Below are 70,344 nucleotides of genomic sequence, written 5' to 3'. Positions count from 1 at the left end.
CTCATTCCCAGTCCCTGACACCCACCCCTCTACTTTCTCCCAGCTGCTGATACCTCTAAGGACTGTAGACAGAGTTTTTCATTTGGGACCACTGGTCATCTCTGTCCTGCCAGCCTGCTTCCCAAATAACCACACAAAGACTTAATATTAATTATAAATGCTCAGCCAACAGCTTATGCTTGTTACCAACTGAATCTTTCAACAGAAATTATATTTCTTATCTAGATTTTACCACGTGGCAATACATTTTTCCAGCATGGTATATTCATCTTGTTTCTCTCCCAGTCTCCTGGTGACTTCTGTGACTCCACACTCCTCCCCTCCCCTTTTGTCTGTAAATCCTGCCAAACCTCTCCCTGCCCAGCTATTGGCCACTCAGTCCTTTATTAGCTACTGTGTAGATATTCATAGTGTACAAAAAGATTGTTCCACAGCAAAGGACCTCCCAGAAGGAGAGTGTTGACAGAGGTTTCTGTCCTGCCCAGTCCCGCAGTTGTTCAGTCCCAAAGAAACACACAGAAGTCTACATTAATTATAAACTGGTTGGCCTATTAGCTCAGGCTTCTTATAAGTCTTATAATTTATATTAGCCCATAATTCTTGTGAAGGTTGCACAAAAGAAATCCCACACTAGCTCGGAATTGAGGAATAATAGTGTTATTTATTTAGGGGTAGACTCACAAATCAATATTCTCTGCTGGAATGGAGAACAGCAACCAAATCCCACAGCCAGATGCACTTTACACCGGCATAAATGGTATAAGGGGCCACATCCAAGTGGGCGGGTAACTTAAAGGCTCCTGGCTGTAGGATTTCTTACAATACCTCCCCCTTTTGTTTAAATAAGAGAGTTTTAAGCCTAATACAAAATTATATACAATAAGAACAAATATATTCAATAATTATCCTACCCTAATGAGTTTAAGTCTTGTATAATAAATCACTTGGCCAAGTCATGAGAGGAAAGTAACTACAACTATCTAGTCTTCAACCCCATCAATGATCCAAGAAGGGAAATAATATTACTTGAGTAATCAGGAAGTGCAATCAAGCAACTTCCAAAATATGCAACAAATGATAGAGACAACTGGTTACCTGGGCAATTACCCAAAGTCTCATTTGCAACGTTGAAGCCACCAACTTTGGCTAAGGCCTATAGTAACTGACAGAATACTTTCAGAGGCAGGAAATTTTTCAAAACCATCTTACCCTGTCTTGGCAAGATTTGACAGTCTTTTTCCTTGTGTCCTGCATATCCATTTCCAGATACCATGGACCTTATCAGTGGTTGAGGCATGGGCAGTTCCTTGCCCAAAGGCCAATTTTGCCAAGAAGAAAACAAACTCTGAGTGGATTGTCTTTGGTGCTCAACATTCTCTTGGGAATAGATTGATGCTGACAGGAGCAATCGTGTCTCACTTCAACAGAATCCTAAGTTATTTAAAAGCCATACTCTACAGCTCTTTGAAGTGGTTGAAGATTACCTATCTATGCAGAATACAATCTCTATGTGTCTAAAGAACCTGATTAGCCTAACTATAAGTATGAAAAGCATAGATGACTACTGATCTATAATTCTTAATACCTAAATAACTTAAAGACTAAGACTTCGTATTAGAATATTATACAATAAACAACTGTGCAAAAAATGAGGACAGTGACCTCAACGTGTAAACAATTTATAAGTATCTTGATCAGAGGTAGAAATGTGCATTGCAATATGATAAATATATCCTAAAATTGTATCAATATACAAAAATGTTTTAAGCAGAGGTAGAAGCATGCATGTATACAACCTCCAACTTTATATCAATTATAATCAACTCCTAAATGATGTCCCTAACCCTAAGGACAAACTTTGTTGGGAGAGAGGACGCCATCTTAGAAAACTACTTTCAGCTGTCATGGGGGTAATGCTCCTTCTATGAGATCCTGTGAAAGTAAAATGATGGTTAAGTTCCAAGATTACTGTCTGGTATAATTGCAAATAGTCTCTGAGTATTCAGCAGGGTTTTTCTGAGGTTCCTATTTGGAGTTCTGGCCAGAACATTGTAAAAATAGCGCACCATTTCAGCTAACCAAGTTGGAACCATCTTGAGAAGCTGGTACCCAGGTGCTTATAGTAGGACTATCAGCATCATGACATCATATCAACCAAGTGGAGTTGTTGTTGTGGGGCCCCATCTTCTTCCTGGAAACTTCAAAGATTACTGCAGGAAAATTCGTTGTTCATTGTGGAAAACTTAAACATTATTTATATAGACATATACAAACATACATATTCAATGAAATGAAGCTGCAAAACAATCCCACAGCAGTTAAGAATTATGGATAATAAAAAGGGTTATTTATTTAAGGGGAAAAACTTAAAGATCACCGTCCCAAATAGTCCTCTTGGTGCAAACAGGAAACAGAGAGTCTAGCAGCCAGAACAGGAGCTGGAAGCAAGAGAGAGAGCTCCTGGTTTCCGCTGCTTTTTAAGGTATACGAGACCACGCCCCAGTGGGCTGGTATCTTAAAGGCTATTGGTTGAAGGAACAGAATGTGCTCCTGCAGCACCTCCCCTTTTTGTTTAAATAAGAGAGTTCCACATCCAATACAAAACTATATGCATTAGAAACAGATATCAAGTATAATTAGAATTACATCAGGCATAAACAATATTAAGCAAGGAACATATGCTAAATATTTTAATAAACATTCTATCCTAAGGGGTCTAAGTCTTGTATAGGAAATGGCTTGGCTAATTCATAAGAGTACAGTAACTACAACTATCTAATCTTGAACCCCATCAAAGGCCTGAGAAGGGAGATAGTATTACTTGAGCAGGCAGGAAGTACAATCAAGTTGCTTCCAAAGTGAGCAATATATGAAGGAGACAATTAGCTGCCTGAGCAATCACCCAAAGTCTCATTTTGCAACGTTGAAGCAACCAATTTTGGCTAAGGCCTAGTGTAACTGACAGACTATTTTCAGAGGCAGGAAATTTTTCAAAACCATTTTACCCTGTCTTGGCAAGATTTGACAGTCCTGCTTATCCATTTCCGGATACTATGTAACTTGTCAGTGGTTGAGGCATTGTCAGTTCCTTACCCAAAGGCCAGTTTTGCCAAGAAGAAAACAAGCTCCAAGTGGAGTGTCTTCCGTGCTCAACATTCTCTCAGGAATAGATTGGTGCTGTCAGAAGCAATCATGTCTCATGTCAACAGAACCCTAAATTATTTAAATGCCATGTTCCACAGATCCTTGAAGTGGTTGAAGAATACCTATCTAGACAGAATACAATCTCTATGTATCTAAAATACCTAATTGATCTAACTGTATGTACAACAAACGTGAACAACTATTGACCTATAATATGAAAATATACCCTAAAAGTTGTGTCAATATACAAAATGTCCTAAACCAAGGTAGAAACATGCATATATACAATCTGACAAAATAACTTTGTATATATGTACAAATAATATAAACAAAAGTAACAAATATAATTTGAACTTGTATGTAATGTACAAAAACTATACCAATGGAAATTATCCATAAATAATAGTTCACAAGTATTCACTCTATTACGCAATATTACTATTCCCACCCCTTTTTTTGAGCAAATATAGTTTTCACCACAACCCTCTATTTAGTACAATTAATAATCAACAACCCCTAAAGAGTGTTCCCAATCCTATGGATAAACTGTTTTGGGATGGGGGTGTCATCTTCTAGAATTGCTTTCTGCTGTCATGGGGCAATGTTCTCCTAATGGGATCCTGCAAAAATTAAGTGGTGGTTAAGTTCCAAAATTACTGTTTAGTATAGTTGCAAACAATTTCCAATCAGTCAATAGTTTTTTTAGATTTATTTATTTATTATGTTTACAGTGTTCTGTCTATCTGTATGTTTGCAGGCCTGAAGAGGGTACCAGATCTCATTATAGATGGTTGTGAGCCACCATGTGGTTGCTGGGAATTGAACTCGGACCTCAGGAAGAGCAGTCAGTGCTTTTAACCTCTGTGCCATCTCTCCAGCCCAATAGGTTTTGTATTCAAAGTTCTCATTTGGAGTTCTGGCCAGAATATGAGAAGGTGCACCATTTCAGTAGCTGGTACCCCAAAAAAAGTGGTCTTATATTAGCACTCTCTGCATCACGATGTCATCTCAAGTAGGTGGAGTGGTTGCTGTGGGGCCCCATCTTCTTCCTATAAACTTCAAAAATTACTGCAGGAGAAGGATATGTAGGAAAATCTATTGTTCATCATGGAAACTTAAACATCATTCATATAAACATACATACAATGAAGACTATATGATATAGACAAAATAGGCATGGAGAAGATAAAGTTTTTCCTAAAGTCTGCCTTCTGTCCCTTACCAGATGGCTCCCAATAAGTACAGAACCATAGACCAACTCCAAAACCAGCTGAATATATATATATATGTGTGTGTGTGTGTGTGTGTGTATGTATGTGTATGTATAAATGTACCATTATACATAACCCATATTCTGTTTTCTAGATGATCCTTAGTGGATAGTTATTTTCTGTTATGTCAGCATTCAAACATCCAAGGTCTCTTGATTTTTGATGTTGTGTAGTTTTCATGCAAAGATAAGAGCAGAACCCTGCCCCAACCTTATATGGCTTCTCTTACACAACCTGTATGGTTGTCACCATTATAGATGAGCTGTCATTTCTCTTTTTCAAGAGGTTTCTCCTTTTCAAAATGAATCTTTATTAATTTTGATGGTATCTGTAATGTTTCTTCTCCTGTGGAAACAAGAGCAAAACCCCTTCCCCAATGTAGCACATCTCCTGGTTTCCATTGTGAGGTCAGCACATCCTTGACATAAACCAGTTGATTTAATTCAGAATACAGTGTGTATATGTATTGTATATATTATATATATATTATTTTATGTGTGTTTATGTGTATATATATATATATAATTAAAAAAGAAAGTCATTAAGAGTCTGCAACGGGACTTGTACCTTTTCTGTTCTAATTTTTTGTAAACCTATTTTATATCCTAGGTTATTGACAGAATCTCCACTCTGTATTTTTTCAGGAACAATTTGTAATCCCAATTTTAGCAAAACTTTCTTTACTTCTTCAAACATTCTTTCTAAAGTATCTGTGTTTGAATCAGATAGCAAAATGTGATCCAGGTATTGGTAAATTACAGACTCAGGAAATTGCTTACATTTTATTTCCAATGGCTGACTTACAAAGTATTGACACAAGGTGGGGCTATTGAGCATTCCCTATGGGAGGACAGTCCATTGATATCTCCTAGTAGGCTGAGAATTATTATAAGTAGGCACTGTGAAGGTAAATTTTTCTCTGTCCTTTTCTTGTAAAGGTATAGTGAAGAAAGAGTCTTTTAAATCAATAACTATGAGAAGCCATCCTTTTGGTAATAGAAAAGGCAGAGGAATTCCAGATTGTAGATGGTCCATAGGTTGAATTACCTTGTTGACAGCTCTAGATCTGTCACCATTCTCCATTTATCAGATTTCTTTTTAACAACAAATACAGGAGAATTCCAAGAGTTGGTTGATTTTTCAATATGGTGAGCATTTAGTTCCTCTTGTACCAGCTGTTCTAAGGCCTGCAGCTTTTCTTCAGTTAGTAGCCATTGCTTAGCCCAATATGTTTCTCAGTTAACCATTTTAAAGGTAGGGCTTTTGGTACCTCTAAAGGTTTGCTAGTTGCTTCATGTTCTTGTACAGCCTGAATGGCTGGTGACCTTTGTGTATAGCACCTTATAATATCCTTCCCAGAATCTGAGCTCCTGGAACTGCAGAAATGTTAATCTTGGTATTCCATTGTTGCAGCAGGTCATAGACTCATAAATTTATTGCAATATTAGCCACATATGGCCTCAGCTTCCCTCTTTGACCTTCTAGCCCTAGACAGTCAACCCAACTTGTGCTTTGTTTAACTTGAGATATAGTTCCAATGCCTAGTAATTGAACATCTGCCTCTTGAAGAAGTCAATTTGGATGCCAAGATTTTGGAGTAACGATACTCACATCCACACCTGTGCCTATCAAACCAACAATTATGATGCCATTTATATGCACTCTTAGCTTTAGTCTTTGATCATTTATAGAAGTCTGCCAGAATATATGTTTCCTGTTTCCTATTGGAAATTTTGATTTATCCTCCATGCTTATGCCATCATCTAGAACAGTATGATCTTTTACAGAAGGCTCTGGACTTTTTAATTTTTCTGGTGAGACATGTCCTCCACAATGACTGGGAATGACTGGGCCACTTTTCACTTGGGGGCCTATGAGAAGTTTCCTGATGGGGCTGGAGAGATGGCTCAGAGGTTGGGAGCATTACCTGCTCTTCCAAAGGTCCTGAGTTCAATTCCCAGCAACCACATGGTGGCTCACAACCATCTGTAATGGGGTCTGGTGCCCTCTTCTGGCCTTCAGGCATACACACAGACAGAATATTGTATATGTAGTAAATAAATAAATAAATATTTTTTTAAAAAAAGAGAAGTTTCCTGATGGTACCAGGTTGCCTTGTCTGTCTTTTGTTGATATGCATTCATTGGTCCAATGTCAGCCTTTGCCACACCTTCTACATCTACCTGAAGGCTGAGTCCTCCTGTTCTTGCCATTCCCAGGGGAGATTTTTGTTGTTGTTGTTGTTGTTGTTGTTTGTTTGTTTGTTTTTCGAGACAGGGTTTCTCTGTGGCTTTGGAGCCTGTCCTGGAACTAGCTCTTGTAGACCAGGCTGGTCTCGAACTCACAGAGATCCCCCTGCCTCTGCCTCCCAAGTGCTGGGATTAAAGGTGTGCGTCACCACTGCCCAGCTCCCAGAGGAGATATTATTCCTAGGAATTCCTTGTCTACAATTCCTTCTCAGATGTCCTATTTTACCACAATTAAAACATTTGACATTTTGATGTCTCCTCATTCCTTTGGAAATTGCTTCTCCTACCCAAGACTCAGTATTATAGTCAAATGTCGCAATGTTCTTTGTATGCAGGATCCATTCATCCATTGGTGCTGATCTAACCTTTAGAGGCCCAAGTATCTTTTTGCACTCTAAACTGGCATTTTCAAAAGCCAGAGACTCAATAAGTATTCATCTAGCATCTGGGTCTGTTACTCCTATTTGTACAGCCTTAGTTAAACTTTGTAAAAAGTCACTAAAATGTTCTCTCTGGCCCTGTTTAGCCCTGATATATGATTCAATTCATTTTCCTAGTTCTTGAATTCTGTCTCAAGCATTTAAGGCTTCTTTGTGGCATAGGGACAAGATTTGTTCATTGTAAAGAACTTGACCCTGTGGGTCAGCATAAGTGCATTCACCAAGAACTTGATCTTGGGAAGCCAAGTCCTTTTGCTTTTCCCTGTTGTTCTAGAATTTTATCATCTTCCTTTAAATAACATTTAAACATCAACCAGGGCCCATCATCCAGGACTGCTGAAACTAACTGAAGCCAGTTGTGTGTGTGGCTTTGATGCTAGAAACCCAAGTCTTTATCATCTCCCTAACAAATGTGGAATGCAAGCCATAAGTTACAACAGCTTGTTTAATTTCTTTTAGATCATTCATTCCTATAGGTATTCATCCACCTTCTTTGGATCCTTTTGGGCCTTTAGAAATTGATGCTTTGTCAGAGTAGATTATAGAGTAGGAAGCTAAAACTCTGGGTAAATCATCTCTGAAAGCTACTGGCAATGTTGAATCCTGCCCTTGTGCCTTCTTTCCCTGTTCATCAGCTCCAATAATTCACTCAGTCATTTCAAATCTTTTGTAAAGCCTGAGTCTCCTGGCCTATATATATTTCTAGTGCTTTCGTTGAGGCACCTAGCCTCTGGTCCTCATTCTGCACATGTGATTCAAAGGTCTGAAGTTTCTCCTTTAAAGATAACACCTCATCCTTGGACATTATTTGGTTAGTGTGCAGATTGCCATCCTGGAGAGATACTCTATCTGCTAGCCTATTATAACTTTTTTAACAAATTTTGATTACCAAATTCAACAGTATAAATTCTTTCAAAAAATTTCTCAGCCTTAGATATGGATTCAATTTTGCCTGTCAAATTAATGTTACCCTTTTCAATACTATTAATATTTTCAGGTAACTTTTGATTTTCTATGGTATTAATCCTGTCAACTAGCTGTTCATTATTAGTCTGTAAAGACTGTATCATTCCTAAAAGTGCCACATTCTTTCTTAATGATATAATATAAAGAAAAAAAAGGGTTCCCAATATCCAATAAATTGATGTATCACCATAACCATGTAAGCCTCGCAGAACACAATCTATAGTATTAGCAAAAAAGTTACTAAAAGTTTCAATATTAATGTAGTCTGCCATATTAATTTACTAATTACCTGTTATTAATTGTTTAATAACAATCTGGTAAATTGTTTAGGTGTAATAATCTTTATTGTCCAGCAGGTGTCATGGTTGCAGAGTCACAACTAACAACAATGCAATTGGTGGTGATAGGAACAGTCCTGAGCCGCTTTAGTTTTCCACCTTGGTACTGGTTAAATACTGAGAAATATGCCTTACTTGACAAATTAAAAGCAATTAAATCAATTCCATACATGGAGCAAGAAACCCAGACCTCACAGTCAGAGAGCACAAAGCGGAAGCTGCACAAGAGATGCCAAGCGGCAAGGAACTGCACCAGGGAAATCGTGCACTTGGGGAATTTCCAAGTTTCCACACACAGCTCTGCTGTGACGGGCTTTCTACAGAAAAAGAAAAAGAAAGAAAAAAAACACTTAGGTAAAAGCAAGCCAAGCTGGAAGGGTTGGGAGACTTTCTGGGCCATGGACCAGTTAGGCCTGTAGGCCGTCCACCCGGTTAGTGTGGAGTCCAGTCCGAATCCACATGAGCGCCAGATGAAGAAGGATGCTTAAAAGAAATCCCACACTAGCTCAGAATTGAGAATAATAGAGGGTTATTTATTTAGGGGGTAGACTCACAAATCAATATCCTCTGCTGGAATGGAAAACAGCAACCAAATCCCACAGCCAGAAAAGAGGCCGAATGAGCTTTACATCGGCATGAATAATATAAGAGGCCACACCCAAGTGGGCGGGTAACTTAAAGGCTACTGGCTGTAGGATTTCCTACAGCATTCTTGTCTGTGTTAGCCACGTGGCTTGGTATCTTTCATCAGCGAGACATTCTCATCTTGCTTCCTCTGTGTCTAGGTGACGACTGCAGACTGAATCTTTCCTCTTCCCAGAATTCTCTTGTTCTCATTGCCCTGCCTCTACTTCCTGCCTGGTTGCCCTGCCTATATACTCGCCTGACTACTGGCCAATCAACATTCTATTAAACAAGTACAAGAAATAAATCTTTACAGTGTAAAACCATTGTCCCACATCAGGAGAGCCTACAGCACTGATTCTTTTACTGAGCATCTGAATCCTGGTGTTTAGATTGTAGCATGTGTCAGAAATTCCTTTTTAAAAAAAATTATTAGAAGCAGCAGGATGTGATCTGCCCCACTGAAAAAAGGTACTGCGACACATGGCTAACATAGATCAGAAAAATGGGTTAATCAAGATGTGAGAGTTAGCCAGTGAGAGGCTAGAGTTAATGGGCCAATCAGCTTATAATTTATAGAGACCTATGTGTGATTTTCTTTGGGGCTAAACAGTTGTGGGGTACAGAAAACCCCAACAACAAGCAGCCCCCCCCCATGTTACAATTAGATTTATTTCCTGTGTGAATGTTGGCTGTTTGCACATATGATTGGTTTCCACAGATGTCAGAAGGCAACAGATCCCCTGGAACTAGAGTTTCAGATGGTTGTGAACCATTATGAGGGTGCTGGGAATTGAACCCGGATCCTCCTGAAGAGCAATAAGTGCTCTTTTGGGGAGAGGGGGGTTCAAGGCAGAGTTTCTCTATCTAGTCCTGGCTGTCCTGGCACTCAACTCCATAGACCAGGCTGGCCTTGAACTCAGAGATCCACCTGCCTCTGCCTCCCGAGTGCTGGGATTACAGGTGTGCGCCACCACTGCCCGTTATGTCCTTTTCGCTCTATACCTGGATTGTGACATGTAAATTGTTGGTAAGTCTGTTTGGTTTTGAGGAATGGACAGTCTGCCTGGCTTTCACACCAGAGCCGGACTTGGAGACATCTGCTTATCTGGATTTTTATCTTTCACTGATATTGGATAGAAACATAACATTTGGCCAGATTGATGACACATGATCTGTAATCCCAGGAGGCTGCAAGTCCAAGGCCACCTGGGCTAAAAATGAGCCCTTGGGACTGAAGACATGACTCAGCATTTAAGAGCACTTGCTGCCCTTCCAAAGAACCTGGGCTTGGTTCCCAGTACCCACAAGGTGGCTCACAACCACCCCTTTACTCCAGCGCCAAGGGATCCAACACCACTTGCTGACCTCTGGAAGAGCTACACACACAGTCCATTTCCATTACAAGCAGGTGAAACACCCATACTCATAAAATAAAAGTTAATCTTTTTTTTTTTAATGAGACTTTTTTTTTAATGAGACTTTTTTTTTTTTTTCCTTAAACAAAATATGTGTCCTTTGCATTGCTCTCTTCCTGAGTTCATCACGCTATGGGAAAAACCTTTCGGGGAGGTGGAAGTCTGAAACAGGTCTTCACCAAATCCAGTCTGGGCTCAAATTTGGGATGTAGCTAAGGCTGCCCTTGACTCCTGATCCCCCTGCCTCTACCTCCCAAGTACTAAGAGGTGTGAACCACTGCATCCTGCACTCCAGGCCTGACTCTGGGATGACTGACCATCTGTAGATTTCCTAACTGATGAGCCTCCAGCCTCCTCCACAAAATGAAAATACTTCCTCCCAAAACTAGGAATTAACTTACCTCCAAGAGCCTCCAATTAACGAAATAACAGACTGATTCAGAATCAGACTTCTCCCTTCCCCAGCCTAGTGTCTGTGCTCTTCCTATTCCAACTGTACAGCCTGTCCAAAGTCCGCAGGCTTTTGAAGATGACAGTGCCGTGGGCAGGTCTCCTGAAGGGCCTCACCCGGGCTGTTGTACTTAAGTTGTAGTTGTTATGGTAACTGCATGGTTCAACTAAATGTTGTGTACATTGATAATAAATATCTCCTCATATATTGGGAAGGAATTTGGTTGAAACCAAGTGGAATCCCACCGTAGCCCAAAGATTGTCTGCCAAGACAGTCAATGACAAGGAGAAACTCCAGGAAAAAAATTCTCAGACTCTAAGGTCTTGGGATCTCAGCCTGCAAGCCTCCTTCAGCAGAATGGGGGGTGGCAGTTCAACATCATGATTGAAATATGAACTATGGTTCTAGATGGCATGCCCACATTAGCAGGGTCTTTGCATGGGTACCCACTGCATGTCAAATGCCTGCATGTGCTGTGTGATTGCCTTTCTATTATTCCCTGTCTGCAATGAGCTTTCATGAATATCTGGTTCATCTCAGCTATGTGATTTATGCAGGTGTGTATATGGATATGTGTTTGTGTGTACATGTGTGTGCATGTACATATATGCATGTATGTGTGTTTGCAAATGTACATGTGTGGTGCTGAGGATGGGATCCATGATTCTGTGCATACTAGACAAATGCTCTGTCCCGAGCCATACCCTAGCCCCTTAGGCAGATGGAATGATCCAATGGCCACCCTTCCGAAAGTCTCTCCTATACCCTAGTCCCTAGGACCTGAGCTGTGACTTCATTTGGGAAAAGGGCCCATGCCAGAAGACAGAAGTCAGGTGTGTTCAGACCATATTCACACTGGTGCTCTAGAAGAGGACCCTTCCTACTTACTCAGGGCCTAGTGGCTTCTAGTGTCCCCTGGCCACAGCTCCCCAGTATCTGCCTCTGTCTTCTCTCCTCAAGGACATTAGATTTAGGGTGAAATTCTCCCTGTCTGAGCTCATCTCAAAACCCTCTCCTTGACCTGGGAAATGGCTCAGTTTCTTGATTGGTAAAATACTTGCCACAAAAGTATGAGTTTGATCCCTAGAACCCATGTAGAAAAACTAGACACGGAGGTAGAGGCAGAAGGATTCCTAGAAATTGCTGGTCACCCAGCCCAGCCTAATCAGTGAGCTTCCAGTGAGACACCCTGTCTCAGAAAACAAGATAGACAGCTCCTGAGGAAAATGACACCCGAGATTGACCTCTGACTGCCACACACAGGCACACTCATGAACATGCATGTATCTGCACACACACTGATACATACACACACACATACACACACACACACACACACACACACACGCTTACCTTAATTATATCCACAATCAATGGCCCTGTTTCCAAATAAGATCTCATTCATAGGCTCTAAGTAGACCCCTCTGGTGTAGGAGGTCCTTCTGTTTATGTATTGCTTTAATTGGTTAATCAATAAAGAAACTGCTTGGCCTGATAGGGCAGAACTTAGATAGGCGGAGAAGACAGAACTGAATTCTGGGAGGAAGAAAGTAGAGTGGGAGAACGGCCATGGAGCTGCCAGAATCAGACATGCTGAATCTTTCCCGGTAAGCCACGACCTCGTGGTGATACACAGATTAAGAGAAATGGGTTAAATTTAGATGTAAAAATTAGCCAATAAGAGGTTAGAGATAATGGGCCAAGCAGTAATTTAATTAATACAGTTTCTGTGTGATTATTTTGGGTGTAAGCTAGCAGGGTGGCCGGGACCAAAAGCAGTCCCTCTCTCCTTACAACACCCCTCCAGGTTCACCATTTAACACACTAAGACCTGCTGATCTGAGTGTCCTGTCCCCTGGGGTCATGGTATCATCTGGGCTGGGGCTTCTGCTGAGGGCCATGTCTAGATCCATAACCCTAGGGCAGCCAAGGTTTGAGTTGGTGTCCATGGCTCCTGTTACCACCAGGGGCTGTGCAGATGACCTGGATCTGTTCAGTTGCCTGAAACCATGTCAGTGTTTGAAGGCCATGATGCCACCAAAGCCATGATGGTGTCTGGGCCATGCTGCTGTTGAGAGCAATGTCTGAGTCTGTGGTCCTACTGCAATTGGGATCTGTGATGATATCCGTGGCTATGGATATGGGAAAGCTGGTCCTTCCCCTCCCTGGATACTGCAGCAAAGGAGATGGCCCCTCCCTTCAGGGGAGAGCTACCCCTCACACACACACACACACACACACACACACACACACCATGCGCACGCGCACACACACCACACTCAGGAAAAGTGGTCCCACTCCTCACCACAAGGGTGCATCTCGCCTGGGCAGCACACTAGAGCTGACCCTGTGTTCAGGATGCATGTGAGCCAGCCCTGAGGGTGTGAGAGTAACAGAACTGACCCCACCCCCTCGTCTGCCATGTGGTGGAATAGGTGAGGGAAAGATGCCATCCTCATTCCACTCCTTGCTACCTACAGCAGGCAAGAGAGCTGGCCCTGGGGTCAGGAGAGTGGAAAAACTAGCCCTGCCCCTCATCACCTGCAGCACACAGGAGAGTGGGCCCTGCACCCAGGCTGGACAGCACACTAGACCTGACCCTGTTGTCAGCTGCACAGGTGAGCCAGGAGAGTTGACCCCTCCCCTCATCTGCCTCGCCCCCAGCAATCCTGAGAGAGGGCTGGCTATCTCACCTGGGCAAAACCATAGAGTGGGGCCCTGGTGGGGTGAGTTTGGAATCTGAGGACCTGAGAGCAGAATTGGCCCCAGAATTGGCAGGCAGCATTGGGGGAGCTAGCTGGAGGCAGTGCTGGAGAGCTCGAAGCTGGCAGACTGACCAATACAGCTACCAACCAGGCCCAGACCAGGGCTGTGAGTTGGCCCACCTGACCGTCCACCTCATCTAGGACCTGCTAGAGCAGGTGAAGGGGACCAACCTGTTTGGTTGGAAGTGTCGCCCCAGCCCCTGGCCTCCATATACCCAAAGAGTCTGGAATGTTTGGGTTAAGGCTTCACCTTAGCTCCTGGCATCCATATATCAAAAAAAGTCTGGAATATTTGGGTGGAAAATTCCACCCCAAACCCCCTCCCCTGGGAGTTGTCTCAGTCCAGACTCCACCTCCAAGAAAGCCTGCCAAATGGTGACCCCCTCCCCAGAGATGCTCAAGACCACTCCCACAGGGTATTTAAACTGCACCCCAGAAAACAAATGCGTGGTTTTCCGGGTCTTCCTTTTCCATCTACTCTCTGAGGGCCTGGAAGGCCACCCAGGAGCGCTAGTACCCATTAAACCTGACCTTTTTCTAGTCCGGTTTGACTTGGTCTGATTTGGATTATTACGGCAGCAGAGAGGTTTATTGGGACGTAAAAACTTTTCAGAGCCTACAGATTCAAAACAGCAGGATCTCCATGACACAGGACAACAACAAGACAGCCAAGAGGAGCCCCAGAGAGAGCCCATTGTCGGTGGAGGTGGTATAGAAGAAGCCAGAGGCCTCTGAGTTAGACCAATGACTCATAGCAATAAACACTTGCAAGAAAAGATGAATGGTCCAAAGGGTAGACTGTGTGACTCAGTGGGCCACACTACAGTTTCCACAGGATTCTCCTTTTGTTTTGTTTGGATCTTTGGGTTTTCTTTTAAATTTGATTTTGTTTTGGGGGAAGTTGCAGGGGCAGAGGGTGGATGCAAGGGGACAGGAAGATAAATGGGATCAGGTTGCATGTTGTGAAATCCACAGAGAATCAATACAAGTTAAAAAAGAAAAAAAAAAGATTGAGTTAAATGGCTCTGCATATTTACTATTATCCAAAGATTTTGTCTTTTCCTTAGATTTAAAGCAGATTATGAAGCCACTGTCAGGTGCACACCCGTAATCTCAGCACTCAGTAGGTGGGAGCAGGAAGACCCAAAGTCTGCAGGCCATGGTGGAGCACACCTTTAATTCCAGCACTTGGGGGGTTGGTAGGCAGGTAGATATCTGAGTTCCAGGCCAGCCTGAACTACTACAAGCTTGTCTCAAAAAAATGGGGGGGGGCGGGGGAGGAATCCTGTCTCAGTTCACTGAAAGGACCATGGGTGGTAAATGAAGAGGGTTGTGAGGAGGCCCCACCTATGGTGACTCAGACCCTGGCTAAGAACCCTTCCTCCTGTTAAATTAAAACAAGGCCATTGTTTGGGTCTAGGATCTTGCACCGAGCCCTGCAGGCCAGGCTAAAAGCCAAAATGGAATGTCTACTCCAACACTCCTGGCCAACAAGGAAACTCCGGAGGCGTTTGTCTCAGCTGGAAATCAAGATTACAGTGATATAACTTATGTTATATCCACATATTTCCCAAACAGCCCTTCCTGAATAAAAAGTTCCTTCTGCTTTTATGCAAGGAGGCAGCCTGGGGTAATCAGGTTTCCCTATCCCCTGACCATGAAGAGCTCAGTCTGGGTCTGGGGTGGAGCTCAGTGGTAGAGCGCTTGCCTGGCATGCATCAGACCCACGGTTCCCTCTAAACATTGCTTATAGAACTGAGGGTGGAGACAGGAGCAGTGACGCACCCTTTAATCCCAGCACTTGGGAATAAAGACAGAGGCGGGTTTGAGGCCAGCCTGGTCTCTGTAGTGAGTTCCAGGACAGCCATAGCTACATAGTGAAACTGTCTCAAAAAACAAACATAAAAAAACAATCAAATAAACAAATAAGGAGTAGACTGGAGGGGCACTCAGTGGTTAAGAACATTTGCTGTCCTTGCAGAGGACCTGAGTTTGGTTCTCAACATCATATTAGGAGCTCACAACCATCCATAACTCCTGTCTGGAATTTGTCGCATATATATATATGCATATATATATAACTTATGCATATATATACATCACATACATATATAATAAAATAAAACTTTTGGAGGCGTTTTTAGAGTTTGTTTTTTGTGTGGGCTTTTTGTTGTTGTTGTTTTTGGTTGGTTGGTTGGTTTTTTTGAGACAGGGTTTCTCTGTGTAACAGCTCTGGCTGTCCCGAATCTCGCTCTATAGACCAGGCTGGCCTCAAACTCACAGTGTCAGGAGCCGTGTCCCCCCAAAATTTACAGGAAGCACCGCCGTGAGGAGTTTTTGCAGAGAGCTCTACTTCCCAATTGTATTGAGAATAGTCTTATTGACCAAGCCTATCCCACACCCAAATTAACTGTTAATAGAGAGTTATCTGTTAATGGAACCTGCCTCACATTCCAAACTATCTAGGCAACTAGGTGTGTCACCTTGTGACTTCCCGACCAAGGAATCGTGACCCGACCCATCGTAACCTCTTGGTTTACGTAACGGGCGTGGACCACGTGACAAGACCCCGTGCTCCAGCCCCCCAAGCTCCCCATTCAGGGGCTATATAAGCTGTAACCATGACCCTAATAAATGGAGGCTTTGACAAATCTGCCTAGCCTCCTTCCTGCTTATCAGCCTATGTCTTTCAGGTGGTGCCTCTCCGTGACCCTGGAATAACTGGCCAGCCAGGCGGGTTACAAACCCTAGACAGAGTAACCCGTCGAGGCGGCCTACAGTGGCGCCCGAACAGGGACTCGGAGCACGGTTAACTTCCCGGACGACGACGCGCAGTCCCGGGACAACAAGAAGAAAAAGAAGATTCTGCAGCTGTAGAACTCGGACAGATCTGCAGGATAAGGTAGGCGCAGGTTCGCTGTCGTCCCATAAGACATAGGCCAGTCGCTCTCAAGGAAAGAGAAATTCATAAAGGAATTTCAGCAATCACTCAGGGTAAGAGGAGTAAGAGTAAAAAAATGAGATTTAGTTGCATTTTTTTGTTTTATAGATGAAATATGCCCTTGGTTAGTTTTAACAGGCCCAGAAACACACCCTATTCTCCGCGTCTTCCTTAGTTTCCAAAAAGGACTCCGCAGCCACCGCCCTGTGCTCTGACTGCTCCCGATAGCATGCCTTTGATTCAGAAATTGTTTAACACAAAGCCACTCTTAAGGCCCAAATAGAAGGTCTCAAACAAGTTCTTACATTGTAGCGTGAACTCTCAGACCTCTCCTCTCAGATTCGGGACTTACAATTCACTATGGAAAAAGGCAGGATTTTAGACAAACGGGCAAACGGAGCTAGACAAGCGAAAGCTGCTGAGCTCCACCCTGATTCCACAGAAGACCCCCTAGGGCTAGAGAGCCTGTGTCTTAGCCTCCTGCCATGTGGAGCGGAGGCTGCCAGACAGGTTGGCTGTAAGGAGGTCTGGACTCAAAAAGTTACAGCTTCAGGACAATAAAAGGAGATAAATGTGCTTCTTTTCCATTCTAAAATTTTGCTTCTTGGTCAAAAATCTTTAGTTTGTAGGCATATAAATTTATATCTAAGGTAGATTAATTTCAGTACTGTGGTTCTGTAGAAAAGTTTTGAAATCAAAGACTTTGAGATACATTCAGAGGATTTTTAAAATTGTTTAGGATATCTTGAATTTTTATTTCTTTCTTATAAAGTTGAGGATTGTTCTTTCGAGTTCTGTGAAAAATGTTGCTATAATTTTAATGTGCATTTATAGTAAATCTGTATGTGAGTTCTGTGAGGAATGTTGCTATAATTTTTAATGGACATTTACACTGAATCTGTAGACTGCTTTCAGTGAAATTGTCATTTTTGCAATGTTTTCTTCTGCTTTCCCAAGAAAATAGGAGATCTTTATTTTCTAATGTCTTAAATTTTTTCTTAAAAGAGTTAAAGTTCTTATCATACAAGTTTTTTCATTTGTACGCCCACTCTTGGGTGGGAGTTGTATTGTCTCAGCTTGTGTTCCTTTCCTGCTGCCAGGTGTTGCTTGAGGGTGGACTGCTGAGACTCAGGCCTCGGGCCTCTCACTAATTTTATTAAGGGCAGGAGTTATACTCTAACAAGTGATAATGGTTAAAAATAAAAATAAAAAAACATTTTCGCCTTCACAAGCAAAGGTAACAGGACCCAAAACTTCTGTCCTGCTTGCTTGGAGTTACTCCAAGATATTTTATGGTATTCATGGATATTTAAAAGGATGATGTCTCATTTATCCTAGGTGTAAAAGAGATACACTTGGGTTATTTTCAGATTTTGGCTATGATAAAGTAGTTCTGCTGTATACATAGCTAAGCACATGTTTTTATGGTCAAAAAACTTTTATATTTAGGCCCAACAGGGGTATTGATAAGTTTTAAGGTAGATATTTGCCTAATTTTAAAAAAAATGGCCATAATGAGGGACTCCCAATGCTGGGGAGACTCTCACTCAGGTCTCGGGAGGGCACAGCCCCCCCAATGACTTTCAGGAGACCGTCCTTGCTACAATTGCAAGAGGCTTTGGTTAATGAGATGGTACGGGGCCCAATGCACTGGGGCTGAGGCTCGTGACCCACGTGGGGGAAGATTTTGGCCTCTAGTGACCTATAGAGGAAATTTTTGGAAAAGAGACCACAGCCCTGTGGTCCAGGAGGGTCATAAAAATTCCAAAAATCCAGTGATGGTCGCAGGGGGACAGCTCCCTGCCTCTCGGGACCACTCCCAGGTTCCTAGAGCAGTGTGATGATAATCACAGGGGGAAAACTCCCTGTTTTGGGATTGTTTATCAGGATTGCAGTCTGGCTTTGTCTTCAGCTGGTTCCTAGGGCAGGGTCGCTGAACAGGCTAGCCCTAGATTTTTGATTCTTCTTTTCCTGCTGGGGAAGTCTGGATTTATCCAGGTTTTTCAATACTGTGTATGATCCAAAAGTGACCGCCAGTATGCACTTCCAGCAAAGAAGTTTTTTTCTTTACCCACATTTTCTTAAGCATAAATTGTTAATAATAATTTTTAATCTTGGTCATTTTTACAAGGATAAAATGAAATCTCAAGAGTTTTAATTTGCATTTCTCTGATGGCTAAAGGATATTATGTTTAAGCATTTTTTTAAACTGTCTCTCAGTCATTTTTAGGTTTGTCTGTTGAGAGTTTTCAGTTTAGGTTTGTAACAAATATTTTTATTGGATTAAATTTTTTAATAACTAATTTTCTGAGTTCTTCATATATTTTTAAAATGGGTTTATGATAAGTAAGGATCTTTTCCCACTCTATAGTCTTATTATACAAAAGTTTCTCAATTCAGGAGAAATAATTTATGGTTTCTCCAAATGTTTGTGCCACTGAGGCTGTGTGTAAGATGTGGCAAAGTGTACTTCAAGAATTTTTTCTCTGTGAGGCTCAACAAAATTTTTATATGCTGAGGCCTTTGGCTCATTTAAACTTAAGTTTTGTACATGGAGATGGATATGGATCTATTTTTATTCTTCTACATGGTGGTGTCTAATGAGGCCAACTTCATTAGTTAAAATACTTCCTTTTTTCATTTTCCTATCTGCGGGGCAGACTTGCAACTTAAGAGAATAGCTTATAAGCTTTTTATTAGATATTCAATGGTTAAAGCTCTAGTTATAATATTCTTATGAGAAACCTTGAGCCAATAAGTAAAATTCTTACAAAAAATAGTTTCCAATAGAGAGCTTAGAAAGCTGCCAAGCAGGTACTCAAGCAGGTAAAATATAAATCAACAGGTACAGTATATTAATTATAATACAGCTATGGCAAGTGTGTATATTAAATGTAAAACTTGTTCTACAACAGTTTTATAAAAAATGCTGTTTGTGGCTAAACCTTCTCAGTTTTGCCGTTAAGATATTAAATTCTTAATTTAAAACAGTAGCCTGTCTAATACAAAAGGGCAGGATAAAATCTGGGAGATGGTTTAACAGAATATTGACTATGATCAATGTTTCTTATACTAAACAATAGATTCATTGATAATTTTAAGATTGATTCCTGGACAATTGCCTTTGCTCAATTCAAAGGCCAAAACAATAATCTTTTCCCCAGATGATCATTGCTACAATTCACACACCTGTATTTTGATAATGTTATAGCTAAAAATCCCTTAAAGGATTTTATGCTAAATTTTACAAATGGCTCTTCCAATGGAAGAACTACATATATGGTTAATAACTAATAAAAAAAATTATGGAGCGTACCAAGGCTCCTTGAAAGCAACTTATAACGGTTGCACACAGCAACTTATAACAGTTGCACACAGATCCTGATGCAAACGGATCTAGCAAGATGACATCAAGCTGACCTTTACTAAGGCAAGGTAAAAAAGCCCTTGCAATGCATTATAAAAAAAACCCGACCTATATATATTTGGGGTCGAGGAGATGTTTATGCTTTTTTCACAGAAAGAAAATATAAAAGCTAAACCTGATGTCGTGGCTGCAGACACCCCACAGAGGACTTCCCGGAGGAGATTGGAGAGGAATGCTTGGTCCGGTCGGTCTTCTCTGCCCCCAAGGAGGAGTGCCAGATAACAGAACCTGCTACGCCACTCTGCAGGATGTCATGATGCCTCCAGAGTCCAGGGAGACCCGGCCTGAGAGAATTGCCAGGATGCGCTTCAGATAGCTGAATCCAGCTCACCTCACCCAGGAAGCCCACCTGCCCTGAAGCACAAATGCTAAGCTGCTTCTGCGGTCTGCACTCTGTTTGCTTTGCAGCCGAGGTGCAGTCTAAACATTTGACTGTTTTAAACTTTGGGACACAAAAACTCATTTTAATTAAAATATTAACCCCTCTTTACTTAAGAAGGGGGAAGATCAGGGTTTTGACTGTTGTTCAGAGACTGGAACTGGTGGTATTTGATAACAACAATGTCTGTCAATGTATGTATTCTTACTGGAATTGACTTAATGATATTTGTAACTGCTTATAGATGTTGGAAAAGGTTTGACACATGCTGTAAAATGTTTGGGTTTAATGCATATGTTAAAAAATTTTAGATTTTGATCCCTTTACATTGCCCTAATTGTTGGCAGGCAGCACTCATAATCTTATTGTGGAGTAGGCATTTAGGAAGGAGGATATACCTTAGGCCAGACTAAAGGTGAATACTGGGTTTGGAAAACACCCTTTCTTCTTGTCTGGAAGATGGAGCTATTGGTGCCAAAAGTTATATCGTTATATCTTTTATTTGAGGAGCTCCTCACAGTCTTTTCATTAATGATAGATACAGGGGCCCAATGACGGGAGTTAGTGTGGACCCTCGCCTGAACAGCACACCATACAGAGGTTGTAAAAACCGGCTCAACATGGCATGGTGCCAGGCACGAGGATTGCCCTCCACATGGCCTAAGACAGGGTGCCCTGTGGTCAAAGACCTGCTTACTTTAGGTCTTGCTGCTAGATACCTTTTATTTGAGGACCTCCAAGGAACTAATGCTACTCATAAGGCACCCCTCTGTTCCCAGGAGAGGTAAATTGCTCCACCATCCGGGAGGAGGGTCCCTCCTTGTCCCAGTCCCTTCTCATTTAGATCTGACACCAGGGTTAGACTCTGACCTGGTGCCCTCCACTTGATAGATGCCTGCTTTTATAAAAGGAAGGGGGATATGTCAGGAGCCGTGTCCCCCCAAAATTTACAGGAAGCACCGCCGTGAGGAGTTTTTGCAGAGAGCTCTACTTCCCAATTGTATTGAGAATAGTCTTATTGACCAAGCCTATCCCACACCCAAATTAACTGTTAATAGAGAGTTATCTGTTAATGGAACCTGCCTCACATTCCAAACTATCTAGGCAACTAGGTGTGTCACCTTGTGACTTCCCGACCAAGGAATCGTGACCCGACCCATCGTAACCTCTTGGTTTACGTAACGGGCGTGGACCACGTGACAAGACCCCGTGCTCCAGCCCCCCAAGCTCCCCATTCAGGGGCTATATAAGCTGTAACCATGACCCTAATAAACGGAGGCTTTGACAAATCTGCCTAGCCTCCTTCCTGCTTATCAGCCTATGTCTTTCAGGTGGTGCCTCTCCGTGACCCTGGAATAACTGGCCAGCCAGGCGGGTTACAAACCCTAGACAGAGTAACCCGTCGAGGCGGCCTACATCACAGAGATCCACCTGTCTCTGCCTCCTGAGTGCTGGGATTAAAGGCGTGCGCCACCACTGCTGCCACCTGGCCCAGTGAAGTTTTAGCCTTTGACTTTCTCGCAAATTCTAGTGCCTTTGGTGGAATGATGCTGATGAGGGGCAAGTGGAGGTAATGGGAGCCGGAGCTGAGGGTGGAAAAGTAGGTAGGACCCAGGAAGGTGTGACTTGGACCGGCAGCCTTCCTCAACTCCCCGCCACTTCCTCCCACTGTGAAATCAGGCTCGTTGTCCACCAAGCGTCGTGTGACAAATAAGGAGTGCTCTGTCTGTACCTGCAGTGGAATGTGGTTCAGCCACGGAAAGGTTGGCACTCTGGCACGCGTCGCACACCAGTGGGCCGCACAAAGGCCACTTTGAAGGAGAGGAGCTCGACATAGAAGGTCAGGTGCTGTGGGATTCCATTGCTGTGAAATGTCCAGGATGGGCAGAACCAGATACAAGACAGGCTGGCTGTCAGGTACCAGGCACCAGGACAATGTCAGGAAGAGGGGTGCCTAGTGGGTGCAGACTGGGGTGTGTCGCGTGAACTTTTCCTGCGGATATGAGCAATCAGCATCAGGACAGACCAAAGCAGCAGCTGCACCCAAGCCTGGCTTGGTGAACCACTGAGTTTATTAGGCATGCTCATAGACTCGCAGGTGACACACCCCCAAGCAATCACCTGACTGGCTAGAAAGGCTCCAGGATAATGACGCAGCTTCATAGCTGCATAGATGGAATGTTACCTCTTTGGTTAACTTTCCTCAGTCCATAGGTTGGGCAGAATTACACAGCTGTCAGGGAGACGCAGGAGGGAGGGACCCTCTCTGCTCCCTCCTTCCATGAGGGAAGGTCGACAAACCTGACGCCGGGGGCTCTTGCAAGTGATTACAGCCTCTGTGATGAGGATGACAATGGCCATCATTCGAGAGGACAGCGCTCAGCAGCAAAGTGATGTCAGTTCTTGATCTCCACAGAGTGACACTCAAAAGTTATGAAAATTGGACTGGTGAGGTGAACAAGGTATCCCTAGAACCCACAGAAGGCAAGAACTAACACTGGCAAGTTGTCCTCTGACTTCCACAGGGTGCTGTGTCACGTGTACACCCACACATATACACATTCACACGTATACACATTCACCACACACATGCACATTCACACATATACACATTCACCACACACATGCACATTCACACATATACACATTCACACATATACACATTCACCACACACATGCACATTCACACATATACACATTCACACACATACACATTCACACACATACACATTCACACACATACACATTCACACATACACATTCATACACATACACATTCACACACATACACATTCACACATATACACATTCACACACATACACATTCACACACATACATATTCACACACATACACATTCACACATATACATTCACACATACACATTCATACATATACACATTCACACACATACACATTCACACATATACACATTCACACACATACACATTCACACATACACATTCACACATACACATTCACACACATACACATTCACACATACACATTCATACATATACACATTCACACACATACACATTCACACATATGAAACATTTACACACATACACATTCGCACATACACATTCACACATATACACATTCACACACATACACATTCACACACATACACATTCACACATACACATTCACACATATACACATTCACACACATACACATTCACACATATACACATTCACACATATACACATTCACACACATACACATTCACACATATACACATTCACACACATACACATTCACACACATACACATTCACACATACACATTCACACATATACACATTCACACACATACACATTCACACATATGAAACATTTACACACATACACATTCGCACATACACATTCACACATATACACATTCACAAGCAAATAAATAAGTGTAATAGGATTCTAATGTCACTTATGTTTTTGCAAATTGGACCTCAATTTTTTTTAAGTAAAAAGACCAACCAAGCTGTGATGGCACACGTCTTTAAATCCAGCACTCGAGAGGCAGAGGCAGGAGGATCTCTGTAAACTCGAAGCCAGTCTGGTCTACAGAGTGAGTTCCAGGACACAGAGAAACCCTGTGTGGGGAAAAAAAAAATCAAGTCACCTGTAATTCCACAATCTGACAAGTGGTGTCGCAGTGGCCCCAGGCGCAGGACATTGCAGACAGTTTACTATGGAAGTGCGACGGCACAGAGTGGACCCTACTCTCCCTTCCCCCAGGGTTGCACTTCAGATGAGCTCTCCTTCTGTAGATGGCCTCAAAGTCGCCATCTTCCTGTTTAAGGCTGGTTTCCCCTTTCTTTGACTTAGGTTTTGTAGGTGTTGTTTGTATGTTTGTAACAGAACAGGGGGGCCACAACCTTATTCTTGGAGAGCCACAAATTCTAAAGCAAGGATTACAAGCTGTGTTTTGAGCTGGGCATGCTGACACACACCTGTAATCTCAGCACTCAGGAGCCTGGGGCAGGAGAACTGTTGACAGTTTGAGGCTACATAATAGGGCTTTGTCTCAAAAAACTATTTGACTCCAGGCACCCCTGCCAGTCCATCAAGATCACAGCTGACTTTGGAGCACAGTGCAGGAGCTGCTCTGCTTACACCCAGTGCGACCGCATTCTGGAGCTCAGACCACAGGCTCAGAGCACACCACCCCTCCCCAACCTGTATGGAAGGCATGGTCTCACCTGCCTCAGACACTCACTGGGGCCACCTCACCCACGAGTATCTCTGCCTCCCAGAAGTCCTAGCTGGGACCTCTCACTTGGAGGCCTTCTATCCAACACGTCACTCAAGATCTCCCAATTCTGGCCTTCCCAATGGACCTGGAGCCTCCAGTTCCCTTCCTCATCACCTGGGCTCCAGTGCTACACATCACACACACACACACACACACACACACACACGAAGAGGAACTGAGAAGCTGGCTCAGTTGAAAAGGTAAAAAGCAGTGGTGACTCGCGCCTTTAGTCCCAGAACTCAGGAGGCAGAGGCAGGTGGAGCTCTGTGAGCTCAAGGTCAGACTGGTCTACAGAGCAAGTTCCAGGACAGCTAGGGCTGTTATACAGACAAACCTTATCTCAGAAAAAAAAAAGAAAGAAAAAGAAAGGAGAGAGAGAGAGGAGAGAGGAGAGAGGGAGGAGAGAGAGAGAGAGAGAGAGAGAGAGAGAGAGAGAGAGAGAGAGAGAGAAAGAAAGTGTTAAAAACTGCTTGCCACCCAAGTTAGAAGACCTGAGCTTAGATCTCTAGCACCCAGGGAAATAACCAGGAATAGGGCACATTGCCTTTAAGGCCAGCACTGGGGAAGAAGAGACAGGAGGATCCCTGGGACTCTCTAGCCAGTCAAGTTTGCCAAATTGCTGAACTTGAGCTTTAGTAGGAGACAGTGTCAAAAAAAAAAAAAAAAAATGGTAGAGGGAGCTTCTAGAGCTCCACCCCTCCATGAGAATTTACATGCAGGCTTGAAGGCAGAAGTGAGTCTGCTTGGGAAGAGAAAAAGGATGCAACAGGAAAGAGAGTGGGGACCGGAGAGGGTAATAGGGAGTGTTTCTGTTGCTGTGATAGAACACCATAACCAAAAGCAAGCTGGGGAGGAAAGGTGCTATTTCATCTCACAGCTTACAGCTTACAAAGGGAAGTCGAGGCAGGAACTCAAGGCAAGACCCTGGAGGAAGAAGCTAAAGCAGAAGTCACGGAGGAACGCAGCTTACTGACTTGCTCTCCACAGCTTGCTCAGCCTGTTTTGTTTTTGTTTTTCAACAAACCAGGACCTCCTGTCCAGGGGTTGCCCCACCCATAGTGGGGCTGGGCCCTCCTACCTCAATCATTAATTAAGAAAATGCTGCACAAGCCAAGTGGTGGTGGCACACGCCTTTTATCCCAGCACTCAGGAGGCAGAGGCAGGCGGATCTCTGTGAGTTCGAGGCCAGCCTGGTTTACAAGAGCAAATTCCAGGACAGGCTCCAAACTACAGAGAAATCCTGTCTCGAAAAACCAAAAAGAAAAAAAAAAACAAAAACAAAAAAAAGAAAGAAAAGAAAAAAGAAAATGCTACACAAACTTGTCTACAGGCCACCCTGACGGAGGAATTTTCTCAGTTGAGAGTCCCTCTTCCCAGATGTCCCTGGCTTGTGCCAAGTTGAACTCAACCAGCACAGCAATTTCATAATGAAACCCATTATTATCTATAATTTATTTCTGTTAACATCTTCCTTGGCCTCTGTATGTGCACACACATGCATGCACTCATACATGTACACAGGCACACACACACATACATACAGGGAGAAGAGAAGCCACGACTCTGTTGAAGTTCGTGACTGTGGAGAGCTGGAACGTGCCAGACTGAGAAGCCAAATCACCTCAGGCTGTCTTTAGCCACTTCCAATAGCCACTTACAGCAGCCACTTTCTTCTATTCTGCAACAACAAATGTGACATTTCCTCGTCCATGTCAAAATGCTCAGGGCAATCTGAATCCATGTTAGGGGTCATAGTCATTCATATCTGGCCCAGAATAAGTGACCTCTGTCCCTTTGGAACAGAGTTGTGTATTGCGTGGACAGGGGCATGTGCTGGTCCTGAGAGGCAGCAGCCTCTCTGTGTGTTTAATTGGAGCATGCTGCCCTGGCAAGGAAGCAGTTGGGTGGCAATACGGGCTTGGTGAGTGACCTTGGCAGATCCTCTGACCTTCTAGTCCCGGAAGCATCAGCACTGTGCCTTGGTTTCCCTCATCTGTTCACTCATTCATTCATTCACTCTTTCATTCACTCACTCACTCATTCATTCATTCACTCATTCATTCACTCACTCATTCATTCACTCACTCATTCATTCATTCACTCACTCTTTCTATAACTCAGCAGCTGGGCCGGGAAGATGAGTAGGCAGAACCTCACAGGGTAGCAAGGAGATCAGGTCAGATGGCTTCCCTGTAGCACAGAGAGACAAGAACTCTGCAATGAATGGCAGACACATATTGTCAACATACTAGGTGTCTCTGCCCGACCAAGGTGAGAGTCTCCCTGCCAAGAAGGCAGCTGAGGACTAGCCCATGATCAGTCACCCCAGGCCAGAATACAGGGTGTGGAGGCAACTGGGGTGTATTGGTGATAAGGCACTGGCAGGTGATCAGAACCCTGAGCACCCGAGTCTAGAAGATAAGAGATCTGGATTTTGTCTCTGGGGGCAGAAGTCATGGAGCATAAGAATGCAGGGGTGGGGAGGAAAAGATGAGGGGGGAAGAGAGGGAGGGGGCAGAAGCAGAGGAGAGAAAGGGGAAGTAGGCAGGAGAGGAGGGATCAGATAACCTAGCTCTCCAGGCCCTTGGGTACCTCTGCAGGGCCTGGGTTCCTGGTCGTGGGCTGTATGCAGCAGTTGCCAGCTGGCCTGTCTCCATCCCTTGAGACAAACCATTCCAGTCCTCTGTCTCCCAGCATCCTTCAACCTTCTGCAGAGATGTACTGCTCTCTTAGCCCTGGCAGGAGCTGGAAATCAGGGTCCCACCTTTTCCCAGCAGGCAGTGGGAGTGTCTAGGAAGGCTAGGAATGGCTGAGGACCACAGGACCAGCCTGTGGAAGGGTTGTGAAGAACAGGGGGAAGAGTAGCTCTAGTCTGCCCCGCTCCTGAGTCCCAGCAGCAAACAGGAATTTTTTCTTGTTCTTGAAATTCTAATCAGTAAGTCATGGAGAAGCCACAGGAGACAATGGGTAGGTACGGGTGGTGGTTTGGGAGGGAAGGTAGGGGAGGAAGGCAACCAAGTTGAGGTCCTCAGCAGAAAGATGTCATTTCAGTCCTAGGCGTGATCAACAAGTGTCCTGAGACACAGGGGGTGTCAGTATCCCTCCTGTCTCTTTCCCCAACCCACTTCTTTGTCTCTCTGCACCAAAATGATGTCCTGGCCCAGATGGAGGAATAATAGAAGGGACCCTTGGTGCCTGGCCCAGGCCATCACACTGGGGGCAGTCCTTAGCACTGTGAGGGACCAGCCTCTGCTACATGACAGTATTTCCTAAAAGTCAATCATGGCTCTAGTAATCTATTTTTTTTAAATATTTATTTATTTATTTAGTATACAATATATGCCTTCAGGCCAGAAGAGGGCACCTGACCTCATTATAGATGGTTGTGAGCCACCATGTGGTTGCTGGGAATTGAACTCAGGACCTTTGGAATAGCAGGCAATGCTCTTAACCACTAAGCCATCTCTCCAGCCCCGCTCTAGTAATCTATAACACTGACAGGCTCAGGACCAGGGAGGAAGATGAAAAGTGCTAAGAGCCCATCCAGAAGTCAGGATCCCTGTGCTCACACAGGGCACAGTCATGCCAGCGCAGGTCCCAGGACCGATGTCCCCAAGTCAAAGACAAACATTCATTTCATGAGCATGTTCTTTTTGATCATGAATGCCCGACACTCCAGGAGTGGAAGCAAAGACATGGTTAGCCCTATTAAAAAGGTTCAATTTTGAGACATGGTCTCATGTATCCCAGGCTGGTCTCAAACTTTCTGTGTAGCCAGGAATGATTTTGAACTTCTAATCTCCCTGCCTCCACATCCCCAATGTGCACCATCACAACTTGTTTTTGCAGTTCTGGGAATCAAAACCAGGCCTTCATGCCCTAACCCGTGAAACTGCAGCCCTAACCCCCCAAACAGGTTGTTTTTGTTTATGAGACAAGGTCTCACTATGTAGCCTTGGCTAACCTGGAACTCACCTGCAGACCAGGCTGACCTTGAGCCCACAGAGATTTGTCTGCCTCTTCTGCCTCCCAAGTAATGTTATTAAAGGTGTGAGCCATCATGTCCAGTTGAACAACTATTAATTAATTAATTTGTTTGTTTGTTTGCTTGTTTCCAGGGTGTTCCAGACAGCTCTGGCTGTCCTGGAACTAGCTCTGTAGACCAGGCTTGCCCCTACCTCCCGAATACTGAGATTAAAGGCATGCACCACCACTGCCCGGCACTGAACAACTTTTTAATACAGGTCAGGGGAATACACAGGACCTTTGGCCAGGAAGCAGGCAAGAAAGCCTTGGACAGCTTGGCGTAGTGGTGCACACCTTTAATGTCAACAAAGGTAAAGAGAGGCAGAGGCAGGCAGATCTCTGTGTGTTTGAGGTCAGCCTGGTCTATATAGTGACAGTTCTGGGGAAGCCAGAGCTACATAGTGAGATCCTGCCTCAAAAAATAATAGACAGGGCTGGAGAGATGGCTCTTCCAAAGGTCCTGAGTTCAATTCCCAGCAACCACGTGGTGGCTCACAACTATCTGTAATGAGGTCTGGTGCCCTCTCTGGCCTACAGACATACACAGACAGAATATTGTATGCATAATAAATAAATAAATATTTTAAAAAAATAGACAGACAAACTAATAAGAAGGAAAGGAAAGGAACTAAGAAGAAATGCAATCCCTGGAGAATAAGCCTATAGGCCTCCCCTGTTAGTTCTATAAGGAATCTGACCATTGAGTGTAGCTAAGAGACTAACCTCTTGTGACTGGGAAAGCCGCTTACAGAAAAGTGATCAGTCTCAGGTCTACTGGCCTACAGTTGTGCAGACAAGGAGACCAGGACTCACAGGCAGCAGGTAGCATCCTAGGGAGCTGGAGACCAGCAAACCTGGACTAGGCAAATTCCAATAAGGTGGTGAACACCATCCCTAAGCAGCAGGCTGGTACTATGAGATGCCACAAACCCCCACCAGCAGGACTTAGGAAAAGGGACCACTCAACTTTCTCCTCCAGGTACTTAGGGCTAGGGCAGAAGTCGCGAGATCTACTGAGGTTCCTGACACCCCCCATGGGGTTGTAGAGATGCCTATCTGAGGGACACAGTAGCTGGAGAGTTGTTCTTACCAACCACTGAGAGGAATGGACCCAGGTCTTCAGACTGGGTGTGGATCCTAGACAGAGTGCCTTGTCCACCAGATACCCAGGCATAGGGGTACTGCACAGCATCTCAGAAGCACACACAGTCACCTGTGGAACCTGGCAGGGAATAACCTGGCTTGATGCCAGGGACCTTAGTGATTTTAAGCTCTATCCAAACCCAGAATGGATGATGAAAATGTTTCATCTCTTAAAATCAAAGAAAAAAGGCTGGGCAGTGGTGGCGCACACCTTTAATCCCAGCACTTGTGAGGCAGAGGCAGGAGGATCTCTGTGAGTTCCAGGCCAGCCTGGTCTACATAGTGAATTCTAAGCCAGCCAGGGCTACATAGAGAGACCCTGTCTCAAAGAAAAAGAAAAAAGGAAGTGGGGGGGGGGGGAATGGCCACCTAGAGTTGAAGATTTGCCCACTTTGGCACCTGTGTGGTTAGGGGGCGCTCTTGCTGTTTTGTGGAGGTTGAGACCCAAGACCCCTAAAGATACACCACAGTTCTGGCCTCCTCAGGGGAGCACTGGACATGCGGGGTAAAGGCAAGGAAGGAGGAGAGAGAGGGAGGAGGGAAAGTGGCTCCTAGGAGTTGTAAAAACTAGGGCAGAGGTCATGCTCAGCGTCCCCAGAGCAGACTGAGGGAGGGCAGAGGTGGAGGGCACAGCCCTGGGCAGCAGTGTTTTATCCTCCCCTATGTGGACATCAGGATGGGCTTTCTGTCCACAGGCAGGGGGCTCGAGCTGCTCACAAGTAGCTAAGAACCCCATGTGTAGGGTAAAGAGTCCAGTCGGGAAATAAAGTACACCCAAGGGTTAGAGGAGAGGCCTTCTGCAGCCCAGTGCACCCAAAACCATTGGAGCCACCCCTGTAGCTTTGTTAGATAGAGCTGCCTGGACTCTGTGAGTTCGAGGCCAGCTTGATCTATGTAGTGACCGCTAGTCACTGTCTCAGCAGCTCCAGGGCAGTCGCCAAGAACCCAAGCCCACTCACTGCAAGGTACTGGGGGGGACTCTGTGCCTGCTGTCCTACACCTATCCAATAGAGGGCAGTGTGCTGTGCCTTTAGCCCCAGCTCAGGCTCTAATCAAGGGGTCACCAGGTAAGTACAGGCTGGATTTGAATTTCAGATAAACACAGTAATGTGTGCTCATCTGAAACCAGGTCTGGTTTTCCTTCGTTCACTCCAGCAAGCTTCCTAGGCCACCCTGAAGACTGAAGGTGCTTCTCAGAAACTAGGGCGGGAGCAGCAGGAGGAAGATGCTGCAGCCCAGCGGGGACTCTTGAACTGGCTTAGGAGGGGCGGGGCAAGGCGGGGCAAGGTGGCGTGAGGGTTGAGCTCCTGGACCTTGCCTCTCACATCTTAACCAGGAGAGGACCAGGCTCATTGGCTTTCACTTAGGACTCTGAGGTTGAGGCCTCCATGCTACCAGGGTGTGGTGCTGGTCAAAGACCAGACAAGTGGGCCTGCTGGCTCTGGGACTGCTGCGTTCTTACTCCATGTTGTTGACAAGCCCTGGGTAGAACAGCACACGATTGTATAGCTGAGGCTAGACAACTTCCTTCTCCATCCAGACACCTGCCCTCATCTGTGCCTGCCTGGGCTTCTAAAACCAACATGGGATGTGTATGTGTGTCCTCTGGTTAGAATCTCCCTTTAAGTCATAAATCCACTTCCTAAAACCAACATGATGTGTGTGTGTGTGTGTGTGTGTGTGTGTGTGTGTACGCACGCGCATAAGTGTGTCCTCTGGTTAGAATCTCCCTGGGTCCTTTAAGTCATAAATCCACTTCCTAAAACCAACATGATGTGTTTGTGTGTGTGTGTGTGTGTGTGTGTGTGTGTCCTCTGGTTAGAAACTCCCTGGGTCCTTTAAGTCATAAATTCACTTCCTAACCAACATGGTGTGGGTGTGGGTGTGTGCATGTGTGTGTGTGCATGTGTGTGTGTGTCCCCTCTGGTTAGAATCTCCCTGGGTCCTTTAAGTCATAAATCCACTTCCTAAAACCAACACGGTGTGTGTGTGTGTGTGTGCGCGCGCGCACAAGTGTGTCCTCTGGTTAGAATCTCCCTGGGTCCTTTATGTCGTGAATCCACGTGGAATTTAACTCGTCTAATATGAGTCAGGAGCTAAGAATCACCATTACAGCCTTTGGGAGTTGCTACTTGCCTAAGAACAATCACATGGGGGGTGGGGGTTGGAAGAGGTGGTCTCTATAGAACAAAGAAGAGAAAAGAATGAAGTGGGGGATCAGACAGGAATGACAGAGACCCTGAAGTCCTACACAACCTCTGTGCTCCGCCTCTTTAAAGAATATTCCACATGCCTGGATACTTGTCTGATCCAAGAGGCACACCAGCCATACTTCTTCCGTGGCCTCAGATCCCTCAGCCATCCTTCTCTGTGAACCCTAGCCTCGGATCTGCCATTCTGAACACCCCCACATTCCCAGGTTCACCCAGGCCTACATCTTCCCTGTTCCATAGGGAGGCAGGATCCTTCATTCAATTCTTCTGCAAACTCGGGGTATTCATGGAGGGCTTCTTGGGGGAGGCCCAGAGCAGCTGTTGAACCAGATGGAGGAAGAGAGATGGTGGTAAAGGCTGGATGGAGTAGACAAGAAGCCACCCGCCCCTAACAACAGGGCCTGGCCGGACCCTGGAATGGATCCTACCCCCTCCCCCTGCCCACATAGGCAAACATGAGTCCCACACCAGAGCCTGACTTAGCTTATGAAAGGAATAAAGGTCTACTCTGCCTTCTCTGAACTCCATGGAAAGCCTGTAAGGGCCACTTGGGTGTCACACTGGAAGTGGGGCTGTGGGAAAAGGCCACAATAACAGCTCACTCAAGGATAGTCTCTTTTTACCAGGGCTAGAACAGTATTGTCCTTCCTCCCACTTGACAGAGGAGGCCCCAGAGGCCTGGGTGGGAAAAGGGCCTACCTAGACTTCTAGTCAGAAGAGGCACACAGGACCCAAGTTGGGCTTCAGACTGCGAAGCTGAAAGCCGGATGGTGGTTCCCGTGGAGCTCGCGAGTCCACAAGGCTCCTGAGTAGACCTATTGGACGTCAGTTGTAGCTAGAGAGTGCGAAACAGCCGCCAGCTGTCTGTCCCTGAGGGTTGTTGGGAAGTTAGAGGGGATTGGAGGGGAGCAGTCACATGCTTACATGCTGACCAGACCAGGGCCCTCCAGCCATTCTCTCATCCTTACCTCAGTCACAGAATGAGACCTGACCTTGGGTAACATCCACTGTGACCTCTAGAATCCAGATAACAGGGAGGGAGGAGACCAGAGCCCACCAGGCAGGGTGCCAGCTGCACAGAGAGAGGACGGGGCTCCCATCAGGTGACAGCAGCCAAAGCCAGGCACCCCAAGACTATCCACACAGAGGCAGCCCCTCCCTAACGGGCAGCATGGCGGGGGTGGGGGGGCGGAGATAGCACTGCCTGCTTGGGCTCCATTCCTGTCCCTCTCCAGCTGGCATGAGGAACGGCCAGTGCAGCTGACCACATTGGAAATGCCAGCTAGGCCAGAGGTCAGGTGGTCTAAAGACTTTAACATGGTCTGTCAAGGGCTTGGCACATCTGTCACTGCCTCCTCCTCAGATGCTGGAAACCTCCTAAGTCACGTCTTGTCCAGAGCAATGTCCCAAAGTATCTATGCCCCTGTCCCCTTTACAGACCAGACCAAGAGAGAAGGGACTGGCTGGAGGTGAACTGGCGGACAGGTGGCAGGACTGGATTGCTTGGCTTTGGGCTTAGGGTCTGTACTATGAAATAAATTCTCTTAACTTATTGGGGTCCCCAGGGATGTCTACTCACTTTTCTAGGCCTCCTTTACATGTCCAAGTGTGGGGCTGGGTGAGTGAGCCACCAGGGTTGCTGGTTCAGGGACCAGCAAAGTGTATTTTCTGACGCTGGCCAGGAGCCCCTCTCCAGCTCCTGTTAGCCAACTGAGTGTATCACTTAGATGCAATGTGGGGGGGTCAGTGGGGAGATTCCAGCTCCTCTTAGCCTCCCAGGCCAGCTCTTGCTCTTCGGGCCCACCCACTTTCTCCAATCCCTCAGCATCCATCACACTGGGTGTCTGTTCTGCCCTACCCCCCATGCCCCCCCCCCATGATCAGTACTGATTGCCAACTTGACAGGATCTAAAATCACCGAGGGGAGAAGCCTCTAGGCTTCTGTGAAGGCTTATCTAGATTAAGTTAACTGAGGTGGGAAGACTCACCCTTCAGGCTTGACTCCACCCTGAAGAAAAAGGATAGAGAGAGAAAGCTGAGCATCAATACTCTCTGTGCTTCCCGTTGCCTGCAGGAGCAGTGTGACCAGCTGCCTGAAGCCCCTGATGCTGCCGGAAATCGAATAAACCCTCCCCTCCTTAAATTACTTCTTTTCAGGTACCATGGCCGCAGCGTAGAGAAAAGTAGCACATTCCAAGCCTGGAGACCCAGAACTCTGGACGGTACTTCCAGAGGTATGATCTCCCAGATGTGGACAAATCCCTAGGCCTCAGGGAACCCGGCCCTGATGCGCCCTTGCTCTCTCTGTTCCCTTGGGAATTTGTGGATACCCCCTTCCTTGCCCAGACAGGAACCCCCTATACCTCCCCACTTCATTCATTTTTAAGCACCAGCCCATGAAACATTCACAGGCTGCTTTATTTACAGGTGGCAGGGAAGGCATCGGTGTTCCTGTGACACATCCACCAAGGGGCCCCAAGCTCTCCAAGAAAACCCAAAGGGGACAGGCTGCAGTCAGTTCCTCTGCAGAGCTCTGGGCTCTGCCCTCTCTCCTCCTCGGATCTCTGTTCCTCCACCTCCTCTTTCTCTTTCCCTCCCCCACTTCTCCTTCTCCCATGTCCTTTCTCCTCCTTCCTCTCCTTCTTCCTCTCCTCCTTTTCCTCCCCCCCCCCTTTTCTCCATTCTCCTCCTTTTCTTCACTTTCCTTCTCCTTCTCTTCTTCCTTCTCTTCTTTATCCTCCAGCTTCCTCTACTTCTGAGTTTTCCATAAGGAGCAAAATCCCCTGGAGTCTCCCACCAGAGAGAACTGGACTCACAGAGGGCATTTCTGCTCTGTTTCCAATCACACCCAAGGCTTTTCTTCTCTCTCCTGGGCAAGGTCATGAGGGCCCCCTGCATGTACCTGCACCCCCACCTGATGCTTCAGAAGCACAGGGCAACAGGTTTTCTTTCAACCCCTTAGTTGAGGCTAGCGTCTGCATTTTACACAGGAGGAAACTGCATGTGTGTATAAACAAGTAGCCTGGAGCTGGCAATCAGGTCAACAGGACTTCAAAGTGGGTACCCCACCCTGTCCTTCCTGCCTGGCACGCCACAGTCAGGAGTCACCCAGCCTTTTACCTCAGCTTCCAGGAAGTAAGGAGCTCTGCCTGCTTATGGCTCTTTCCTCCTCCTGCTCCCCAAAAGAGATACAAAGACCTCGGTGCCTCACCAGGTCCTGAGGAGGACACTGTCAGGGAGCGAGACAGGTGGGTTGGGCTAAGCCTCTGGTTGTCTGTCTACTCCCTGGGCAAACATACCTCCCACCCAGTGTCCAGGCTTGCTTGCCACAGTGTCCTCTTGTCACAGTGGCTCCCCTTCTGGGCCCCGAGCTCTAGGAAGGAAGGCAGCTCAGCCCTGACAATGCCACTTGGTGTCATGTGTTGGCTGGCTGCCTCCCAGCAAATGCCCAGGAGGGCTCTCAGCTGTCATCAGGCTGGGACACAGAGTTGCCTGGCACTGACTGCTTGACACACCCCCAGCACCTCCAGGGTAGTGGGGGCCACCTTCCTTACACAACCCAACCAGGGGTTCCTTTCTACCCTTCTCTTGGGTAAACAGAGTAGAACCTCCAGAAGTGCCCCCTCCCCCCTTGGCTGAGAAGCACTTGCCTTAGGCTTCATTCCCAAAAGCGAAGTGTTTCGACAGCCTCTGAATGTGACTCTGTTGAAAGCTTCCTTGCAACAACCCTTCCCCTTGCATAGGATGAAAGCTGGAAAGCGGCTTTCAACATTTAGTGGGCTAACAGGAGGAAGAGACTGGAGAGAAGTCAGGAGACTGCCTCTCTGAGGGGCCAACTGCCTCGCCTCTGGGGATGCCAGCCTCAGCCTCAGCCAAAGCCCCTACCTCAAGCTGCCACCCTTTCCCCTGGAATCAGAAGAGCAGGGCAACTCCCCAAACCCTGGGGGAGTCTGTGGAGCCAGCCTCCTCCCTCATCACTCCTTGGCTGGTCACTTACCCCCAGGCCTCAGTTACACAGTAAAATAGGGCAGTACCTTAGCTCTTGTGAGTTTTGCTGAGAATCTACGCACGTCCCAGGGCATAACGGCGCAGAGGGATGGAGGAAGAAAACAAAAACGAGGTGGAATGAAGGGCCAGGAAAAACGGAAGGGCCACATTAAAGTGTGTAGGACTATCTGGGGGGCTAAGGGAAGAACCAGGAGCTTCAGAAGACCAGCTGGGAACACAGTAAGAGTTTGCCTCAAAACAAGAACTAAATCATGGTCAGGGTTGAGGTTATAGCTTAATCAATAACATGTTGCCTAGCATGCATGAATGTTCAAAGCCCTGGGTGGGACCCTCTGTATCATCAACTTGGCATGGTGGCAAATGCCCTTGAGAGGTGGAAGCAGGAGGTTTAGGAATTCAAGGTCATCCCCAGCTAGGTAGGGCATTTGGAGCCTGCCTGGTCTACCTTGCTCCAGAAACAAACTGGGCTGGAGAGATGGCTCCGTGTTTAGGAGCACTTGCTTTTGTTGCGGACACAGTTTCAGTTCCCAGCATGCTTTTCTTCTGACATCAGGCACCAAGCATGCAGATGATACATACATACACACATGCACACCACACACTCATACATCTTTAAACACTTCAAAGACAGAACTACGGTAGCTCAATAAATAAAAAGACACATTGGTGGGTTAGAATTTAAAAAGCAAGAAGGAAGCAGCCCCTCCCCCTTCCTGAGAGGGCTGCAGAGCTGTGAGGACTGGATGCCTGGGAATCTCAGGACTCAGCCCTCCCAGCTGGTATCCTAGGGGTCTCTGAGCATCTCCCGGTCTTCTCCCCAAGAAGCTGAAAATCCTGGGCTTGCCCTCCCAGCAGCCTCACCAGCACAGGAGCCCCGTCTCAGGCCTGGAACCGGGGTAATATTGAGTGGAGAATGACAAGCTCAGCTGCTCCGGCTGATGGAATGATGACAGCCAAGGGCTGGATTGGAGCACAGCAAGGAGAGACTACTCTGATAGGTTTAGCCACAAAATGCCCACAGGTGTGAAGAAGAGGGCCTTGTGTTCATGTCTTTTTTGAAAATGGAGAACACCACTAGGGGGAAACTTTCGCGGTGGTTCCTTAGCCACCCTTCAAGCTGGCACAGCTTTCGGCTCTGCTTTGAAAGCTCAGCAGAGTTCTGTGGGTGGATGTCACAATTATCATCTCTGTATCTGAGAAAAATCAGGGGCCAGGGATGCCCTCAGACTGCCTGGGCACGGGCAAGCCCCTGGGCACATGGCAAACTGCAGCCATCCTGAGCCCCACTCCCAGGGGCAGGCTGACCTCTCCAGAAAGGAAGCTAGATGCACTTTGTCTGCTTTGAGAATGATTGGGAAGGGCATATATGTGTGGCCTGCAACCCCAAGGCAGATTTCTTACTACCAGGACTGAGAGGAGAGAGACAAGTGTCCCAGTGAGCACCAAACACAAGGGGCCCTGCTAGGCTACTGGTTCTACTGAGCTGGCCGGGCACCAGAAGGTCCCCAGTGACACACTGCCCCAGGAACACCCCCACTCCAGCTCCAAAACTCTCATTAATCCCGCCTCCCCTAGCTTGTGCATCATGGGACGGGGCTTCAGTCTCCCTGCTCAAGGCGACCTAAAGGGCCAAGGCTGCCAGCCAGGTGGCCCAGCCAGGTCACCATTGGTCACTCAGTAGCCGTTCAATGGTCCTTTGTGTAGTGACAAGATTGGCATAATGGGCACGTCCCTAGAGCCGGCAGCACGCCCTTGGGGAGCTGCGGTTCTGGGCCGCGGTGCAGGGGCGTGGGAGGCAGCGCCAGAGCCCAGGCCACCCGGCTGCTCAGAGATGGGAGCCTCCGGACGAGTGAGGGAAACTCAATGACCGGACACAAGGGGCAGGGTGGCAGGGTAGCTGGGCGGGGCGGGGCGGAGAGGGCAACACCCGGCGGGTAGCAGGAGGCGGGGTCCGCGCCTGGGACGCGGCGGGGCGGAGTGGGGCGCGGTGCCCCCCGGCAGGGCCAGTACCGGAGGGGCGGGGCGGGGACGGGACGGGGCGGGGCGGCCGCACCTAACTCCTGCTGCGAGCCCGGCCCGCCCTCCACCCTCTGGGCTCCTCAAAAGGGACACAGGCGGCCAGCGGGCGGCGGACGGCGGCGCCGTCGGGGCTGGGGTGCGGCCACCATGGATCTGTGGCCGTGGCTGACGGCGGCGCTGCTGCTGCTACTACTACTTGTGCAGCTGAGCCGCACCGCCAGGTTCTACGTCAAGATCGGCCTCTACTGCGTGCTCTGCCTGTCCTTCTCCGCCGTGGCCTCGATCGTCTGCCTGCTGCGCCACGGCGGCCGCACCGTGGATAACATGAGGCAAGAGGGCCGGACGCCGGGATGGGCGCGCGCTTCCGCTTCCCTAACTTCTGTGCTCCTCGCGTTCTTTCCTTCCTGCCCCGCCCGCCCCGCTGTCCTCACGATCCCTAGCCTCCGACGCCGCGGCTTCCCGTCCCGGGTCCCCAGGAACGCGCGTCACAATGCGCCCGTGCTTGGCACGGCAGAGGGGCTCAGCCCTCCGGCGACCCCTGCGCGCAACGTGGGGTGGTGGGTGGCGCGCGCCGCTAGCTTTGGGAGAGGGAGAGGGCCGAGCGAAGGTGGGCCAGGCCCAGTCCCGCTTCACCAGCTGGGAAACCCAGACCTGGTGCCGGGCTTCCGGTCCATGCTCCCACCTCTCCGCAGGTGAGAAGACACCTGCGCCCAGGTGCAGCTACAGGTTCCCCTTGTCCTAACTTCTGGCGGCTGGGGGGCTGGGGGCGGGGCGGGGCGGGGCGGGGGTGAGCTGCCTTTGGAACAGGGTTGCTAGCGAAGAAGGAAGAAGGGGACAGATTGTGACCAAACCCTCCTCTGGCCATCTCCCAGAGAAGGATAGCTTAGTGGATAGGCAGAGGGTACATATAAGGGGATCAGGCTGAGTTAGTTAACCTGCTAATAGGGGCTGCCTGAGAGAAAAGGGCCTCCGGTCCTTTCTCCCTGCCCACATTCCTAGGAGACTGTTGCTACATTTCTCTCTGCCCCGTTTGGACTGTTGAGGTGGTGGGTTTTGCAATGTCCTGGCCTTGGTCTTGGCTGGGTGTTTCGGACTTGTGGCCCCTGATGCCCCACCTCCCCTGCGGTGGTTATAGGAACTATTTTCTGACACTGTGCTTGCTGTACCTGGCCTTGCTAGTCTTTGGCGTTAGGACGCTGTTCTGACCAATCATATTTCGTGGGTTCCGATCCTCATTTTTTCAGGGGTTTGGAGTGATCTATTACCTCCATCCCGCGTCCCAGGGAGCAGGCTGCAGGAACCGGCAGGGCGACCCTTACATTTCCTGTTGCTTGACCTGAGATTAAAGCCGGGCTGCGGGAGCGGGAGTGTGTGTGTGTGTGTGTGTGTGTGTGTGTGTGTGTGTGTGTGTGTGTGTGTGTGTGCTGTCAGTGAGCAGAGGGCCTCCCCCGGGCACTTGAGAGCAGCCGGGGGCCACGTATGTGTTTATCTGGAGGAGCTGATGCTCTCGCTGAACCAAATCACAGAAAGTCATGTCTAGTCCCAAGGCCATCGGGATGCAGCTGTGGGGTTGATCTAAGCTTTTTTTTCAATCAGCCTCTGACTTGAAAGATCTGCAGTTGATCCCTCCTCCTGGTGCTCTTGTGTGGCCTGCCCGGGTGGTCTACCACTGCTGTCCCGGAGTCAAATCCAGGCAGCCTTTCTGAGGTGGTGACTGAATATGGCAGGCTGATCAAACCAGAATAGAGTGTCTTGTGCCTCCCCGGCCCCTAGCCCTCTGCCGGATTCCTCTGGGGTTCTGTGGGCCTTCCAGCATCCTCTCCCAGTGTGCCCTGGGGCCCTGGGACATTGGCTGGGTAACAGCAGGTGTTCTGCTCCTGCTGGTGGGAAGGGAAGGCTAGAGGACAGGGTGGGTATCCTGCTCCCCACCTCCCTGCCCAGTCTCAGGTTCCGGTCTTAAATCCTCATAATAGCAACAAGTTGAGGTAGAAACAGCAGGCACCTGTGAGCATGCCATCCTCCAGGTGTGACCAGAGAGGGGTGAGTGCCAGAGAAAGGGACTGGGTGTCTGGGAGGTGGAGGCTTCTATCCCCATCTCGGGCCTCCCTGGCTGGGGTCAGTCAACTTTGGGCTGCAGGTGCTGGTCGACCTGGGCAACAGATGAGACTGAGGTTCGGAAAAGCTACTTGAGAGTAAGGCTTGGGGGTAAGCAAGTTAGGAGGAAGGGAAGTGAGGGCCCAAGCTCCCCCAGCCAGCACAGGGAGAACTGGGAATCAAACCCCAGAAGGCAATTCTATAATAAATTCTGTTATCATCCCTCAGTGCCAGCTCAGCTGTGATGTTGCTGCCCATGGCTGGACACAGTCACACTAAGGCAGTGGTTTTCAATCTTCCTAACGCTGCGACCCTGTAATATATAGTTCCTCATGTTGGGGTGACCCCAAGTATAAAATTATTTCATGGCTACTTCATAATTGTAATTTTGCTACTGTTATGAAGCCAAATTAAATATTTGATATGCAACCCTTGAGAAAGGGTCTTTCAATCCCCCCACCCCCGCCACACACACACACACACAAAGGATCACAACCCGCAGGTTGAGAACTGCTGTGTTAAGGGCTGTGGGTACAATCTGAAGGCATTATAGGGCTGTAAGCCAGATCCCGAGTTCCTAGAGGGGCATCCCACTCTGCACCTGGATTTTAGAGGAAGCCTTTGTCATTCGGTCCAGAGTTCTGAGATGCAAGGAGCAGTATTAGGAACACAGAAGCTACATCTGACATCAGACATGGCTTAGGGACTAAGACCAAGGAAGCCCTTTGCTGTGTGTAGACCAGAGTGGGGTGACAGGAGGCAGAGGCTTTGATTATGCCATGTGATTAAGAGAGCGTAAAGCCCTGGGTAGCTATATAAAATTTTGCTCAGCTGCAAAGCTGGGTCACCTAAACAAGAAAATTTAACCATACACACACACACACATACACACACACACACACAGCCTCTCTTCCCAGCCCTGGATAGCCACCTAGAACTGTAGTGATGCAGCCTGTGACTGCATTGTGTCCTATTGGGGGTAAGGGTGGGCATGGGGGACGGTGGATACCTAGGACCTTCAGAAACTGGTCTTGGTTTTTAGACAGAACTCTTAGATTTGAGCACTGACTGAGTGAGTCCCTAGTGGCTGCAATAAGCGGGCGCCTTCTCTACTCCCTAGCTCTGGCATGGGCCATAAGAGCAGCAGCATTTTGGCAAGTCCTGGCCATTTGGAGGCAAGCAGCAGCGTAGGAGTCTATAGAACATTGCCAACAGGAAGGGTCCCTTCCTCCCCTGAAGCAATGGTGGCATCTTGACTTTTTGAGGACAGTGAAGCCCAGCTCTGTCTGCCTTTGGTTAATGGGTCAGTCCCCACTGCTACTTTCTCTGTACTCTCTCCTCTTGATCCCTAGCTCCTACTGCCTCCATTCCAGGCTAGATGTCCTACCCTAGCCCCAAGCTCCTGTCCCGTCTTGTACTTCATTCCTGTGACACTTGCCAAAAAACTGCCCTGCCAAGTGTCCTTACTCGGATCTTCCGACCGTGGTCCCCCACATGCCCATTCCCAGCAATGTAGGTCTGGTTGGCCGCTGAAGCCCCCATCTAACCACCTACCAACTCCCCACCCATCCTACTCAAGACCAGAAGTGAGGGCAAGGGTCAGAACAGCTGGGCCCTAACCTTGAACTGCTTCCCAGCCCGCCTGGGGGAGGGGCCCAAGGAGGTCAGAGGGCTCCCCTCTTGGTGTTACTGTGCCCTTGACCAGTCACCAAATCACTGTTGACAAAGGTCCACAGTGTGGAGTGATGACATCAGTCAGCTCCGTGGAAGGTGGTTCCGTGCGTCCTTCCCCTTGCACAGGTGGTGATACAAACTCAGGGAAGTCCGGTCACATATGGAATGCGGTGAGCCAGGCTCTGAATTACAGGCTGAGTTGTCCAAGGGGACACTGCCTGACATCCAGGATGCCATGCGTCCAAGACAACAGGCTGGGCACTCACTCTGCCCCCAGGCACTTGGGCTTCCAATGGCTTTGGCTCTGCCCCTGCTGAGAGGCAGCAGGGCCCATTGAAGGACCTTGCATCTCATGCTAGGTGCAGGGCTTGGGGACTATAGCTCCTTTAGGGGAAAGAAGAAGGGCGGTTCTAGTCTAAACTGGGCTGGCAACTCAGTTTGTCCTACTGGGAATGACACATCCCTTCAGGGGAGCCACTCTGTGGCTGAGTGGGGCCAGGCTGCCAAGCCAGCAAAGCAGGCAGACAGGACAGAGAGAGCCTCAGGATGGACTTCTGGAACCCAACAAATCCAGTTGGTATGTGGGCAGCCATGGCCCTGCCCCAGAGTGCCCTCTGACCGTACACCTCACCTGGCTGGAAGCAGTGTTAAGAGGTGGACTTGGGTCCACGTGGCTTCCTCATTCCTGGGGACAGGTCACTAACCTTGCTGACCTGAGTTTGTTGTGCAGCCTTTGTAGAGTGGGCGTAAGGGCCTACCCAGTAGCTGTGTCCTAGCTGAGCTGGATGAAGGGCCTGAAGTCCTAGGTGTGGTCCTTGGTGGTGTCTCTCCCCTGTTAGAATAAGGATTCCAGCCTAAACGTCTAATGTCTACCAGCTACACTGTCTCTGTAGAACTTAGCTGGCCCCTTCATCTGGGAAAAACTCGTTTATTTGTTAATTGATGGATGGCTAGAACCCAGGGTCTTATGCAGTCTGGTCCAGTTTTCTGACACTGAACCATGCTCCTAACCCATAATGATAAATGTCATGTCTGTTTTGTCACCAAAATTGGGGAGGGCTGTTGAGGGATGTAACTCAGTGGTAGCATGCTTGCTTAGTATTGCATGAAACCCTGCACCCCTCCCCCGCCCCCACCACCATGCAGTATGAGAGGGGGTATCCATGTGCGTGCCACTACCAGAGGGCACAGTCTGGAGGTGGCTGGAGACTCTTCCCTGTGCAGCAGCATCTCAGGGGTCTGTAGTGACAACTGCAGGCTGCCTGGCTGTCCCTTACCTAAGAATCTCACAGGGAAGATAGTGTAGCGGGTAGAGTACTTGCCAATGCATAAAGCCAGATGTGGTCTGCATTCCTGTAAGCCCAGTATTAGATCTGTAGAAGCAAGAGGAACAAGAGTTCAAGGCCATCCTTGGCTACTTAGGAAGCCTAGGCTATGTGAGACCCTAGTTTAAAAAAAAAATTATTTTTTTTTAAAGAGTAAAAGAGGCTAGGTGATGGTGGCACACACCTTTAATCCCAGCACTTGGGAGGCAGAAGCAGGCAGATCTCAGTGAGTTCAAGAGTTCCAGGCCAGCCTGGTCTACAGAGTGAGTTTCAGGACAGCCAGGACTGTTACACAAAGAAACCCTGTCTCAAAAAGGGCCAGGGGAAGGGGGTAAAAGAAAACTTGGAAATAAAGTTTAGATTTTGGATGATTTGAGATTTGGAAGGATTTATACATTTCTAATGAGGTATCTTGGACTTGAACCGTGTGTGTGTGTGTGTGTGTGTGTGTGTGTGTGTGTGTGTGTGTGTGTGTGACATGCCCAGAGGTAACTTCCTAGAACATCTGTATTGTGCCTGCCTTTGACTGTGGTCCCTCGCATGAGCTCAGATGTGGGACTTTCCACTTTTGACACCCTGTCTGGAAACTTTGAAACTTCGAAGCATTTCAGATGCAGCTTTAGGGATGCTCAGCTTTCATCTTGAGTCTGGGGTGTGGCTGGCTGCCAGAGGCTTTGGGTTCCACCCCCAGCATACACACCTTCTCCAAGAAATCATGTGTTCTTTTCAGGGAGTCAATTTTGATACTGTTGCATGGCCTCTGCCTTACGGTGCTGGTGTTTCCAGATTCCCTGATTCAGATCTTGATTATCTCCACACCTCTGTGGCACTGCCTTAGGGAGACTTCCTGGGAACCTGGCTAACGACCAACCCGCCCTCTAGATACATCTGGCTATAGCCCAGAGAGTGGTCAGGTGCCTGTGTGCCAGCCTGTTAGCCTTCCTAGTGTGCATCTGAGTAACGGGCCAGGATCCTTCCTGCTTCTCTCTGTACTTTTGATGGCTGGCGAGACTGGAGGGTTCTCCTGTGTTGACACATTTTCTTCTCTAAGTCGCCTTCCCTGTCCCTTTGGAGCCTCCCGGGGATCCCAGCAGCTGTGACTTACAGATGAACCAATGGGTGAGGCCTCAAGCCCTGACCACTCTCTCAGGAGGGTCTAAAACCAGCCTGCCTGCCCCTGCAGTAGATGGGGAGGTTTGGCCTGGAAACAAGACAGCCCAAGCTGGCTGAGACTGGGAGGAGGTGCTCCAGGTTTCCAGGCCTAGAGTCGTGGCTGGTGTCATCTGGATTAGCATTTTTGCCTCCCTAAGACTCAGTTTCCCCATCGGTGAGAGTTGCTCTCCCCACTGGTGGGTTCTTGATGAGGACAAGCCTTGCAGGCTTGTATGAGGTCCCAGAGTCAGACGCTCTGGGAGGACATAGAGCAGTGGGGGGTTATGGGGACATCGTATTGGTTTGGAAGGAGAAAGTTCCGTGGACAGACAGTAGTAGTAAGCAGTCTAACACTGATGACCTTAACATACTAAGCTATGTGCATAAAGGTGGTTGAAATGGAAATTTTTACGGCATGAGTATTTTACCATACATATTTATTTATTTACTTATTTACTTATTTTTGGTTTTTCAAGAGAGGGTTTCTCTGTGTAGCTTCTGAACCTGTCCTGGAACTAGCTCTGTACTCCAGGCTGGCCTTGAACTCACAGATATCCCCCCTGCCTCTGCCTCCCGAGCGCTGCCACCACCACCTAGCCCCGTACTATTTTAAAAACTAAGAGTAAAGAACCAGCTTCAAATTGGTTGAACTGTCTAGAGATAGCTCTATAATCTGTAAGGGACCCCTTCCCTCAGAACTGCGGGGGACCCGGCAGGCACTCAGCAGACTGTAAGGGCCCCTTCCCTCAAGACTGCTGGGGACCCTGTGATGGCATCTACTAATGTACATGTAGAATGGATTGTGCTAGGGTCTGGGTGCTGGCACCTCTACTCCCCTGTTCTAGTAGGCAAAGCAGGAGATAAGCCACCCTGTTGTCAGTGCCTGTAGGTCTCTTTTGAATGAAAGAGTACCCTTGGGGGGTAGGCAGCAGAGCTAATTGGCCCCCAGGACTCTCTGCCCAAGTCTCCTGTCCCGTGCTGCCTCCTGTACCCTCTCCCCAGCTTGCCCCTCTCTAATCCCTCCCTTGGCTCATTCTGGTTACTGGTATCTCTGCCCTCAGCATCATCAGCTGGTTCGTGCGGTCCTTCAAGTACGTGTATGGCCTTCGCTTTGAGGTCAGAGGCCAGAAGAAACTGGAGGTGGATGGTCCCTGTGTCATCATTTCTAACCACCAGAGTATCCTGGACATGATGGGTAGGCTGTCATCAAGGCTTGGCCACAGAGATGGTGGCCTTTTTCATCACAGGTCCGGGGTGGGCTGGGTGGTCCTCTTGCTGGAGTTGGTTTGCAGGACAAGACTTATGTGTCTCTCTAACCACGGGCTTCCCTCAAGCTGGGCAGTAAAAGCAGCAGGCTGTGTCAGACACGGGGCACAGGACTGCATTAGAGACACAGGGCCTTGACAGGTGGGCCACCAGCCCCTCCTTCCCAGGGAGTACCAAGCTGGACTCTGAAACTGTTCTCTTGTTCCCCATACTCCGCCCCCTTTGTCTGTGTCTCTCTTCCTATCTTTTGTTTCCATTCTCCCCTCTGTATCCCCTTCTCTCTCTCTTGTGTCTCGTTTCCCCGTTTCTCTTCATCTCTTTCTCTGTGTCTCTCAATCTCCATCTCTGCCTTTCCACCGCTGACTTCTTTTCTCTCCTCTCTGGGTCTTTCTGTCTTGCTTGTCTCTCTCTCGTTTCTGCTTCCTTGGTCTCCCCTGCCTGCTTCCATCTCTTACTATGTCTCTCTATCTCTCTCACATTTCCCGTCCTCTCTCACTGTTCCCACATCTCTGTCTCCATGTATCGTCTCTCTTCCGTTTCTGTCTCTCGCTGTTTCTATCTCCCTCTTCCTTCCATAGGCCTCATGGAGATACTCCCTAAGCGCTGTGTACAGATCGCCAAGCGTGAGCTGCTGTTCACAGGGCCTGTGGGCCTCATCATGTACCTTGGGGGTGTCTACTTCATCAACCGCCAGCGTGCCAGAACTGCCATGTCCCTGATGGCCGACCTGGGTGACCTCATGGTCAAGGACAATGTGAGTATAGGCACAGCAAGGCAAGGTGGCCTTCTGGGGAGGGCAGTCCAGCTCTCTGGGGTGGCTAAGCAGCTTTCTCCTTTCTGCTGGCAGCTCAAAGTGTGGATCTACCCAGAGGGAACCCGCAACGACAATGGGGACCTGCTGCCCTTTAAAAAAGGTGCCTTCTACTTGGCCATCCAGGCCCAGGTAGGCCAAGCTGTGCCCTTCTGGGGTCGGGGGTTGGGATATGGGTCAGGATGGTTTAAGGTTAAAGATGATATCCCAGCCAGACTGGGGACTGCTGGCCTTCAGGGACCTCCTCCACCACGTTGGGAAAGGGCCTCCCCACCAGCTTAGCCCCTAGCATCTGAGCAGGTTGGTGACCCTTGACAGCTCCGGGAGTTTGAACAGCAGCCTCCCCACACCCTAGCTGGCCAGGTGGGTGGTCTCCTTCATTTGGGATTTCATGAAAAGTAGGAGTGGGGCCAGTGAGTAGGTGGTTTGTTCAGCATGATAAAGCAGATTGTGCCTAGAAATTCCCCCGATGCCCCAGGCCCTGGCTTGATCATGATGAGGCTTGAGGAGCAGGCACAGGCTAGTGGCAAACCCAGTCCTGAGCAGCACAAGTGAGCTGTGTCCTGGACCCTGGACTTCCCTTGCCCCTCAGCCTGGGGTGGGAGAAGACAGTGGGTATCAGGAGTGTCCCTGAGCTGAGCGTCTGCCATGGATCAGCGGGTCCCTACTGTGTGAAAGCCACCAATGGGGGACAGAGACAGGGATTTTTATCCTGCTTTATCATTTGCCGCCTGGCAAACCTCAGCCCCCTCTGCCCCTGTAGCAGGCAGCCTCCTGGGCCCCTACGCCCAAACCCCATACAAGATGGCATGTACCCTTTCCCTGAAGCCCCCACTAGTTCCAAGGGGTTGGGAAGCCCAGGCTGGAGCAGGAGACTGCACTGTGACCTCTGATCTTGGGAAAAGAGAGAGACTGGGGGCTATGGTAGGGGCAGGAGAATCCGGATATAGCGTTTCCTGCCCCTCCCCCAGGGTACAGCCTACCTACCTTCCCGCCCAGGCTCTGGCATCCAGGGTTAATTATTACCCCAGTGCCATCTGTCATCATTGGAGCTGACCCTTGGGCCTTCCAGAAATACCAACAGGCTCCAGCCCCCTCCCCTAATGTCCTGGGAGGGGAGGATCAGCACCGTGCACCTCCCCAGTGCTAAATGGAATCCCACTCTTCCACTTGTAGGATATTTTATGTCCCAGCGTAGAGGGGGGTGAGGGGGACTGACAAACGTTAGCCCCGAGAGCTTCCTACACAGGGTGAGTGTATGAAACACCAGGCCACCTGCATGGAGGGGTCAGCCCTTGTAGCGTCGTCCCTCAGCATGCGTCCCTGTCCACAGGTGCCCATCATCCCCGTGGTGTACTCGTCCTTTTCTTCCTTCTACAACGTCAAGACGAAACTCTTCACCTCAGGTGAGCCCACCAGAGCCGCACAGGAGCTCACCAGTCTGTCGTGGTCTCTCTTTTATTTATTTTGAGACGGGTTCATGTACCCCAGGTTGGCCTGCAACTCCTTATGTAGCGGAGGATGACTTAGCAGACGGAGTCCTGGACCCCTAGTAGTGAAGTTCCCACATCTGGGTGGGGAATGAATGAATGAATGAATGAATGAATTGAATGAATGATTGTATGTCGGCCCAGCATTGCATCATCTCATTGCTCTAAGCGGGTTTTTCAATTTTTCAAACTGAAAAGCAGGTTCCAAACATAATTGAGTTCCTGAGATAACTGTTGGTCCAGACAGTGCAGCACAATTAGGGACCAGTAGTGACCCCTGCTGGTAAAGGGTGGGAATTGTAAGCCGTCTGGGCTCCCCCTATGCTCACAAACGCAGCCTCTGGCTCTTCCTTTACGTCACTGGCTTCTCTGCCTGTACTCTGACCCTGCATGTGGGTTATGTGACACTGCCTTGGGAGTCAGAGCGGGGTCAGACATCTCCAGCATCTGAGCCCCGATGCTCAGCACCATGGAGGACTGTAGGACCAAGTGTGACAAGGGACACTCGGGGGTTACTGAGTGCACTTTCAGGGGCAGAGATGTCCTGAGTCATTGGCAGTGGCTACAGGGGAGGGTGGAGTTACTGAAACATTTCCACGTTGCCTTGATTACAAGCATATGTGCCCCGCCCAGGAGCTGAGGATGCTGGCTTGGCTCTGGTGAAGAGAGGCTGGGCAGTCGGAGGCCAGGCGAGGAGGGTGGGTAGCAGTAAGTGGGGCCTCTAAGTCCCTGACATCCACTACTTCCTCCCCAGGAACAATCAGGGTACAAGTGTTGGATGCTGTCCCTACCAGCGGCCTTACGGAAGCCGATGTCACCACGCTTGTGGATACTTGCTACCAGTCCATGAGGGACACCTTTCTACAAATTTCCCAGATGCCTCAGAACTCTGCCGTTAAGGAGCCTGGGGTTGTGCCAGCCCAGTAGCACAGGCCACAGGGGCAGGGGAGCTGGGGGAAGGCAGGTGAGAAGCAGAGGCTGGAGGATAGACAGAAGACCCTTCCCTCCCACCTACCAAACATCATCTGGTCCTGCTCCCCTGCTGGCCTGGCTCTCACTGGGGCCTGGAAACAGGAAGCCCTTTTTGTCACAGGCCTTAGACCCAGGACCCCCTGTAACTTCCCACTTCGTCCCTGTGCCTCCTGAATGTGGCCATTCAGCAGGTGGGCTGACCCCCAAGACCACGAGGCACCTAGGAGTGGGCAACATGGAACAGGATCAACACTCAGGAACTCGGTCATGGCCTGCATCAGGCCATCAGGAAGAGGAGGAACTTGGTCTCCCCATCTCAAGGAAACCTGGGTCCCACAGCACCAGAGGGCACAGCCATCCTCACTGTCCAGTCTCAGTCACTGCTGTACTTGGTCCTTTTTTTTTTTTTTTTTTTTTTTTTTTTTTGTATAAATGAACTCTGAGAAGCACCTTGAGACCAGGGGTCTCTTTCAGAAGATGGGCAAGAGCCCCTCCCCAGACCTCCATCCAGGGATACAGGATAAGGGGGTTATATTACCACCCACATCCCTTCTCTGGGGCTGTACTGTGTAAGTTCCCTGCTCCCCACAAACTGCCTGCAGGAGATGAGCTGTGATCAGCCAGTGGTGCTTTTCTCTGTGGATGTGTGGGGTTCACAGAACTGAAGGGTGGGCAGGCCGTGGGCCTGGTGGCATGACCCGCCTGTTAGCCTCTGGCTATGTGTGGAACCAGCAAGTCACCAAGGGAAAACTGAGGCCCCAGTAACTTCCTGCTGCAGCTCCTTTTCACAGACAGTAGGTTCACTAAAGTGAACTGAAGCCTCCAGGGCAGGAGTACAGGGCACGCCCAGGCCCAATTCACCCAAGCAGCTCAAGTCCCAACTTTATTATGACAAAGGTGGGGAGAATCCTGACCTCACCTCTGGACAGGGTGCTCTCGTACCTTTTCTGGAAAGACCCCACTCCCCATGCCCAAGTCCTAAGAACCTCCTGAGAAGGAGGGCCTTCTGCTCACAGGCACCACCAGATAGCACCTGAAGTCTGGCTGGAAGGGGATGTAGAGGCGGCAGCTCAGTCCGGCCTGGGTGGTGAGATGCCATCACAGATCTTTTTTGCAAGAGCCTAGAGCAAAAAAGGAAGGAGGGTGCAAACCTGCAAATCTGTCCATCCCCAGCGGTAGTTCCGTCCACCCCATGGGTTCCCTAGGATCTCTGGGCGGGGAGGTGTGGCACTCACAGGACCCCAGCTGCTCCTCCAAGAAGGAGACCTGCTCACTCAGGGAATCAATGCGGTCCAGCTGCTGGAAGGAGTGGGTCAGCAGGCTGCCAGCGTCTCGCAGCCCATGCTCCGTGGCCCGAGAGGCCAGGCTGTGCAGTGGGGCCAGCACCAACTGCAGTTTCTGTAAGGGAGGTTGCAAAAAAGCCAAGTGACCCCTCTTAACCTCTATTCCATGAGAATATAAGGAAGGACCAGTAGGGGGTGATATGTCCTCTACTGAACTGTAGCAGCAGGGGCCCTGATTGCAAACAGAGGGAGCCCAAAGGCTAAGTAGACGCGGGTGTATAACATACCCACAACCTAGCTAAAAGGTCATGGGACCACAGAGATAAGCTAGGAGGGTCATGGGGCCTGTGGTTTGATGAGACTTGCAAAAGTCCTTGTATAACAGGCTAAGTGGGCTTCTTCCAGGCTGGCGAATCCCACACAGTGCTGCTTGGCATGGTATGAAAGTCAGAACCCCTACAGCCCTTCCCCCATAGAACCTCCAACCACCCCATGGTTTGGAACCACAGCCCCGGAGACTATGGGGTCTGGACACCAGCGAGAGCCAATCCCAACAAAGCCTCACCTGCTCCAGGACATCAACCCGGGACTGCAGCCGGAGCACCTCCTCCCTCACCATGCTGTCCACTCCTGGGGGCAGATCCAGGTGCTGATCAGGGGAGTTTCCTGCCCCCGTCCTCCCCCAGTGAGCTCTTAGCCTTAGGAAGACCTACGTCTGCTGCCATAGCTGTGGGAGCAGAGCCTGGGGATGCAAAGGTCTCTGGGTGCTAAGGTCTTGAGTCTCACATACCAATGGTGGTCCTTACCCAGGTCCGACGCGCCCCTGGTGCTGGGCTGCTGACAACGCATTATTACTCACGGTACGAGTTTGAAGTGTCACAGCGCGTACCAAAAGTAATAATGTGCTGTCACCAGCAAAGACGTGGTGTCACCAGGCTCTTTTTCACGCAACTGGCTGAGATGAGGCTCCAGGTATGCCTTATCTCCCCCACAATACCTTCCAGAAACCTTTTCTGAAGGAAGTGGCCCCTTCCACCCAGACGAGGAACCTCCCTCCTGCCCAGGCAGTCTGGGCTCAGCCCTCACAGCATCGTGCTGACCTCTATGCAGAGCTAGCTGCCCTCTGTGTCCCCCATGCTCAGCTCAGCCACAGAATAGTGCTCAAAACCCAATAACCACCCGAGTCCGTCGCAGCAGGGTGGAAAGGCAAGATTACCTGTTGTGGGATTTGGGGCCACCAGGGAGGGCTCCTCCTTGGGCAGGCAGTGCGTTCCATCCGCAGATGGGCTTTGCCCCTCCCAGCACTGGCACCAGTAACTGCCCATGGTATTGACACAACGCTGGGGACAACTGGCCTCTCCGGTACTGCATTCATCCACATCTGTAGGAAATGAGGGTCTGGAGATAGTGTCTACATGAAGGCAAGGGCCTGGCCACAGACCCTTGTTAAAAACCACCTATCAATGGAAACCCACGTCAGCCAGCAGTAACCTAGGATCCACAAGGCACTAAGAAGACCTCTCCTTCAAGACGAGTGGGGCTTACCTATCTGGCAAGTATCTCCCTGCCATCCCACAGGGCAGCGGCAGTGGCCTGGGCGGATGCAATTCCCTCCATTCCCACATGGAGGCTGGCATATGGCTGTGGGTAGGAGAGGCCAGTCTGTCACCAGTTCTGGAGAGGGTCTCCAGAGCCCTATGGCAGTCAGGAAAGGGATGCCCTACAGCAAGAATGCACTGCTTATGGGGGCAGAAGGCAGCAGGGTTTCTGCTGGGCACTTAGAAGTGGGGTCTTGCACATCAGACACTGAACACTGCCCTCACCTGCTCCACAAGCCCCAGGGAGCCCACTGGTCCTCTTCCAACCGGGGCAGCAGGCATAGCGAGGCCTGGCGGGAGTCGGTCCAGGGCTGCGGCGATAGGCAGTTCGGTAGATGGTTCTGTGGTGAATAGGGGTGGTTCAGAGGGGCCCAGCATGGGTGGCCCAGGCCAGGCCTTCTTTAGGTATGATGAACCCTGCCCACCTCATCTGTTTTGGGGATATCTAGGCAGCATCACTCCCAGGGTCTCAGAGGTTTTCTTTCCAAGGCCCAGCTCGCTGACACAGACAGGGTCAGCATACAGGCCTGTGTGGGCCATTCGGTCCACCAAGCTTCTGATGACAGACACCAGCCCAGGAAGTAGCACAGGGCTGGCTCCTGCGGTGGCCACTTCAGAGCTGGCTAGAGCCTGGCTTGCTTTGCTTCCTGGGCTCTGGGCCCTGGTGGTAAAGCGGCTCTCTGACTCCAGCACTCCCGTAACTTTGGAGGTTCAGAAGTCTCTGAAACCAGGCATCTCGAGCCCGGAGCCAGAGCTCATGCACCTAAGCCTTCCTCAGGTGTTTCTAGGCAGGGAGGAGGCTGAGTTCCCCATGTGAGAACAAGGACCTGCCCTCTTGGCTGCGTCCTGTGCTGCTCAGGTTGTTCTCTTAGCCTGATGGGACATCAGATTGCCCACATGGACAGTGACGCTATGAATAAGGACTTCTAGCTAGCAAGGAAGGAAGGAGTAAATTCTGAAAGTAGCAGAGTACAGATGTGATGAGATCCCCCTATACATGTGGGGGATGCCCTTTGAGGCGACATCCTCTCAGAAGACAATGCTGGGCATGATTACACAGCATCCTTGGGTACCAGCGTCCAAAGCTGAGAGGCCACCTTGATCGTTGATGTCAAGAATACCTCACTACTTTGGCCTCAGCTCCCTGGCTCAGGGTGAGGCAGGCTCTTGGGGCTCCAAGGATTGATTGCTCCTGTGTGGCGATGGGGGGATGGGCAGTGGGCACTCACCGGTAAGTGCTGCAAGCTCGGTGCCCATCACAAGTGGTGAGGAAAGGCTGATATACACGCTGCACAAAGGACTCCAAGACGGGCAAGGCAGGGCCTCCGGAAACTCCTACGGCACACACTCTGCGGCTGTAGGGGATGGGGGCGGTAGGGGGACCAGAGCTAGGATGCTGCAAGCCCAGGTTATGTGGAAACATGAGGCATGGGGGCTTCCCAATGTTGCTGTGACCAGGATCTTCAGCTGGAGCCCACAGGGAGTTATCTCCAAGAATTGGGGCCCACCTTGGGCAGGGTTAAGGGGCTCTAGACATGATCCCAGCACCCCAAGACCCAAGCCCTTGCTCACCTGGGCCTGTAGACATGCTCAGTACCACCCGCTGCCAACACCAGATACCATGCCACAAGCAGCTGTTGGGAGCCCCACATGGTCTGCGTCTCTAAGCGGAGTAGCCTTCTTTTGGCGGCCTAAGGATAAAGGTTGGGTCCTGTCAATCCCCTGTGGAACTCTCGGCCCAGGCTTCCAGCAGAGTCTGTACCCACTTATTGGGTGCTGAAGCCACCATTACCCCAGGGGATCGCATCCAAAGGCAATGCCAGCTTCTCTCCTGCCTCTGGCCCATCTCTACCAGTCAAGTTGGCCCCTCGCCAAACACAGAGAGCTGGGCCTGCTGACCAGGACTCTTGGGGCAGGAGGAACCTGAATCCTGCTAGGATTAGGGGCAAAACCCAGAAGACAGGTTCTGGGTGGGGCCTTGGCAACTAAGCCAGTCCTCCCCTACCCAGACCCCAAGCTGGATTGAGGGCTTTTCCTGTATCTTCCACCATCTGAGATGGGATGCGGTGAATGGGGCTGAAGCCAGCACAGCAGGAGACTTCCTATCCCAGGTGGTCCTTTTGGACTTGGGGTTCTTTGTCAAATGCTCAGCAAGCCCCCAAGGCAGTCTGGATTTCACAATGTACAGATGTCTGCTACCTGTAGGTGTGCATGTTCTGGTCAGCGTGGGGGTCAACAGCTTGCAGGGGATACCACTCTTGGACTAGAGTATGCGTATAAACACTTCCCAGCTGCCAGGGCAGTGGCCCTATTGTGCTCACGTCTGGGGCATGATGGGAGCCCCCCCCTCCCCAGCATGTCTTCAGAGCTCATCTCCAGCCTTCTTCCGGCTGTGTGTTAGGGAGCAGGAAGGCTGGTGAGGAACGCAAGAAACCCCAAGCCAGATTTAATCGTCTGTGACAATGCCAAAGGGACTGAGTCAGACCTGTGCAGAGGGGGAGGGGCAGCTGCCCCACTGTCCAGCAGAGTCAAGAGTGTGGGAGGCTGGCAGGGCTCCACTCAAGGTGCTTCCTAAAGGGGCAGCTTCCCCCTCCCCAGGCCCAGCATGGCCCTACAGACCAAAGGAAAGGGCAAGGAGACAGGTGTGAAGGCGCCTGGGGTAATCCCTTTCTGTGAGACCCCCCTAGGATGTCTGAGACCCCTCTGTCCCCATCAGTGATGGCATTAAATGGTTACTGAGTTCTGGCCGCTAGCTCAGCCCCTCTTCAAGGGCTATTCCGAGTCCACTCAGTCCTACACCACAGTCAAAGGCAGGAAGGTGATAGGGAGCCTCCTCCCTGTAACCCCTATCCGTCAAAGGAGGGCAGAGGGCTTCGAGATGAGTCATGGAGACTTAACGTGGGGGCAAGAAGACCATAGCAGGTGTGTGTCCTGCAGTCTGTCTGAGCCAGCTTGGGAAAACTGACCCTGAAGGGATAGTACCCTCAGGGGGTGGGCATTATCGTGCCAAGCAAATATCGAATGGCCCTGAGGAATGGGGCCTAGAAAGAGATATAAACCGGTATATGACATGGGCGAGAGAGGGTCAGAAGTTTACAATCCCTGTGTGCCTAGCCCCTGGGGCCTGGAGAGTTCCTCTCCAGATGTTACTGCCCCCACAAATCTTAGTCCATAGCCACCTTCCTAGGATAGGCTGTCTAGAAAGGGAACTGTGTTTTAAAACAGGAGAAGCAATTTTGAAAAGTCATGTTTTGCCCAAGGCCAGAAGAGGCCAGCACAACACTGGGCCGGCAGCTCATTTCCTTTGGTGTTCAGCCACTATGTGCCCCCTGCCATGAATCAGGCACAGGCTGTGGTGTGGCCTTCAAGTTGACAAGTAATCACAAACCCTCAAGTATCACCATGGGCCCTAGCAGCCATCTCCCCTCTCCACCTACCGCTCAGCAGCCCCCAATGAGGGAGACTGGCCCGGCAGAGGAGGAGCCTGGACACCGTAGGAAGAGGGCCCTTGGCCCCTTTGCTGCGGGACAAGTGTCTGGACATCAGCACCCACGGATTGGTGTGGAGAGACCAGAGGGACTCGGTGGGGGCGTCCTCTCCACGGCCTTGCCCCTGCCCCTTTCCAGGCTCCTTGGCGGTAGGGGCAGAGTGTGACAACCCTCTAGGACGACCCGGCTGAGCTAAACTGTGGGGGTTTACTGCAACCATGGTGGAGGTCGCATGGCCAGGATGAGTACGGGGGGGAAAAGCGCTCCGGCTGCCAGCAGGGGTCGCCATTTCTCAAGGCCCCTGGGCTCATTTTTCTAGCGGCTGCAGGACCCGGGCTGGGGCGTGGGGTCCGTGCGCGGCCCAGCCGCAGCCCCGGCGCGCTCACCTCTCGAGTCCCTGCGATCGCTCGGCGTCGCCTGGGTGACCTACCCAGAGCTTGGCACCCGACAGTCTCGGTCACCCCAGGCCCGCCTGGGCTGCCTCCATACCCCTGCCCCCAGGGCCCCGACCCCCCCGGCTACCTCCGCACTCACCGCGCGGTCCGGGGCACGCACGCGCCGCCGCAGCCGGCGCCCTGTGGGGGGCCCCCAGTCCCGCCCCGCCCCGCCTTCGGCCCCGCCCCACCTGCTGCCCAGAGGGAGCCCTACTCCCTCCCCATGGGCTCCCCCTTCAGTTCGTCCCCATTTAGGAGATGGGGAAACTGAGTCTCAGCAGCGGAGGCTCCCAAGAGCTTTGTAGCGAGTAAACCAGACCTTGGTGGTCTAGATGCGATCCAGCCTCTGAGTGCTGCCGCTCGAGCCCCCTTTGTGCATCCTGACTGTCCCCAGCTCTGCAGCAGGATCGAGTGGTTGCTGGGACATAGGACTAAACAGGTTCTAGGAGTCAGGAAGTTGTGAATGGCTCCCACAAGGACTTGGCTAACTCTCCCGACTGGTGCTCCTGGGTGGTATTAGAAAACTACAGCTGACCAGGCAACTAGATGCCAGACAAGAGGTAAAGTCAGACTAGTCCTGCAGCCATGCAAAGGGTGGACATCATGACACATCCAGCCCCAATACTAGTCGGAGATCACTGGGCAGAGCCCGATGAGAACCACAAGCCTCCTTGGCAGCCATGGGCCTTTACGTGGGGAGACCTACCAGGGATCTCTCTTGACACCCCTTGTCACTGCCTTATTCAAGATAGTCAGAACCAACCGTGGTGCTCCTCCTATAAGCTGACCGAGCTCCCCCCTCCCGCCCCCCAGACTTCTGAATTGGTCATCTTTCCTCTTTCCCAGTCTCCATTCCTGAATTCCTTCTGCAATTCTATTGCCTCTGTGATTATCCTAGCTCTGAAGGTGCATAAGCCTAGTCAATTTCTCCAACCCTATCCATGTCTGGGTTAACATATGTTTCCGGGCATGCTCCCTGCAAGGCAGAACTCCTGACTGCTATCTAGAAGAGCGGGGGACTCACCTGTGGTCCGGCCTCCAGTCATCCCCTGGGTACCGGTGGCAGTTATTCTTATGAGCAGATGGAACAGCCAGCGTCTTGTCTCTTCTGGAGGCTGTGGATCAGAAATGCAGTACGAATTGGGGCCTTGCTTACTCTCGCATCCAGGGCCTGGGAAGAAGCTTGGAGCCCAGGCTTCCATATAGCTACGGTGTTTCAACCTGCTCCAGACCTGCAGACCCTTCTGCTTACCCATCATGTCCAAGGTTAATCTGGTCTGGTTCGCAGAAGCAGCCCCTGACCACAAAAAGCACAGCTTGATCTACCCAGCTCCCCACCATCAGTCAAATGTGACCCTGCTGAGTAGAACGGGTGTCCCCTCCCCTCCAGAAGCTGGGTGCAGTGTGTAGACTCTGCACTAACAGGAAAGGCCTAGCAGCTCAGAGCTCCGTCTTGGCCCACCTTGGTTGGTGCACAGGAGCTGAAGGGAGGGATTTCTGAACACGGCCTCTCCTCTGTTCATTGGCTACCATCCTGCACTAGGAATCCTCCTGTCAAATGGGACTATTGTGGTAAATGGAGTTCCTGGGTCTCCTGCCCCCCCAAACCCATGCAAGGCATTTATCACTCAGTCTCACCAGTAAAGAACTGCACCTGAGCCGGGCGGTGGTGGCACACACCTTTAATCCCAGCACTTGGGAGGCAGAGGCAGGCGGATCTCTGTGAGTTCAAGGCCAGCCTGGTCTATAAGAGCTAGTTCCAGGCCAGGCCAGGAACCAAAAGCTACGGAGAAACCCTGTCTCAAAAAATCCAAAAAAAAAAAAAAAAAAAAAAGAACTGCACCTGATGCCGAGGCGGGGAGAACCCTGCACGGCTTTTGCCCTCACCCCATTTTGGTTCCTGGAGCTGTGGTCATTTGAACCTTTGGCCAGTGGGTCTCTTTCCACTGTCTCTTGGCAGAGGGCAACTTAGGTGCTTTTAGTGGTCTTCTCTGGCTGCCGGAGACCCAACCATCTTCTAGTCTGAAAAAAGGTGTGCTTCCCAGAGATGCCCCTGACTGGAGGGAGGGTCCAAGAAGCCCCTCTATGGTTTGGGGGGCCCGAGAACAGGGCTCAGGTACTAAGCAGAGGGAGCACAAGAGGCTTCACCAGGAGCCAAGATGGGCCAACAAGAACACCCAGGTGACTCCAACTGCAGATGGGCTCATCCTAGCCCCATTCGTGCCCCTAGATGTGCACAGCTCATTCAGGTTACAACGTGGCTTTCGGGTTCCCACTCTAGAGGCTAATTTCCTGGCCAGCATCCCCATTCCACAGGAATGCAAGCTTAGGAGACCACAGCCCTGTCTCAGCGGAGAAGAGGACATAAGCCTTGATCAAGGGTCCTACTGGGCTGAGTTCTGACGCCTAGCCAGGGGATCCTCCCAAGAGAAAGAGTGGGGCCACGAGGCAGGTGGGTGGGGTGCCACGCTGCTCTCAACTTATCCTTGCATGGGTTGGTTCCATGCTGCTGGGTATCCAGGGCTGAGGTGTGGAGTCCTGGCTGAGCCACCCAGAACAAGTGCTGGGCTAACAGGCCATAAGGTCTCCTCAGCTAGATCGGAATGGCTAACAGTGAGGACAGCATACCTCACAGTTGAACGGACCCAGCTGATGGGTACTGCAGCCATCTCATCTGGGTCCCGGGGCACTCAAGACCCATACCACCCGCTTTCTACCCTGCAGGGCCATCCTGCATACCTGATGCCGCCCAGGCCTGGCCTCGGCCATTTCTGCTGCTTCCATGAAGCCAATCATGCACCCTGCCCTTCAAGGGAACGTCTGCTGCCCAAGACCCCTCTTGAGGTCAGCCCGCCTTGTCCTGTCAGCTTCAGCCTTCCTTGTGGCCCGCACAGCAGCCTGCTGGTGCCCAGAGGCTCCTCCCGAGCAAGGAAGGGTGGCTTTTTATGCTCCATCCCGTGTAAATCGGGATTGGGATGGGCCCTTCCCGCCGGACTTCCTGTGTGTGTTCTCTGCTGATAACAGGGATCCGTCAGCGAACAAACAGGAGGCCAAGGGGCTGAGAGGGGCATTAAGGGAGGGGGACTGACTGAAGTGTGGAGGAGGGGGTTGTTGTTCCCCTGGGACTTCAGGGTCTAGCCCTGAAGCAGCCAGAGACCCAGCCTGTGTTCAGGGACAACCTGGCTAGTGACAGTGTGAAACAGTGTGACTAGGTCCTTCCCATTACACAAAGGTAGCAGGACCACAAGACTCCATCCATGTGGGTGACAGAAGGGGTCTTCTGCTTCTTTGGGACACAGGAGCTTGGTTGTGACCAGGACTCATGCTGGGGGTGTGCATCAGATGGGAACTGGGAGTAGGCCAGGCAGATGGTCTGGGAAGAGCTTGTTCTGTGTGGCTCCCAAGGCCCAGAACTGGGGCGAACACCAGCCCAGACTCTCCTCGATCCCAGGAGAGCTGCCCAGGCTGACAGGGAGCCAGCCCCCTGCCTCCAGAGGTGTGCAGGCAGATAGAGCTGAAAGCCTCCAGACCCAGTTGACACAGGGGCTCTGGGATGACTATCCCTACAACCTGGGGAGCAAAGGGTGTTCTTAGCCTCTCCACCCTTTCCTTAGCCTCAGCAGGCTGTGAAAGGGAGAGGTCATTTGGTGGCAAAAGTGGGGCTCTGTAATTCCCTAGGGCCCTGGTTTTCAGTGTGACACTCAGCAGTGGGAGACTCGCGTCAGACACAGGGGCCCTGTGGAAGTGGATGGGAGGAGTGCGGTGCCAAAGGCTGGGCAGCTGCCAAGGACATGCCCAGATCTCGGTGACGGAGAGCACCCAGAGTGAAACTTTTCCACCCCTGACTGTCCCTAATGGTACCAGCCTGCCGGATGATGCCGGGGCATCTTTTTTGTGCCCTAACACTCTCCCACCCCACCCAGCTGGACACCTTGGGCTAGGATGGAGGTAGAGAAAGCCTGGGAGCTTCCCGGTGGAGTGTTGGGTTGGAGATGCTGCCCCCACCCTGCTATTGCTTGCTTCACATTGTCAGCACCCTCCCTCTAACGCAGTCAGGGGAGGGGATTGCTGGAGGCCTCAGCCTGTGGGCAGGGAACAGAGTTCCAGCCAATTAGGATAACACACTTCTTCTCTCAGAGCTCAGTTTCCCCATTTGTCCCAAGGGGACAGGAGAGGTGTTTGTCAACAACAGAGTCATGATGGTTAAAGGGGCTCACAGCATTCAAATGTTGCTGGTCTGAGGGTCTAGAGATAGATTTTAGAAAGTGTTCTTGTCTTAAATTCAGACCTGCGAGGTGGAGACCCCATTCCCACCTCCTCCTCCAAGCACTCACACTAGCCCACCCTCAGTCCTCCATTGCCTTACTCTTCTTGGACTCTGCTTCCACCCAAGGGCTCGTACTGACCACAAGGGCCAGAGTATCCCTCTCTCACGTCACCTGGGCCTGCCCCTCTGTATCCCAGCTCGTGTACTGAGTTATCTGCCTTTCCCTCGTCTCAGCAAACATTGGACTGGTTAGGTCCAGATCCTTTCGTGTACTGAAAGGGAAACTGAGGCTCATAGAGGAAAGGGACTTGGCCAGGTGAGCAGTGAGGTGGACCAGAGCTGAACCAGGTTAGCTCAGGAGCAGGCCCCTCCTTCCCTCAGGGAATCGAATCAGTCTGGGAAAAGTCATTAGACTTGGCTGGGCCAGCAGTGGCTGAGGCTACAGAGTTGTGACCCACCCTTCTACCGGTGCTCACTGCTTAGGGAAACTGCCAGACTTACAGGTGTGGAGACAGGCTCCAAACCAGAGTCCCGTGGATCTGCCTGTGGAGACCTGTGAAGGACCGCAAGCCAGTGGGGGTAGTCTTGCTAGTCTGTTGTCCGTGTGTCCATCTTCCTTTCCTGACTACTCTGCCTTCCTCTACCCCAACCTGGTCAAGACTGGGACAGAGCCAAGAAAAGAGACCCTTGCTTCAGAGCCCCAGCATACCAGCTTTGCCCCCACACCGTCACCTGAATCCCAGCATGGGTGACGACTCACAGACACCCCTCAATCCCAGGGACAGATAGAGAGGGCAGGCTGGAGTCTCACCTTGACACTGGGCATGTCAGGGACAGAAAAAGGAGGGGCTACAAGGAGAGGAGGAGGAGTTGACTGGCAGGCCCCTGGAGCTGCAGAAGGAGCTGTGCCCTAGGGAGATCAGGGACTCCCCTCCCCACCCCTGGAGTGCCTACTGCTTCAGGCCTCTCTTTTCACGGTGAAGCTTGTTTATAGTCGTCACAGGCTGGAAGGAGTCAGCAGCTCCTCCTACTCAGGTCTGCCATCACCCACTGCTACTAGGGCACCCACACCCACACACCCGCCTCCCACATCTCCTGCAGACTGGAAACCAGATGGGCACAGCCCATATCTGGGCCTAAAGCCCTGGGCCAGGAGCCCAACCCTGCTTAGAGCGTCACTGAAGGCAGGAACTGCTGCAGCCAGGAAACTACTCCCCACACTGTGCCTCAGTTTCCCCGCGTATCTAACTACCTCCTAGCCTACCTGTCCATGCTCTGAGGTTGATGGTTACCAGGAAGGTTGCCTTACCTTCCCACAAGCCAGGTAGGATGCAGGGACAAGGACTGAACAAAGGCTTCCTGGACTCCCGGGACTCTCCCTGGACTCCTCACCGCTGAATGTCTGGCCTCTGCAGCCCCAGGAGAGGGAGGACCTAGGTCTCGGCAGAGGCCTGCACGGGCATCTTGGAGAGTACAAGACTGAGGGGCAGCAGGAACAGATGTGTGAGCCAGCTGCACCTCAGGAAGGAAAGACCAGCACACTGCACAGAAGAGAAATGGGGCTTCCTGTTTATCTCCCAGCTTGGTGGCTGGCCTAGGGACAGGATGGCTCTGTCAGCCAAGCCTGGGCCCAACTTCCCATCAAAGGATGCTGAATGGTCAGTCCTCACTGAGGGCTGGAAAGGGCATGGCCGGTAAGGTGCCGCATGGACCAATAGGTAGTCCACCACTGAGCTAAACGGGAAAGAAAGGGCCTAGATGAACAAAAATGGAGTCTGCGGCCTGACCTGAGCTTCCATTCCCTTCCCTTCCCAGAGCTATCCCGCCATCAGGCATGGGTCGTGGATGTCCAGGATTCTTTCTTGATATTCCCCCAGTCAGCTGAGGCGGCAGAAGTTCACAGAAGTGAACCAGGAGATGGGAACAAGCCCTGCACATAGGGTCCAAACATAAGCAGTGGTGGTTGCTGGAGGACGCTTGGTCCTGCCTCCTCAGAGCGCCTTTCCTGGATGCCGCCATACAGACATCGCGACCTTTGTCGTGCTCTGCACTCTGTGTAGGCCAAAGGCGGAGAATTGCCCATGGGCTCCCTGTTTGGCCCTCCAAGTGTCCCATGGCTGGGAGGTGTCCACAACCTCTCCCCATTCGGCCTCCAGTGTTTCCTCATAATCTTTGCCTCTAAAGAGTGCCAGGAATTGTCATCTTCCATCTGTCGTTGTCCCCGATCTGCAAGCCACCAAGGCCCTCCTGGGCCTGGGTAGATTCCCTGCCCATCATGCTCATGTCTCGTGAGGCTTCAGAGGGACGGAAGCAGAGCTTGTCTACAGCTAAAGCTTCTCTCCACATCAGGACGAAGGTCCATGGGTTACTTGCATGGGTCCTGCCCCACCCTCCCAGGAGCAGGATAGGGACAAGGGTCCTTGCGGGGAACAGAAGCAGTGCAGTGCAGATGAGGAAAGAGTAAAAGCCCCACCTGGCTGGTGGCTACTTGACATTATAGGGTATTGTGCTATAGCAAGTGCAGGTGTGAGTGCTTTTACAAACAGCCCTGTTGCCAGTGACCCAGGTGTGTGCCCCACCGCCACAGTCAAGGTTGACCACCGTCCTGACCCCTATAGGCCCGTGGTGTGTCACGAGACTCACAGGTGCTGTGCTCACTCGTCCAGCGTGTTCCGTTTCCACTCAGGTCACGCTGCAGCCCGTGGCGGCATAGCCCAGCGTTTACCCACACGCACTGCTACGTTTCGTGGGGCCTCTTTCCAAGCCCAGACTTTCCCCAGACCTGAGCACCTGTGTATTCTCTGCACCTAGGCTGTCTCTGAGGGGTTATTGGTTCCAGGAAGGCAAAAAGCCAGCAACTGTGGGGCAGCACTCCCTATACCATTAGGAGTGCCGCCGGGTCCCCTCTGCAGCCTGTACCACTGTCATTTAGCTGTTCTGCTGAGTTTACAGTGGAAGTGTGTGCTATTGCTTCATTCGTGTCAGGACTTGAGCCACAGAATCCCACCCTAAGGAGAGATTCATTCCCCAAGAAGATTCCCTCGCTCCTCACTCAGTGCTGGGGACTCAGGAGGAGCAGGCCAGAGTCTGCAGCTCCGTGGCAGAAGCATCATGAGGGCACCGAGGAAGAAGAGAGGTGTCATGGACTATACTGTGAAGAGGCAGGAGATGTCTCTGGGTATGTCAACTTCTTCCGGGATCTAGGCTCCTCCTACCCCAATTTGCTGACCTTCATGGATGGGCAACCCAGACCTTAACAACAGGGAAAAAATACTCCATCTCCAGGGTAGAAAGGGAAGTACCCAAGAACTCAGGTCCTGGGTCATGTCAATGGAACTAGCATTGGGCCAGCATTCCAGCCCCCATTTAGGGCCATCCTGTCCTCTTCTTCTTGCCCTGGTAGAGGGAACCAGAGTGGACACTCAGAAGCAGGGAGAAAGAGAAACTAGAAGGTCAGGCCTACAGGCAGGTTCTGGGCTGCTGGCCCATCTGGAGGGGAGGAGCTGCCTCACACCAAAGCCCCAAGGGAATGGCTGTTCAAGGTCACAAAGCCTGTCACTACTGGGTCTAGACTGCCAGGGCTGAAGCTTCCCCAGTCTCTGCCAGCATGGGGAGGGGTAGAGAACTCTCTACCTGGTGACAGCCAGTTGGCCACAGCGGTCAGGGGAGGCAGGGATCTCTGGGAGGGGATGAGTCAGTCAGTGTCCATCTTGTGAGACTATTGTGGGCTTCCATGGAGGTTTCCCCATATGCCAGGTCAGAGTGTGGAGAGTATCAGGATTATTGGGGAGGATGGGGAATCTTCAGCCCCACTACTATGGTACAGACCCAGGGTCCCAAATTCAGAGGCTGGATGTCAGCCCTAAGATTCCTCTCACCTCAAGCACCCATGCTGCTCAGCCTCGAGCTGTCTATTCTTGTTATTTTTAATATCCTGTAAAAGCTGGAGGAGGGGGGGTCTGTATCTGTGGCCCGCCAGAAATCTCTGTTTCCTCTGGGCCAGGAAACAGGAAGTGTGTGTGTTGGGTGATGGGGAATCTGGGCCTCCGAGAACAATGGAAACACCATTGAGGGGAAAAGGAACTACGTCAGGGCCTGGGGCTGCAGGAAGCCTGACCTCTCCTTCTGTGAGCCTGAGGGGGCTCTGGCATAAATTTAGCTTGAGTTCTTTTCCTGAGGAAAAGCCCCAAAGCTCCATGGTGGGAGCAGGGGTGCAGAGTCTGATCTCAGTCCTTGGCGGGTCAGGGTTTCCTTCATCTGTGGGTAAACTGAGGGTGGGGGAGAGAAGAAGCGGAGGTTTCTGGGTCCTGAGGCATTGACTACTCTCTCACTCCACCTCTCTGCTAGCGCTTTGCCTGCAGACATCAAACAGGGTCTCCGGGAAATGCTGCGCCCAGCCCTGGGCATATACAGTCACTGTAGTGGTGTGGCTACTACAGGCAGCATGTGTCACCTCCCAATCCCACTTTCCTAATTCCTCAAGGATGTTGACTCTGGCTGCCCATGGCGTGGCCGGGCTGTTGAGGGTGGGCACCACTAACAGAGGGAGCCCTGGGCTCCTTGTAACACTGCTTCCCGGCCCTAGGCAGCCCGGGAAGAGGGCTCACGAGGGGCCAGGCTGGGGCTAGCAGATGGGTTCCTCTTTGTAGCACAGCAACTTTATCAAGAGGATGTTCACAAGCGTGGTCCACACATTAGCATGTAAGACTCAATGTGCTGGGGACAATCGGAGCTTGTGTGACCGTTAACACAGGCAATTTTAGAGTGCCGTCGCTGCCATCCCCAGGCCTCAGGTAACCCTCTAATACAGTCTCCTGTCTCTCCAGAGTAGCCCCACTGAGACAGCACTTATTGTGTCTGCCCTCTCTGCTGTCGTAGTTTTTCGTTTCTTCCTAGTTGTAACATGAATCATAGCTTGGTTCTGGTTGAGCCACATTCCGTTATACGGCTAGTGCACATGGTGAGTCCATTTACCTGTGCACCACGGCCTCCTTTAGTTGTTCTGAACCTGGTGCCGTGGTTTTTCAGACCATAGACAACCTTTTGTGGCCACGCATCTCGGCTGGGAGGCCAGGGGTCAGACGCCAGTCTGTATCTGATTCTCTTAAAGGGCTAGCCCCAGCTGTTTTCCACAGCTCTACCCCATGTATGATCCACAGCCTCTGGCCAACTCCAGGGGATCTGGGGAGCTAGTGAGGATGGGGCAGCTGGTGGAGACAGTGTGCCATTCCGTCAGGATGCCTGTACAGGGGTTAGAGTGACGGAGTCGCTGCCACTGCTGCTGCTGCCACTGCTGCCCCTGTTGCCGCCGCTGCTGCAGCCTCCTCTGGGCCAGGCACAGATCTCAACCATGCATCCCCACCACACTCCTGTAATGCTCTTGGGTCAGCTCCTTCACCTTGCTGTGGCTGGGGCGCTGAGACCTAGAGAGAAACTAACCCCGAGACCCTGGCCTGGGGCAGGCAAAGTGAACTGGGCAGTGACCATGGGCTCCAACATCAAGTTCACCTATAGGATACGTGGCCAATGGAGCAAGGAATCCCAGCACCCAAAGTGCTGGTGGGAGTGACAGTTCTGACAGCACAGGATATCAGGGTTGGGTAAGGAGCCAAGGTCAGAGCTCTGGCTGAATGGACTAGAAGTGGGCACAGGCTCTGCTGGGTCCTAGAACCAGCCTCTGTTATACCTCCAAGGGCCACATACATGGGATGTCCTTCTGCAGACCCCAGGGGAGCAAATCTTAGCAGGGGCCTACTGTGGTTGGTAAGGTGGCCAGGCTAGGACCTACCCTCAACCCCCAAGGATGATCCCTGGATTTTTGCCTTTAGGAATTTCTTCCTGTTCTGCCTGAGTACTCCAGAGCAGCTTCGGCCCTGGGGACCATGCTCTCCTTATCCAGGATGGGCGAGGGTTGGGGAGCAGACCTTGTGTGGGGACAAGACCAGCTCCAGTCAGGCCTGTGCTCAGGGATTCCCCCCTAGGGTTCTGAGAATCCCAGGTCCTTGTGTAGTCTCAGCCACAACCCCACCTTTTCCGGTCCCATTTCTTCATCTTAGGGAATGCCAAGCTCCATTCACCCAGTCTTTGTATCACGTGGATGTTGGTGCTTTCCCAATCCTCGTCATGCCAGGTGGGGACCATGGCTGAAACAAGTCTCTGCTTTGTGTAGACAGCCGTACAGTAGAATACGCAAAACCAGATTAGAACACAAGTCCCCGAGCTGTGTGTGGTGCTGGCCTCTGCCCACTCCAAGCTCCTGTCCCCTCTATTCTAGGATTCAAGTGCTAGAATCTCAAGCCAGAAGCCTTGAGACCAGGTCTCTTGACTGCCTCCAGCATGACTTCTGGGCTCCCCCAGTGTCCTAGGTCCTGCTTTTTCCCTCTTCACTTGCCCTGAGGGTGATCACATGAAGACGGGCCTGGGCTTTGCCAGGCAAAAGTGGCAAGCCCAGCCTTTTTAAGCCCTTGGCAGTCACTGTGAACAAGGAAGAGCCACCCTCAAGCCCCATCCCATCCCACATGGCCCCTCTGGACTTAGTCAGGATGTCCCCAAGCCCTTCCCCCACGTTCACCCTTTTCTGAGGATTGCAGCTTCCTGAGCCAGCTCTGGTCTGGACAATGGCCGGAAACCCCTGGCTCAGGCTGCAGGGCCAGGCACGTGTGGTCCAGGAGCTGTGGGGACTGGTGGGTGGGGGCTAGTGGCTGGTAGAGTGGGTAGAGGGTGATGAGTCTGGCTGGTGAGTAGGTGAGGGCTGGTGGGTGTTGGGGGCTGGTGGGTGGTGGGGGCTGGTGGGGGCTGAAGGGTGGTGAGGGCTGGTGGGTGGTGGGGGCTGGAGAGTGGGTGGGGGCTGGTGGGTGGTGAGGGCTGGTGGGTGGTGGGGCTGGAGGGTGGTGGGGGCTGGTGGGTGGTGGGGGCTGGTGGGTGGTGGGTGGTGGGGGCTGGTGGGGGCTGGAGGGTGGCGAGGGCTGGTGGGTGGTGGGGGCTGGTGGGTGGTGGGGGCTGGTGGGTGGTGGGGGCTGGTGGGTGGTGGGGGCTGGTGGGTGGTGGGGGCTGGTGGGTGGTGGGGGCTGGTGAGTGGTGGAGGAGGCTGGTGGGTGGTGGGGGCTAGAGGGTGGTGAGGGCTGGTGGGTGGTGGGGGCTAGAGGGTGGTGAGGGCTGGTGGGTGGTGGGGGATGGTGGGTGGTGGGGGTTGGAGGGTGGTGGGGGCTGGTGGGTGGTGGGGGCTGGAGGATAGTGGGGGCTGGAGGGTGGTGAGGGCTGGTGGGTAGTGGGGCTGGTGGGTGGTGGAGGAGGCTGGTGGGTGGTGGGGGCTGGAGAGTGGGGGGGGCTGGTGGGTGGTGGGGGCTGGAGGGTGGTGGGGCTGGTGGGAAGCTGACCGGTACACTGATTAGCTTTGGGGAGGAACTGGTGATCAGTGGCTTGAGTGAGCTATCCCGGCCCTTCCAGCTATGTCTAAAGGGCCTTTCTCCTGTGTGTCCAGGCCAAATATGGAAACCACCCTTTGGGAGCCTAGGAGAGCAAGATGTTTAGAAGCAGGCTGCTGGGCTCAGAAATAACCCCTGACCTTCTCCTGGCTTCTTCTAGGTCTCTTTTACAAAGTAGACAGGCCATAGCCCCTAGTCATAGAAACAGGGGTAAATTTAAAAAAAACAACATCCTGGGGCTGGAGCCATGGCTCAGCAGTTAAGAGCAATGACTGCTCTTCCAGAAGACCTGGGTTCATTTCCCAGAACCTCATGGCAACTCATAACTATCTGTAACTCCAGTTCCAGGGAACTGAACACCCATGGCAAAACACCAATGCACATAAAATTAAAAATATTTAAAAAAAAAATAAAAGAAATGACCTTTCACAGAGAGAGAGAGAGAGAGAGAGAGAGAGAGAGAGAGAGAGAGAGAGAGAGAAACAACATCCAGCAAAAGGGAAGAATTTTCACTTCCAGAGTTCTGCCCACACTACATTTAAGAAAAGTGGCCACTGTCCACACTGTCCAGCCTCACCAGCCACAGGAAGACTGAGCCCTGAGCCCCAATGCAGAGCCCAGGTCCCAGCCCAGCAAGGCCTTCAGAGCCACAGCTATTCCTGCCCTGTTCCTGGAGAGAGTATAATGTGAGACACAGCTGCTTCCTTCTGGGAGAAGCACCCGGCCTGTGACCAGAGGTGACTGGAGAAAGCTACTCTAGAATAGGAACAGCTTGTTTATTTTCTTCTCCAATGAAAATTGGAATCAATGTTTGTTTATTGATTGGGCTGTGGAGGAGTTTGGACCCTTTGAAAGGCACAGCTGGATTAATGTTCACAAGCATTAAAAAAGGTGCCCCCAAATCTGGCATTTGTGGAGCTATGGTGCCGGTCACACACACACCTTGGTGGCAGACAGGATGTCCTGAGGACTGACAGACCAGCAAGCTCCATCCCAGGCCACCTCCCAGGGAGAGGTTCCCAGGCTGCAGATCAGCCTCAATGAGGTTCACAGCAGAACTGAGCCAAGTGGAGAGATTTCTGTGTGTCTGCCCCTCACCACAGGAACTCAGTCATCAAAAAATGGGGAACCTGCTTTGTGCTTGAGGATTGCCTAGGTGCTGAGCATCCTTGGGTTTGGATAGCTGTGATGGTCCATGTCTACTCCAGGGCACCAAGCAAAGGGGTTCCCTGCCCAAGAGCACTGGCGGCAGGTCCAGCACTGGGGAGCTGGGTTTGGGTAATCCACCGCCATGGACCTGTTGTGGGACATTTTTTCTGTTTCATAGAAACACCATCACGTCCCACTCGATCCCTAGGAGACCCCTGAAATGTCTCTACTACTCCCCGGACCTTCATGTCCCCAGAGCTGTCTAACGAAGGCTCCTTTGAAATGGCGCATGGCACAAGTGTGCCCATGGTTTGCTCCCTGTTACTTCTGAATGGGAGTCCATGGTTCCAGGAGGAACCATTGTCTCCCACAAATGCTTATACAAAGGAAGAGCCTGTGGTTAGGGATGTGACTCAGATGACAGAGCGCTTGCCTAGTGAGCACAAAGCCCTGGCTCCTGTCTCTAGTACTGCAGGACAACATACTTGTGATTCCAGCACGTGGGGGGAGGCAAGAGGAGGAGGGAGCTAGAAGAACTCAGCAGCTCTGATCCCAGGTAGCCTCCGAAAAGATTGGAAGAATTCTCACATCTACAAGGTCTGGACTAGCATTCACAAGAGCCAGGAGGCGGACACTGCAGATGGAAGATAAACAGTGTGTAGCAGAAGCAGAACAAAGTGCTGTTCCTCCAGCTGGGTGGCTCAGGGCAGGGCTTGCAGAACAGACACGAGGCCCTGGCTTCCATCCCCAGAATAGAACAAGTAAATAAAAAAATAAAAGAACAGCCCAGGCGTAGTAGTGCAAGCCTTTCATCCCAGAACTTGGGAAGCAGAGGCAGGAGGATTTCTGTGAGTTTGGGGCCAGCCTGGTCTCCAGTTCCAGTTCCAGGCCAGCCAGAGCTACAGAGTGAGGACTTGGTCTCAGAAAACCAAAAGTAAATAAATAAAATAAAAGATCAGAGTTCTGGCTTTTGCTCTAGTGTGGAGGAATTGGGCAGGGGAGGAAGCCAGGGGTGTAGGACACACACTAGGTGGTACCATTGCCTGAAGTGTCCAGTGTGGGAAACATGAAAATCTTCTCTGTAGTCCTGGGCACTGGGCATGTGTAGTGGGGAGGCTGCTGCTTCTTGGTTCCTGGCCACCCGGCTAGCTTAGACCCGAAATAATCACACAGAAACTGTATTAATTAAATCACTGCTTGGCCCATTAGCTCTAGCTTCTTATGGGCTAATTCTTATGTTAATTTAACCCATTCCTATTACTCTGTCTATTGCCATGATTATTTTGGGTCTACACTAGCCAGGCGACTGGGAACCACAAGCAGCTTCCTTATAACAGGCACAGAGCATGGGAGGTGACTGTTAATGGGGAAAGTTTCATCTTGAGGCAAGAAAAGGTTTTGGAATGAGCGGTTACGATGACCACATTATGAGTGCATGTATCCTATTGGATGACACTTAGAGATGGCAAGAACCAGCCTGGAAGGAGTGCGGGGCTCCTCTAGACATCAAAGCAGGAGCACCGTGAGGTCAGCAGCCCCCTTCCAGGGTGTGGGAAAGAACACGAGGTCAGTGTTGGAAGGGACATCCACCCTCCCGTGTTCACTGTGGAACGATGACAGCAGCCAGGGCAGCTGTCAGCCCAACTGTCCATCCGTGACGGATGGTGAGGACACGCACTTGCATTGGAGCACCGCCCGGAAGAGAGAGTCCCTGCCGTCCACACCACCAGAATGAACCAGGCAGAGAAGGCAGTTCCGTGACCCTGGTCACACACAGCCTGAGAGAAGCAGAACGCCCACAGTGACTGCGGTTGTCGCAGTGGTCACTCGTCACGTAGCGA

The 70,344-nt window shown here is 50.3% G+C and overlaps 2 protein-coding genes across 5 annotated transcripts; one reads left to right on the top strand and one right to left on the bottom strand.

The window, feature by feature from the left end:
* The first annotated feature begins 38,140 nt into the window (after positions 1-38,140).
* Positions 38,141-49,424, top strand: Agpat2 (1-acylglycerol-3-phosphate O-acyltransferase 2). The gene is made up of 6 exons (XM_057755160.1): positions 38,141-38,405; positions 45,383-45,516; positions 46,166-46,341; positions 46,435-46,530; positions 47,732-47,804; positions 48,643-49,424. Exons 1-6 carry the CDS (start codon positions 38,224-38,226, stop codon positions 48,813-48,815), a joined length of 834 nt encoding a protein of 277 aa, XP_057611143.1. The 5' UTR covers positions 38,141-38,223; the 3' UTR covers positions 48,816-49,424.
* Positions 49,425-49,725: 301 nt separating this feature from the next.
* Positions 49,726-61,413, bottom strand: Egfl7 (EGF like domain multiple 7). 4 transcript variants are annotated; one of them, XM_057755159.1, is made up of 10 exons: positions 58,403-58,569; positions 56,688-56,778; positions 53,314-53,432; positions 52,971-53,096; positions 51,967-52,082; positions 51,689-51,784; positions 51,360-51,524; positions 50,709-50,773; positions 50,096-50,258; positions 49,734-49,981 (listed from the first exon to the last, which is right to left on the bottom strand). In XM_057755159.1, exons 3-10 carry the CDS (start codon positions 53,391-53,393, stop codon positions 49,959-49,961), a joined length of 834 nt encoding a protein of 277 aa, XP_057611142.1. In that variant the 5' UTR covers positions 53,394-53,432; positions 56,688-56,778; positions 58,403-58,569; the 3' UTR covers positions 49,734-49,958. The 4 variants fall into 4 exon arrangements, with proteins under 4 accessions (XP_057611139.1, XP_057611138.1, XP_057611140.1 ...); XM_057755156.1 differs by lacking the exon at positions 58,403-58,569 and adding an exon at positions 61,240-61,413 and having other exon boundaries at positions 49,726-50,258; XM_057755155.1 differs by having other exon boundaries at positions 49,726-50,258.
* Between the last annotated feature and the right edge of the window lie 8,931 nt (positions 61,414-70,344).

This window comes from Chionomys nivalis, chromosome 22 (assembly GCF_950005125.1).
Source record: "Chionomys nivalis chromosome 22, mChiNiv1.1, whole genome shotgun sequence".
NCBI classification, from domain to species: domain Eukaryota; kingdom Metazoa; phylum Chordata; class Mammalia; order Rodentia; family Cricetidae; genus Chionomys; species Chionomys nivalis.
The sequence above is the reverse complement of the archived record's forward strand: the minus strand, read 5'-3'. Positions and strand labels throughout refer to the sequence as shown.

Bases quoted from the DNA above. Each gene is read 5' to 3' on its own strand.
- Agpat2 (XM_057755160.1), top strand. From the start codon at position 38,224: ATGGATCTGTGGCCGTGGCTGACGGCGGCGCTGCTGCTGCTACTACTA. The intron at 46,531-47,731 runs GTAGGCCAAGCT...CCCTGTCCACAG, and splicing joins ACTTGGCCATCCAGGCCCAG to GTGCCCATCATCCCCGTGGT. The intron at 47,805-48,642 runs GTGAGCCCACCA...CTTCCTCCCCAG, and splicing joins GACGAAACTCTTCACCTCAG to GAACAATCAGGGTACAAGTG.
- Egfl7 (XM_057755156.1), bottom strand. From the start codon at position 53,393: ATGTGGGGCTCCCAACAGCTGCTTGTGGCATGGTATCTGGTGTTGGCA. The intron at 51,525-51,688 runs GTAAGCCCCACT...CATTTCCTACAG, and splicing joins GGGAGATACTTGCCAGATAG to ATGTGGATGAATGCAGTACC. The intron at 50,774-51,359 runs GTAATCTTGCCT...ATCTGCCCCCAG, and splicing joins GGCCCCAAATCCCACAACAG to GAGTGGACAGCATGGTGAGG.